This window comes from Oncorhynchus mykiss, chromosome 18, assembly GCF_013265735.2.
Source record: "Oncorhynchus mykiss isolate Arlee chromosome 18, USDA_OmykA_1.1, whole genome shotgun sequence".
Classification (NCBI taxonomy): Eukaryota; Metazoa; Chordata; class Actinopteri; order Salmoniformes; family Salmonidae; genus Oncorhynchus; species Oncorhynchus mykiss.
The window spans coordinates 74,296,824-74,368,912 of NC_048582.1; the positions used below are offsets into that span (position 1 = coordinate 74,296,824).

At 45.7% G+C, this 72,089-nt stretch overlaps 1 protein-coding gene across 1 annotated transcript; it reads right to left on the reverse strand.

Annotated features, from left to right (window-relative positions):
* Positions 1-12,658: 12,658 nt before the first annotated feature.
* On the reverse strand, positions 12,659-34,271 carry LOC110487813 (dendritic cell-specific transmembrane protein). Its single transcript, XM_021559729.2, has 5 exons — positions 33,475-34,271; positions 30,194-30,866; positions 29,648-29,766; positions 28,700-28,913; positions 12,659-13,147 (listed from the first exon to the last, which is right to left on the reverse strand). The coding sequence occupies exons 1-5, from the start codon at positions 33,843-33,845 to the stop codon at positions 13,085-13,087; spliced, it is 1,440 nt and encodes a 479-aa protein (XP_021415404.2). The 5' UTR covers positions 33,846-34,271; the 3' UTR covers positions 12,659-13,084.
* Between the last annotated feature and the right edge of the window lie 37,818 nt (positions 34,272-72,089).

The window sequence follows — 72,089 nt, forward strand, 5'->3', positions numbered from 1 at the left end:
AATCTCACACAAATCATCAAGGAACCCACCAGGTACAACCTTAAATCTGTAAACAAGGGCACCCTCATAGACGTCATCCTGACCAACTGGCCCTCCAAATACACCTCCGCTGTCTTCAACCAGGATCTCAGCGATCACTGCCTCATTGCCTGTATCCGCTACGGAGCCACAGTCAAACGACCACCCCTCATCACTGTCAAACGCTCCCTAAAACACTTCTGTGAGCACGACCTGGCCCGGGTATCCTGGAAGGACATTGACCTCATCCCGTCAGTTGGGGATGCCTGGTCATTCTTTAAAAGTAACTTCCTCACCATTTTAGATAAGCATGCTCCGTTCAAAAAATGCAGAACTAAGAACAGATACAGCCCTTGGTTCACTCCAGACCTGACTGCCCTCGACCAGCACAAAAATATCCTGTGGCGGACTGCAATAGCATCGAATAGTCCCCGCGATATGCAACTGTTCAGGGAAGTCAGGAACCAATACACGGAGTCAGTCAGGAAAGCTAAGGCCAGCTTCTTCAGGCAGAAGTTTGCATCCTGTAGCTCCAACTCCAAAAAGTTCTGGGACACTGTGAAGTCCATGGAGAACAAGACCACCTCCTCCCAGCTGCCCACTGCACTGAGGCTAGGTAACACGGTCACCACCGATAAATCCATGATTATCGAAAACTTCAACAAGCATTTCTCAACAGCTGGCCATGCCTTCTGCCTGGCTACTCCAACCTCAGCCAACAGCTCCGCCCCCCCCTGCAGCTGCTCGCCCAAGCCTCTCCAGGTTCTCCTTTACCCAAATCCAGATAGCAGATGTTCTGAAAGAGCTGCAAAACCTGGACCCGTACAAATCAGCTGGGCTTGACAATCTGAACCCTCTATTTCTGAAACTATCCGCCGCCATTGTCGCAACCTCTATTACCAGCCTGTTCAACCTCTCTTTCATATCGTCTGAGATCCCCAAGGATTGGAAAGCTGCCGCAGTCATCCCCCTCTTCAAAGGGGGAGACACCCTGGACCCAAACTGTTACAGACCTATATCCATCCTGCCCTGCCTATCTAAGGTCTTCGAAAGCCAAGTCAACAAACAGGTCACTGAACATCTCGAATCCCACCGTACCTTCTCCGCTGTGCAATCTGGTTTCCGAGCCGGTCACCGGTGCACCTCAGCCACGCTCAAGGTACTAAACGATATCATAACCGCCATCGATAAAAGACAGTACTGTGCAGCCGTCTTCATCGACCTTGCCAAGGCTTTCGACTCTGTCAATCACCATATTCTTATCGGCAGTAGCCTCGATTTTCGGATGACTGCCTTGCCTGGTTCACCAATTACTTTGCAGACAGAGTTCAGTGTGTCAAATCGGAGGGCATGCTGTCCGGTCCTCTGGCAGTCTCTATGGGGGTGCCACAGGGTTCAATCCTCGGGCCGACTCTTTTCTCTGTATATATCAATGATGTTGCTCTTGCTGCGGGCGATTCCCTGATCCACCTCTACGCAGACGACACCATTCTATATACTTCCGGCCCGTCCTTGGACACTGTGCTATCTAACCTCCAAACGAGCTTCAATGCCATACAACACTCCTTCCGTGGCCTCCAACTGCTCTTAAACGCTAGTAAAACCAAATGCATGCTTTTTAACCGTTCGCTGCCTGCACCCGCACGCCTGACCAGCATCACCACCCTGGATGGTTCCGACCTTGAATATGTGGACATCTATAAGTACCTAGGTGTCTGGCTAGACTGTAAACTCTCCTTCCACTCATATACTCATACTCATATCAAACATCTCTAATCGAAAATCAAATCAAGAATTGGCTTTCTTTTCCGCAACAAAGCCTCCTTCACTCACGCCGCCAAACTTACCCTAGTAAAACTGACTATCCTACCGATCCTCGACTTCGGCGATGTCATCTACAAAATTGCTTCCAACACTCTACTCAGCAAACTGGATGCAGTTTATCACAGTGCCATCCGTTTTGTCACTAAAGCACCTTATACCACCCACCACTGCAACTTGTATGCGCTAGTCGGCTGGCCCTCGCTACATATTCGTCGCCAGACCCACTGGCTCCAGGTCATCTACAAGTCCATGCTAGGTAAAGCTCCGCCTTATCTCAGTTCACTGGTCACGATGGCAACACCCATCCGTAGCACGCGCTCCAGCAGGTGTATCTCACTGATCATCCCTAAAGCCAACACCTCATTCGGCCGCCTTTCGTTCCAGTTCTCTGCTGCCTGTGATTGGAACGAATTGCAAAAATCGCTGAAGTTGGAGACTTTTATCTCCCTCACCAACTTCAAACATCTGCTATCTGAGCAGTTAACCGATCGCTGCAGCTGTACATAGTCTATCGGTAAATAGCCCACCCATTTTTACCTACCTCATCCCCATACTGTTTTTATTTATTTACTTTTTTGCTCTTTTGCTCTTTTGCACACCTGTACATGACCATCTGATCATTTATCACTCCAGTGTTATTAATCTGCAAAATTGTAATTATTCGCCTACCTCCTCATGCCTTTTGCACACAATGAATATAGACTCCCCATTTTTTTCTCTACTGTGTTATTGACTTGTTAATTGTTTACTTCATGTGTAACTCTGTGTTGTCTGTTCACACTGCTATGCTTTATCTTGGCCAGGTCGCAGTTGCAAATGAGAACTTGTTCTCAACTAGCCTACCTGGTTAAATAAAGGTGAAATAAATAAAAATAAAATTACAAAGGCTAAGCTGTGTTTCAATATATTTATGTCCGTTATGCTAATTAGTGTCAGTTGATAATTACGCTCCCGGACCCGGGATGGGTAGTATCACTTAACAGTAAATCAGGGTTTTTAGATCTCACAGATTACAATGACTTCTCTCCCCATAGGAATTCATTGTCTGCTCCTCTAAAGTCAACCTGAAGCCTATGTGGGTTATGAATGCCTTATGAACCTGTCTTCGATGACAGTCCATCAGGCCACTATGAGGTCTACCTGTGTTGATTGTAAGCTACCTGAAGCAACCGGAAGTGGTTAAAATCACCTTAAAAGTGATTTTCCATACCCAACCTGCAGTTTGATAGAAATAGTGCATTCAACCCTGTGTAAATCAGTCAGTTCTTAACACAAAGACTTTAAACTCAGAATTCTGTAAAAGCATACCCCAATGAGGATTTGTATTTACTGTTAGCTTCCTGTTCCAACCGGAAGTGCCATAATTGGTGTCAGAGGGGCTTTTTCGAAGGGTTAAAAAAGTCAGATCTTTCCAAAACTTCATATGTGCGATTAGGCAACCCTCATGAACTGTAAATCAGTCATGTCTCCCATAAAATTTCAAAGAAAACTAAATCACACACACAGCTTGGAAGGAGGGACACATTGGGGTGCGTAGAGAAAGATAGTGCCTGCAAATAGTTACCTTTGTTCGAGCTAAAAATTAATCGTCAGACCTAGAGTTCTGAAACTTTAGAAACCTGTTCTAGACCTCAGGTTGATAGTGCGTGGTGAGTTACATGGCTCTAGAAGGTTCTCGGACCGAGAAACAGCCTCGTACATGTGCAATAACTTCAATTCATTTTTGCATCACGAAAATGCCGACATTTAGAAATGTCCCAGAGTCGCAAGACTAGGTGCATTGCGACCGCCTCGGCCCATATAGACGGACCCCAACGTTTCTGTCCGATAGCTCATTCAAGGACCCCGTAGCAAGGCATGGAAAAAAGTGGATTTTCAGCACCAATTAGGGTCTTACTTGGGCACCAAATGACCTATCGAGCCGAGACTTGGTATTCGGGGTCACCTCACATAGGCCTACACATAATTTCAGAACTGAACCCACAGCTAGAACATAACTATGTGTTTATGTTTTTATTATGGTTTGAACAGAAGGCATTGTGAATTTTGGGCCAGCTCTGAAGTATGTGATAGTTGGCTTCTAAACGAGTTGGAAAAAGTGGGTGTGGTGTCAGTTTGTATCAGTTTGGTGTCAGAATGATATCTAATTGACTGATGGACACTGACTTGCTGGTGACTTTTGTCCATTTGCAATATGTTTAAACAGTGAGGTACCATCACCAAAGTGACCTTCTGAAATCAACCCCAACGAGTGGTGGAGAGGATCCAGAATCACTGCCCAGCTATCCCGAGTTCATCGGGCCAGTCAATTTCGCATTCCTGCAGGATTTTTGAGCATGCCAAATTCGTGATGGTAAATGCCCATTGAATCATATTACAAATGTACGTGCATTTGCAATATGATTCAACAGTGAAAAAACATCACCAAATGGACATGATGAAATCAACACAACGAGCGATGGAGAGGAACCACTATCACTGCCCGGCCATCCTGTGTTCATCAGGCCAGTCAATTTTGTATTTCTGCACGATTTTTGAGCATGACAAATTCGTGATGGTAAATGCCCATTGAAACATATTGCAAATGCACGTGCATTTCAAATTCATGATGATACATGGCAAGTGGACATAACATCCTGATTTGGCATTTTCAAATCTTTCATATTGCATTTGGACATTTATTATTGCATTTGGCCAAAAAACAGTGACTTTTGACTTCCTATGAAATCATATTGCAAATGGACAAAACATATGCTTTATGCACAAGTAAACATTTAAAAAAAAATGATGATAATAAAATTTGACAAAAGTATATTCATACAGTTCTTATACATGATTAATTGACAAAAAATTGAAAGAATTTCGACAAACGGTCCAGAAAGCACTTTTTTAAGGGGGTGATACGTCTTTGAAAAAAAATTCATTTTTTCAAAGTTTTACTTTTGGATGTTGACGTGTGTTACATTTGCAATATGAAAAAGCACGGTGGAGCGCACTCGCCATCTGTTGGATTTTTAAAGTGTAACACCTGGCATTTGCCATATGGCATTTGCAATCAACTTTGAATGAAACGACGCCAAATTGAGTGGTATTGGACACAGTGTATATGGTTTGTCCAGTGCCAATGACTTCCCATTCATTTTTGTACATTTCAGGGGGGTGTTCTCTTACATACCACCACAGACTAACTAAGACCGCATTGAATGAGCTGTATACCGCCATAAGCAAACAAGATAACGCTCACCCAGAGGAGGCGCTCCTAGCAGCCGGGGACTTTAATGCAGGGAAACTGAAATCTGTTTTATACATTTCCATCAGCATGTTAAATGTGCAACCAGAAGGAAAAAGACTCTGGACCACCTTTACTCCACACACAGAGACGCATACAAGGCTCTCCCTCCATTTGGCAAATCTGACCATAGTTCTATCCTTCTGATTCCTGCTTACAATCAAACATTGAAACATGAAGCACCAGTGACTCGATCAATAAAAAAATGGTCAGAGGAAGCAGATGCTAAGCTACAGGACTATTTTGCTAGCACAGATTGGAATATGTTCCGGCATTCCTCCAGTTGCATTGAGGAGCCCACCACATCACATGGGGCGGCAGGTAGCCTAGTGATTAGAGCGTTGGACTGTTGTTCTGCCCCTGAACAAGGCAGTGCACTGTTCGTAGGCCATCACTGTAAATAAGAATTTGTTCTTAACTGACTTGCCTAGTTAAATTAAATAAAAAAAGAATAATGAAAATAAATCTGTCATTGGCTTCATCGATGACTTTGTCCCCACAGTGACCCTACGTACGTACTCCAACCAGAAGCCATAGATTACATGCAACATCTGCACTGAGCTAAAGGCTAGAGCTGCCGCTTTCAAGGAGCGGGACTCTAACGCGGAAGCTTATAAGAAATCCCGCTTTGCCCTCCGACAAACCATCAAACAGGCAAAGCTTCAATACAGGACTATGATCAAATTGAACTACACGGCTCTGACGCTCGTCGGATGTGGCAGGGCTTGCAAACCATGACAGACTACAAAGGGAAGCGCTGCCCAGTGACACGAGCCTACCAGATGAGCTAAACTACTTCTATGCTCGCTTCGATTAAAATAACACTGAAAAAATGCATGAGAGCACCAGCTGTTCCAGAAGACTGGGTGATCACGCTCTCCGCAGACGATGTGAGTAAGACCTTTAAACAGGTCAAAATTCACAAGGCCGCAGGGCCAGACAGGCTACCAGGACGTATACTGCGAGCATGCGCTAACCAACTGGCAAGTGTCTTCACTGACATTTTCAACCTCTCCCTGTCCGAGTATGTAATAGCAACATGTTTTAAGTAGACCACCATAATCCCTGTGCCCAAGAACACTAAGGTAACCTGCCTAAATGACTACCGACCCATAGCACTCACGTCTGTAGCCATGAAGTGCTTTGTGAGGCTGGTCATGGCTCAAATCAACATCATTATCCCAGAAACCCTAGACCCACTCCAATTTGCATACCGCCCCAACAGATCCACAGATAATGCAATCTCTCTTGCACTCCACACTGCCCTTTCCCACCTGGACAAAAGGAACACCTATGTGAGAATGCTATTCATTGATGACAGCTCAGCGTTCAACACCATTGTGCCCTCAAAGCTCATCAATAAGCAAAGGACCCTGGGACTAAACACCTCCCTCTGCAACTGCATCCTGGACTTCCTGCCCCCAGGTGGTAAGGGAAGGTAAAAAATACATCCGCCACAGAATCTCAACACAGGGGCCCATCAGGGGTGCGTGCTCAGCCCCCTTTTGTACTCCTTGATCACTCGTGACTGCATGGCCAGGCAAGACTCAAACACCATCATTACATTTGCCGATGACACAGCAGTGGTAGGCCTGATCAACGACGAGACAGCCTATAGGGAGGAGGTCAGAGACCTGGCCATGTGGTGCCAGGACAACAACCTCTCCCTCAACGTTATCAAGACAAAGGAAATTATTGTGGACAACAGGAAAAAGAGGACCGAGCATGCCCTCATTCTCATCGATTGGGCTGATGTGGAGCAGGTTGAGAACTTCAAGTTCCTTGGTCTCCACATCACCAACAAACTATCATGGTCCAAGCACACCAAGACAGTCGTAAAGAGGGCACGACAAAACCTATTCTCCCTCAGGAGACTGAAAAGATTTGGCATGGGTCCTCAGATCCTTAAAAGGTTCCACAGCTGCACCATCGAGACAGCTGCACCATCCTGACCGGTTGATTTACTGCCTGGTATGGCAACTGCTCAGCCTCCGACCGCAAGGCACTACAGAGGGCAATGCGAATGGCCCAGTACATCACTGAAGCCAAGCTTCCTGCCATCCAGGACCTCTATACCAGGTGGTGTCAGAGGAAGGCCCTAAAAATTGTCAAAGACTCCAGCCACCCTAGTCATAGACTGTTCTCTCTGCTACTGCACGGCAAGCGGTACCGCAGCACCAAGTCTAGTTCCAAGAAGCTTCTAAACAGCTTCTACCCCCAAGCCATAAGACTCCTGAACATCTAATCAAATGGCTGCCCAGACTATTTGCATTGACCACCCCTTTTACACCGCTGCTACTCCCTGTTGTTATCATTTATGCATAGTTACTTTAATAACTCTACCTACATGTACATATTACCTCAACTAACCGGTGTCCCTGCCCATTGACTCTGTACCGGTACACCCCTATATATCAAATCAAATGTTATTTGTCACATACACATGGTTAGCAGATGTTAATGCGAGTAATGTGAAGTGCTTGTGCTTCTAGTTCCGACAGTGCAGTAAAATCTAACAAGTAATCTAACAATTTCCCAACCTCAACCTAATACACACAAGTCTAAAGGGGTGAATGAGAATATGTATGTGTTCATATGGATGAGCGGTGGCCTAGCGACATAGGCAAGGCGCAATAGATGCTATAAATAACAGTATATACATGTGATATGAGTAATGGGAAGATATGTAACCATATTTAAAGAGGCATTATTTAGAGTAGCATTGTATAAAGTGACTAGTGATCGACCGGGTCTCAATGTAGGCAGCAGCCTCTCTGTGATTGCTCTTTGTGATTGCTGTTTAGCAGTCTGATGGCCTTGAGATAGAAGCTGTTTTTCAGTCTCTCGGTCCCAGCTTTGATGCACCTGTACTGACCTCGCCTTCTGGATGGTAGCGAGGTGAAGAGGCAATGGCTTGGGTGGTTGTTGTCCTTCATGATCTTTTTGGCCTTCCTGTGACATTGGGTGCTGTAGGTGTCATGGAGGGCAGGTAGTTTGCCCTCTGTAATGCATTTTGCAGACCGCACAACCCTCTGGAGAGGCTTGCGGTTGAGGGCAATGCAGTTGCCGTACCGGGCTGTGATACAGCCCGACAGGATGCTCTCGATTGTGCATCTGTAAAACTTTGTCAGGGTTTTTGGTGACAAGCCACATTTCTTCAGGCTCCTGAGGTTGAAGAGGCGCTGTTGCGCATTCTTCACCACAGTGTCTGTAGGGTGGACCATTTCAGTTTGTCTGTGATGTGTACTCCTAGGAACTTAAAACTTTCCACCTTCTCCACTGCTGTCCTTTTGATGTGGATAGGGGGGTGCTCCCACTGCTGTTTCCTGAAGTCCACGATCATCTCCTCTGTTTTGTTGACGTTGAGTGAATTTCCTGACACCACACTCCGAGGGCCCTCACCTCCTCCCTGTAGGCCGTCTCGTCGTTGTTTGTAATCAAGCCCGCTACTATTGTGTTGTCTGCAAACTTTATGATTGAGTTGGAGGCGAGCATGGCCACGCAGTCATGGGTCAACAGGGAGCACAGGAGGGGGCAGAGCACGCACCTTTGTGGGGCCTAGTGTTGAGGGTCAGCGAGTGGAGATGTTGTTTCCTTCCTTCACGGGCAGAGAAGGTGTTTAGTTTGTCTGGAAGCGTGACGTTGGTGTCCGTGACGGGGCTGGTTTTCTCTTTGTAGTCCGTGATTTCCTGTAGACCCTGCCACATACAGTGGGGAGAAAAAGTATTTGAAACACTGCCGATTTTGCAGGTTTTCCTACTTACAAAGCATGTGTTAGTGTTCAAATACTGGAGAGTTGAGACCAAATCACGGACGCTGGACAGAGTGGATTTCAGTTGTAACAAAATACAGTTTTAATGAGTCAGAGATATCTTGTCCCGCAGTTTTACGTGCACGGACCTAGTTCACATAACTCGGCAAGGAGCCAGGTGAAAAAGAGGCCTATACAATGGTTACATACATTTTTATACATAGAATAAAGTAGGTGGAGTCTTGTCGTTTCGGTCTTCTTGACTGGTCGGAGGGTTGGAGGCGGGCCTTGCTCTAGCCAGAGCGGGCCCCATTGGTGCACAGCAAAAGTTCTTTGCTCTTGGGACCGGCCAGTTAGAGGGAGATGAGATGTGTGTTTATATAAGGAAGAGGGGGTCAGTCTTATGGCTGGGTGTATGTGTTCTTACGACGGAATGTCTTTGTTTATATGAGCTATGTGTATGAATATTTATATAACACATGTAGAGGTCTGTCATTTTTTTATCATAGGTACACTTCAACTGTGAGAGACAGAATCTAAAACAAAATTTCAGAAAATCACAGTGTTTGATTTTTAAGTAATTGATTTGCATTTTATTGCATGACATAAGTATTTGATGACCTACCAACCAGTAAGAATTCCGGCTCTCACATACAGTGCCTTGCGAAAGTATTCGGCCCCCTTGAACTTTGCGACCTTTTGCCACATTTCAGGCTTCAAACATAGAGATATAAAGTGTATTTTTTTGTGAAGAATCAACAACAAGTGGGACACAATCATGAAGTGGAACAACATTTATTGGATATTTAAAACTTTTTTAACAAATCAAAAACTGAAAAATTGGGCGTGCAAAATTATTCAGCCCCCTTAAGTTAATACTTTGTAGCGCCACCTTTTGCTGCGATTACAGCTGTAAGTCGCTTGGGGTATGTCTCTATCAGTTTTGCACATCGAGAGACTGACATTTTTTCCCATTCCTCCTTGCAAAACAGCTCGAGCTCAGTGAGGTTGGATGGAGAGCATTTGTGAACAGCAGTTTTCAGTTCTTTCCACAGATTCTCGATTGGATTCAGGTCTGGACTTTGACTTGGCCATTCTAACACCTGGATATGTTTATTTTTGAACCATTCCATTGTAGATTTTGCTTTATGTTTTGGATCATTGTCTTGTTGGAAGACAAATCTCCGTCCCAGTCTCAGGTCTTTTGCAGACTCCATCAGGTTTTCTTCCAGAATGTTCCTGTATTTGGCTCCATCCATCTTCCCATCAATTTTAACCATCTTCCCTGTCCCTGCTGAAGAAAAGCAGGCCCAAACCATGATGCTGCCACCACCATGTTTGACAGTGGGGATGGTGTGTTCAGCTGTGTTGCTTTTACGCCAAACATAACGTTTTGCATTGTTGCCAAAAAGTTCAATTTTGGTTTCATCTGACCAGAGCACCTTCTTCAACATGTTTGGTGTGTCTCCCAGGTGGCTTGTGGCAAACTTTAAACAACACTTTTTATGGATATCTTTAAGAAATGTCTTTCTTCTTGCCACTCTTCCATAAAGGCCAGATTTGTGCAATATACGACTGATTGTTGTCTTATGGACAGAGTCTCCCACCTCAGCTGTAGATCTCTGCAGTTCATCCAGAGTGATCATGGGCCTCTTGGCTGCATCTCTGATCAGTCTTCTCCTTGTATGAGCTGAAAGTTTAGAGGGACGGCCAGGTCTTGGTAGATTTGCAGTGGTCTGATACTCCTTCCATTTCAATATCATCGCTTGCACAGTGCTCCTTGGGATGTTTAAAGCTTGGGAAATCTTTTTGTACCCAAATCCGGCTTTAAACTTCTTCACAACAGTATCTCGGACCTGCCTGGTGTGTTCCTTGTTCTTCATGATGCTCTCTGCGCTTATAACGGACCTCTGAGACTATCACAGTGCAGGTGCATTTATACGGAGACTTGATTACACACAGGTGGATTGTATTTATCATCATTAGTCATTTAGGTCAACATTGGATCATTCAGCGATCCTCACTGAACTTCTGGAGAGAGTTTGCTGCACTGAAAGTAAAGGGGCTGAATAATTGCATGCCCAATTTTTCATTTTTTGATTTGTTAAAAAAGTTTGAAATATCCAATAAATGTTGTTCCACTTCATGATTGTGTCCCACTTGTTGTTGATTCTTCACAAAAAAATACAGTTTTATATCTTTATGTTTGAAGCCTGAAATGTGGCAAAAGGTCGCAAAGTTCAAGGGGGCTGAATACTTTCGCAAGGCACTGTATATTTATATAAAATATATGTATAAAGTCAATCAAATCTACATCTGATGATAACAACATAAAATATATTTTTTTTAACACCTATTTATTAATTTCTGATGCAACAAACCTAGATAGTTGTTTTGTGTCTGTTTACTGTAAACAGTTTGATAGGTGAATGTAAATATATTGCTTTTTATTTTAGTAAAATGGCACTTACTTAAAAAATATATATATGTATTTTTCACCTTTATTTAACCAGGTAGGCTACTTAACAAGAGGCACATCTCAACAGGTGGTCCAGGTAAATCATGACATGGCAGTTGGGGCTTTCCTCTTTTGTTATTTATTGTTCCTCAAACAAGATGACGTCACAGATTCCCATCAGACCAACACCTTGAAAGCCTAAAAAGTTGTCTAACAAAACACAAGTAATAGATCAGACATTGCTAGAGGACTTCTTGCAGTTGGAAGACATTGCCGTTGCCATTGTAATGCATATAAAGACAATAAAAAAAGAGAAGATTGCTTTATGTTTGAGGTTTACTTTAATGAAATCAAAGGCATATTTATGAGCGTTAGAGCATAATTTAAATGCATGTACAGTTGAAGTCGGAAGTTTACATACACTTATGTTGGAGTCATTAATTCAACCACTCCACACATTTCTTGTTAACAAACTATAGTTTTGGCAAGTCGTTAGGACATCTACTTTGTGCATGACACAAGTCATTTTTCCAACAATTGTTTACAGACAGATTATTTCACTTTTCACAATTCCAGTGGGTCAGAAGTTAACATACACTAAGTTGACTGTGCCTTTAAACATCTTGGAAATTCCAGATAATTATGTAATGGCTTTCGAAGCTTCTGATAGGCTAATTGACATCATTTGAGTCAATTGGAGGTGTACCTGTGTATGTATTTCTAGCCCTACCTTCAAACTCAGTTCCTCTTTGCTTGACATCATGGGGAAATCAAAAGAAATCACCCAAGACCTCAGAAAAAAATGTGTAGATCTCCACATGTCTGGTTCATCCTTGGGAGCAATTTCCAAACGCCTGGAGGTACCACGTTCATCTGTACAAACAATAGTACGCAAGTATAACCACCATGGACCACACAGCCGTCATACCGCTCAGGAAGGAGACGCATTCTGTCTCCTAGAGATGAATGTACTTTGGTGCGAAAAGTTCAAATCAATCCCAGAACAACAGAAAAGGACCTTGTGAAAATGCTGGAGGAAACAGGTACAAAGTATCTATATCCACAGTAAAACAAGGCCTATATCGACATAACCTGAAAGGCCGCTCAGCAAGGAAGAAGCCACTGCTTCAAAACAGCCATAAAAAGCCAGACTATGGTTTGCAACTGCACATGGGGACAAAGATTGTACTCTTTGGAGAAATGTCCTCTGGTCTGATGAAACAAAAATATAACTATTTGGTCTTAATGACCATCGTGATGAAAGAAATAAAAGCTGAAATAAATAATTCTCTCTACTATTATTCTAACTGACTTAAGACAGGGAATTTTTAATAGGATTAAATGTCAGGAATGGGTAAAAACGGAGTTTAAATGTATTTGGCTAAGGTGTATGTAAACTTGCGACTTCAACTGTATCTTATTCATAAAGACAACATCAAAGCAAATCAGAGAAGATTACTCTGAGATTTACTTCAATTAAGTCAAAGCCATATTTTCGATAGTTTTGGAGCCCAATCCTTTGTACAACAAACTTGTTTACACACTAACTATAGAAATTGGTTTATAATACAAGACATATTTACCGTGATTACAATAAACTGTTGATCTTTGTGCAACATTTACACAACATAGCAATGCAATTCAAATCAAAATTGAATCTAGTCCTGTAATTCTACAGGTGATTGCCTGAATGCATGACAAAGCAAAAAATCAATTTCCCAGATGATCACTGTTTTGGATTTCTTCAGGTGAGACGCATATCATTCTCCTTCGCAGTGTGGAAGAACAGTGGAAACCAGAAGCTTTTCTGCAATAAAATAAAGAATAAGAATAAGACATCACTTCTTCACATTATGTAACCATTTCAATGAATGACTAGAATGCAACTTCAGAGCTAAAGAAAGTTGATTTGATGTTAAGTTATATGAAGTTAATATAAGACATTTCATGAAGCTAATATGATGTTATTTCAAGTTGATATGACATTATATGAAATTGATATGATATGACATTATATGAAGATAATATGGTATGAACTTATATATGAAGGTAGTACGATATGACGTTTTGGAGTTATACGTAGTTAATATGATATGATGTTATATGGAGGTAATGTTATAGGAAGTTTCATGAAGTAGATAGGAAATTAAGTTTTCTGAAGCTAAAATGTTATATGAAGTTGATATGATCTGAAGTCATATGAAGCTATTATGATACATTTATATGAAGTTGATATGATTTGACATTATATGAAGCTAGTGTGATATGATACAGTGCCTTCGGAAAGTATTCAGACCCCTTGACTTTTTCCACATTATGTTACGTTACAGCCTTATTCTAAAATGGATTAAATAAAAAATTTTCCTACGAAATCTACACACAATACCCCATGATGACAAAGCAAAAACTGGTTTACAGAAATGTTGGCACATTTATTGCAAATGAAAAACCGAAATACCTTATTTACATAAGAATTCAGACCCTTTGCTAAGACTCAGAATTGAGCTCAGGTGCATCCTGATTCCATTGATCATCCTTGAGATGTTTCTTCAAATTGATTGGAGTCCACCTGTGGTAAATTCTATTGATTGGACATGGTTTGGAAAGGCACACACTTGTCAATAAAAGGCACATGACAGCCCTCTTGGTGTTTACCAAAAGGCACCTAAAGACTCTCAGACCATGAGAAACAAGATTCTCTGGTCTGATGAAACCAAGTTGGACTCTTTGGCCTGAATGCCAACCATCACATCTTCCATTCCTGTGGCGGTCCTCATGAGAGCCAGTTTCATCATAGCTCTTGATGGTTTTTGCAACTGCACTTGAAGAAACTTTCAAAGTTCTTGAAATGTCCAAATTGACTGACCTTCATGTCTTAAAGTAATGATGGACTGTCGTTTCTCTTTGCTTATTTGAGCTGTTCTTGCCATTAATATGGACTTGGTCTTTCACCAAATAGGGCTATCGTCTAAATACCACCCCTACCTTGTCGCAACACAATTGATAGGCTGAAACGCATTGGGAAGGAAAGAAATTACACAAATTCACTTTTTACGGGCCACACCTGTTAATTGAAATGCATTCCAGGTGACTACCTCATGAAGCTTGGTTGAGAGAATGCCAAGAGTGAGCAAAGCTGTCATAAAAGCAAAGGGTGGCTACTTTGAATAATCTCAAATATATTTTGATTTGTTGGACACTTTTCTTGTTTACTACATGAGTCTTCATTATTATTCTACAATGTAGAAATAAAGAAAAACCCTTGAATGAGTTGGTGTGTCCAAACTTTTGACTGTTACTGTATATGAAGTTAATGTTATATGAAGCTAATATAATACATTATATGAAGTAATTATGCTATGACTTGGGTGACTGGAGTCTTTTACAATTGTTTGGGCCCTCCTTTGACACTGCCTAGTATAGAGGTCCTGGATGGTAGGAAGCTTGGCCCCAGTGATGTACTGGGCTGTACGCACTACCATCTGTAGCGCCTTATTGTCGGATGCCTAACAGTTGCCTTACCAGGCGGCGATGCAACCGGTCAGGATGCTCTCGATTGTCCATCTGTATAACTTTTTGAGGATCTGGGGACCCATGTCAAATCTTTTCACTCTCCTGAGGGGGAATAGGTTTTGTCGTGCCCTCTAAATGACGGTCTTGGTGTTTTTGGACCATGATAGTTCGTTGGTGATGTGGACACCAAGGAACTTGAAACTCTCAACCCGCTCCACTCCTATTCCTGTAGTCCACGATCATCTACTTTGTTGTCCTGGCACCACACTGCCAGGTCTCTGACCTCATCCCTATAGACTGTCTGTAATCAGGCCTACCACTGTTGTTTCATCAGCAAACTTAATGGTGTTGAAGTCATGCCTGGCCATGCAGTCGTGGGTGAACAAGAGAGTACAGGAGGGGACTAAGCACACACCCCTTAGCGGCCCCCGTGTTGAGGATCAGCATGGCAGATGTGTTGTTGCCTACCCTTACCACTTGTGGGTGGCCCATCAGGAAATCCAGGATCCAGTCGCAGAGGAAGGTGTTTAGTCTAGTGATGAGCTATGTGGGCACTATGGTGTTGAATGCTGAGCTGTAGTCAATGAACAGCATTCTCACATAGGTGATCCTTTTGTCCAGGGGGGAAAGGCTGTGTGGAGTGTGATTCAGATTGCTTCATCTGTGGATCTGTTGGGTTGGTATGCGAATTGGAGTGGGTCTAGGGTTTCTGGGATGATGGTATGGATGTGAGCCATGACCAGCCTTTCAAAGCACTTCATGGCTACCGATGTGAGTGCTACTGGGCGGCAATAATTTAGGCAGGTTATTCTAGCATTCTCAGTGATGACACTTGCCAGTTGTTCCGCGCATGCTCTGAGTACACGCTCTGGTAATCTGTCTGGCCCCACGACCTTGTGAATGTTGACCTGTTTAAAGGTCTTGCTCACATCGGCTACGGAGAGCGTGATCACACAGTCATCCAGAATAGCTGGTGCTCTCAAGCATGTTTCAGTGTTGCTTGCCTCGAAGCGGGCATAAAAGGCACTTAGCTCGTCTGGTAGGCTTGCGTCACTGGGCAGCTCACGGCTGGGTTTCCCTTTGTAGTTTCTAATAGTTTGCAAGCCCTGCCACGTCCTACGAGCATCAGAGCCAGTGTAGTAGGATTCAATCTTAGTCCTGTATTAACGCTTTGCCTGTTTAATGTTTTGTCTGTGGAAATAGCAGGGTTTCGTATAAGCGTCCGGATTAATGTCACGCCCATTGAAAGCGGCATCTCTAGCCTTTAGCTCAGTGCGGATGTTGCCTGTAATCCATGGCTTCTGGTTGGGATATGTACGTACGGTCACTGCCGGGATGACGTCTATGCATTTATTGATGAAGCCGGTGACTGAGATGGTATACTCCTCAATGCCATTGGATGAATCACGGAACATATTCCAGTCTGTGCTAGCAAAATAGTCCTGTAGCGTAGCATCCGCATCATCTGACCACTTCTGTATTGAACGAGTTACTGGTACTTTTTGCTTTAGTTTTTGCAGGAATCAGGAGGATATAATTATGGTCAGATCTACCAAATGGAGGGCGAGGGAGAGCTTTGTGTGTGGAGTAAAGGTGGTCTAGAATTTTTTTTTCCTCTGGTTGCACTTGTGACATGCTGGTAGGAATTAGGTCTTCAGGATTTAAGTTTGCCTTCATGAAAGGCCACTAGGGGCGCCGCTTCTGGATAATTATGGATGTCCCCAGGCACCCTCATTTGTTGACTTCTGTGATCGAAAAAGCCTTGGTTTCATGCATGTCAACGTCAGAAGCCTCCTCCCTAAGTTTGTTTTACTCACTGCTTTAGCACACTCTGCCAACCCTGATGTCCTTGCTGTGTCTGAATCCTGGCTTAGGAAGGCCACCAAAAATTCTGAGATTTCCATACCCAACTATAACATTTTCCGTCAAGATGGGAATGCCAAAGGGGGAGGAGTTGCAGTTTACTGCAGAGATAGCCTGCAAAGTTCTGTCATACTTTCCAGGTCCATACCCAAACCGTTCAAACTTCTAATTAAAAAAATGTATCTCTCCAGAAATAAGTCTCTCACTGTTGCCACCTGCTACCGACCCCCCTCAGCTCCCAGCTGTACCATGTACACCATTTGTGAATTGATCGCCCCCCCATCTAGCTTCAGAGTTTGTTCTGCTAAGTTACCTAAACTGGGATATGCTTAACACCCCGGCAGTCCTACAATCTAAGATAGATGCCCTCAATCTCACACAAATCATAAAGGAACCCACCAGGGAACAACCCTAAATCTGTAAACAATGGCACCCTCATAGACGTTATCCTGACCAACTGGCCCTCCAAACACACCTCCACTGTCTTCAATCAGGATCTCAGCGATCACTGCCTCATTGCCTGTATCCGCTACGGGTCTGCAGTCAAACGACCACAACCTAATCACTGTCAAATGCTCCCTAAAACACTTCTGCGAGCAGGCCTTTCTAATCGACCTGGCCCGGGTATCCTGGAGGATATTGACCTCATCCCGTCAGTTGAGGATGCCTGGTCATTCTTTAAAAGTAACTTCCTCACCATCTTAGATAAGCATGCTCCGTTCAAAAAATGCAGAACTAAGAACAGATATAGTCCTTGGTTCACCCCAGACCTGACTGCCCTTGACCAGCACAAAAACATCCTGTGGCGTTCTGCAATAGCATCGAATAGTCCCCGCGATATGCAACTGTTCAGGAAAGTCAGGAACCAATACGCGCAGTCAGTAAAGTCAGCAAAGGCCAGCTTTTTCAAGCAGAAATTTGCATCCTGCAGCTCTAACTCCAAAAAGTTCTGGGACACTGTAAAGTCCATGGAGAACAAGACCACCTCCTCCATGCTACCCACTGCACTGAGGCTAGGTAACACGGTCACCACCGATAAATCCATGATAATCGAAAACTTCAACAAGCATTTCTCAACAGCTGGCCATGCCTTCCTCCTGGCTACTCCAACCTCGGCCAACAGCTCCGCCCCGCCCCGCAGCTACTCGCCCAAGCCTCCCCAGCTTCTCCTTTACCCAAATCCAGATAGCAGATGTTCTGAAAGAGCTGCAAAACCTGGACCCGTACAAATCAGCTGGGCTTGACAATCTGGACCCTCTATTTCTGAAACTATCCGCTGCCATTGTCGCAACCCATATTACCAGCCTGTTCAACCTCTCTTTCATATCGTCTGAGATCCCCAAGGACTGAAAAGCTGCCGCGGTCATTCCCCTCTTCAAAGGGGGAGACACCCTGGACTCAAACTGTTACAGACCTATATCCATCCTGCCCTGCCTATCTAAGGTCTCCGAAAGCCAAGTCAACAAACAGATCACTGACCATCCTGAATCCCACCGTACCTTCTCCGCTGTGCAATATGGTTTCCGAGCCGGTCACGGGTGCACCTCAGCCACGCTCAAGGTACTAAACGATATCATAACCGCCATCGATAAAAGACAGCACTGTGCAGCCGTCTTCATCGACCTGGCCAAGGCTTTCGACTCTGTCAATCACCATATTCTTATCGGCAGACTCAGTAGCCTCGGTTTTTTGGCATGCTTTTCAACCGTTCGCTGCCTATTCCGACCTAGAATATGTGGAGATCGATAAGTACCTAGGTGTCTGGCTAGACTGTAAACTCTCCTTCCAGACTCATATCAAACATCTCCAATCCAAAATCAAATCTAGAATCGGCTTTCTATTTAGCTAAATAGATGGTGACAAATAATATCGATGAGAACTCTCTTGGTAGGTAGTGTGGCCTACAGTTTATCATGAGGTATTCTACCTCAGGCGGGCAATATCTCGAGACTTCTTTAATATTAGACATCACGCAACAGCAGTAATTGACAAATACACACACCCCCACCCCTCGTCTTACCAGACGTAGCTGCTCTGTCCTGCCGATGCACGGAAAACCCAGCCAGCTCTATATTATTTTTGTCGTCGTTCAGCCACGACTCTGTGAAACATAAGATATAACAGTTTTGAATGTCCCATTGGTAGGATAGTCTCGACCGTAGCGCATCCAGTTTGTTTTCCAGTGATTGCACGTTAGCCAATAGAACCGATGGTAATGGTGACTTACTCACTCGCCTCCGAATCCTCACAAGGCACCCCAACCTTCTCCCTCTGTATCTCCGCCTTTTCTTCACGCAAATGACGGGTATTTGGGCCTGGTCTCATTAAGAAAAATCTTTGTCCAGTTCAAGGTGAGTAATTTCTGTTCTGATGTCCAGATGATCTCTTTGGTCATAAGAGACGATAGCAGCATCTTAATGTACAAAATAAGTTACAAACAATGCAAAAAAAAATAAAAAAATTGCACAGTTGGTTAGGAACCCGTAAAACTGCAACCCCTCCGGCGCCATTATACTACATAATGTTGTTATTTAAAGCTAATATTATATGCCGTTATATGAAGTTGACATAATATTAAGTTATTTGAAACTAATATGACATGATGTTACATGACATCGATATGATATGACGATATATGAAGCTAAAATTATGATGTGATGTGGGAAGTTAATAGATATATGAAGGTAATATGATATGATGTTTTATAAGGTTATGACATTATTTTAATATAATAAAATACGTTAAATGAAATAGATATGATATTAAGTTATATGGAGCTAATATGATATGACATTATGAAGCTAATATAATATGTTATATGAAGTAGAGTTTATATTTATGTATATGAAGCTGACATAAGATGTTATGTGAAGTGAATATGACTTGAAGTTATATGAAGCTTATGATATGTGGATATACGATGCTCATATGATGTGACATTATATATAATTAAATGATAAGGAGTTATATAAAGTAAATCTCATGTGAAGGTGATGTTATGTTTTATGAAGTAGATATTAAGTTACAGTATATGAAGCTAATATAATATGTTACTTCAACCTAATATTATATGATGTTTTATGAAGTCATTTAAAGCTAATGAAATGACACTATATAAAGGTAATGTGATATGTTTTATGAAGTTATATGAAGCTAATATAATACGTTATATTTAGTAGATATCATATTAAAGAAGCTAATAACAACTGATAAGTGAAGCTAATATGACATGAAGTTATATAAAGGTAATATGACGTTATTTGAAATGTATATGATATGACGTTTTATGAAATGATTATGATATGACGTTATATGAAGCCAATATGATGTTGTATGAAGCTAATATGATATGATGCTATATGAAGCTAAAATGTTATGATTTTATATGAAGGCAATAATATATTATGAAACTAACATACATCAACATGTATTGATCACATCTTTACTAATGCTGCAGTAATTTGCTTTAAAGCAGTATCCAAATCCATAGGATGTAGTGATCACAATATAATAGCCATATCTAGGAAAACCAAAGTTCCAAAGGCTGGGCCTAATATTGTGTATAAGAGGTCATACAATAAGTTTTGTAGTGATTCATATGTTAAAGATGTAAAGAATATTAGCTGGTCTGTGGTGTGTAGTGAGGAGTCACCAGACACTGCACTTGACACATTTATGAAATTGCTTATTCCAGTTACTAATAAGCATGCACCCATTAAGAAAAGGACTATAACAACTGTTAAATCCCCTTTGATTGACGAGGAATTGAATTTTTTTTATGGTTGTGAGGGATGAGGCAAAAGGTATGGCAAATAAATCTGGCAGCCCAACTGATTGGCAAACGTACTGCAAATTAAGAAATCATGTAAGTTTGTGAGTGCTTTTGGTGACAAGCCGAATTTCTTCAGCCTTCTGAGGTTGAAGAGGCGCTGCTGCGCCTTCTTCACCATGCTGTCTGTGTGGGTGGACCAATTCAGTTTGTCCGTGATGTGTACGCCGAGGAACTTACTACCCTCTCCACTACTGTCCCGTCGATGTGGACAGGGGGGTGCTCCCTCTGCTGTTTCCTGAAGTCCACGATCATCTCCTTTGTTTTGTTGACGTTGTGTGTGAGGTTAATTTCCTGACACCACACTCCGAGGGCCCTCACCTCCTCCCTGTAGGCCGTCTCGTCGTTGTTGGTAATCAAGCCTACCACTGTAGTTTCATCTGCAAACTTTATGATTGAGTTGGAGGCGAGCATGGCCACGCAGTCGTGGGTGAACAGGGAGCACAGGAGAGGGCTCAGAACGCACCCTTGTGGGGCCCCAGTGTTGAGGATCAGCGGGGTGGAGATGTTGTTACCTACCCTCACCACCTGGGGGCGGCCCGTCAAAGTCCAGTACCCAGTTGCACAGGGTGGGGTCGAGACCTAGGGTCTTGATGATGAGTTGATGATTAGTTTGGAGGGTACTATGGTGTTAATTGCTGAGCTGTAGTCGATGAACAGCATTCTCACATAGGTATTCCTCTTGTCCAGATGGGTTAGGGCAGTGTGCAGTGTGGTTGTGATTGCGTCGTCTGTGGACCTATTAGAGTGGGTCTAGGGTGTCAGGTAGGGTGGAGATGATATGGTCCTTGACAAGTCTTTCAAAGCACTTTATGATGACGGAAGTGAGTGCTATGGGGCGGTAGTCGTTTAGCTCAGTTACCTTGGGAACAGCTTTCTTGGGAACAGGAACAATGGTGGCCCTCTTGAAGCATGTGGGAACAGTAGACTGGGATAAGGATTGATTGAATATGTCCGTAAACACACCAGCCAGCTGGTCTGCGCATGCTCTGAGGCGCGGCTGGGGATGCCATCAGGGCCTGCAGCCTTGCGAGGGTTAACACGTTTAAATGTTTTACTCACGTTGGCTGCAGTGAAGGAGAGTCCACAGGTTTTGGTAATGCGCCGTGTCAGTGGCACTGTATTGTCCTCAAAGCGAGCAAAGAAGTTCTTTAGTCTGTCTGGGAGCAAGACATCCTGGTCCGCGACGGGGCTGGTTTTCTTTTTGTAATCCGTGATTGACTGTAGACCCTGCCACATAACTCGTGTCTGAGCCGTTGAATTGCGACTCTACTATGTCTCTATACTGAAGCTTAGCTTGTTTGATTGCCTTGCGGAGGGAATAGCTACACTGTTTGTATTCGGTCATGTTTCCGGTCTCCTTACCCTGATTAAAAGCAGGTGTTCGCACTTTAAGTTTCGCGCGAATGCTGTCATCAATCCACGGTTTCTGGTTTGGGAATGTTTTAATGGTTGCTGTGGGTACGACATCGCTGATGCACTTGCTAATAAACTCGCTCACCGAATCAGCGTATTCGTCAATGTTGTTGTTTGACGCAGTGCGAAACTTATCCCACTCCACGTGATCGAAGCAATCTTGAGAATCAGATTGGTCGGACCAGCGTTCAACAGACCTGAGCGCGGGAGCTTCCGGTTTTAGTCTCTGTCTATAGGGTGGGAGCAACAAAATGGAGTCGTCGTCAGCTTTTCCAAAAGGAGGGCGGGGGAAGGCCTTATATGCGTCGCGGAAGTTAGAATAACAATGATCCAGGGTTTTACCAGCCCTGGTAGCACAATCAATATACTGATAGAATTTAGGGAGTCTTGTTTTCAGATTTGCCTTGTTAAATTCCCCAGCTATGAATGCAGCCTAGGAGATGTGGTTTCCAGTTTAAATAGAGTCAAATATAGTTTGTTCAGGGCCTTGTTGTCAAGAGACTGGACATTAGCGAGTAGTATGATCTGGAGCAGTGCGCAGTGTGCCCGTCTACGGAGCCTGACCAGAAGACCGCTTCATCTGCCCCTTTCACGGCAACGTTGTTTTGGTTCGCCGGCTGGGATCCGATCCATTGTCCTGGGCGGTGGGCAAAACACAGGATCCGCTTCGAGAAAGTCGTATTCCTGGTCGTAATGATGGTGAGTTGACGTTGCTCTTAAATCCAGTAGTTCCTCCCGACTGTATGTAATAAAACCTAAGATTACCTGGGGTACCAATGTAAAAAAAAAAAAATACTGCATAGTTTGCTAGGAACGCGAAGCGAGGCGACCATCTCTGTTGGCGCCGGAAGAAGTTCTCCGGCGCCGACAGGTAGATGCAGGTATTCCCCAGGATAGCTGTTTAGGCCTCTTGTTTTTTTCAATCTTTACAAATGACATGTAAAGCCAGTGTGTTTATGTATGCAGATGACTCAACACTATACACGTCAGCTACTACAACGACTGAAATTACTGCAACACTTAACCTCTCTAGGATAGGGGATGCTAGCGTCTCACTTGGCAAAAAGCCAGGGAAAATGCAGCGCTGCAAATTCAAATAAAATGATATAAAAATCAAACTTTCATTAAATCACACATGTAAAATACTAAATTAAAGCTACACTCGTTGTGAATCCAGCCAACATGTCAGATTTTAAAAAGGCTTTTCGGCAAAAGCATAAGAAGCTATTATCTGATGATAGCACAATAGTAAACAATGAGGGTAGCATATTTCAACCCTGCAGACGCTACACAAAACGCAGAAATAAAATATAAAACATGCATTACCTTTGACGAGCTTCTTTTGTTGGCACTCCAATATGTCCCATAAACATCACAATTGGTCCTTTTGTTCGATTAATTCCATTGATATATATATCCAAAATGTCAATTTATTTGGCGCGTTTGATCCAGAAAAACACTGGTTGAAAAATGGTTTCTCTCTTTGTTTACGGAGGTGCTATCCTCAGATAATAGCATTGTTTGCTTTCGCCTAAAAGCCTTTTTGAAATCTGACATATTGGCTGGATTCACAACAAGTGTAGCTTTATTTTGCTATCTTGCATGTGTGATTTAATGAAAGTTTGATTTTTATAGTAATTTATTTGAATTTGGCATGTCAATTTCTCATGGCTCAAAGTGGAAGAGAGATTGACATTGTAGTATCTTAAGAGGCTTCTTAAGTACAGTTTTAGTATTTAATTGTAACTGAGAATAACATTCCCTAATGCACCTGTCGTAAACTACCTGAGGCTTTCTCAAGCATGGTTATATATGGCAGACATATCAAATGGCTACGGATAGAGGAAAGCAACCCCCATCTTGAGTCAATATTGCCAAGCTGAAGGTACTGAGCTATCTGTTTAAAATACTAGCAAACAGCTCGGACACCCATGCATACCCCACAAGACATGCCACCAGAGGTCTCGTTACAGTCCCAAACAGACTGTGGGGGGTGCACAGTACTACACAGAGCCATGACTACATGGAACTATATTCCACATCTGGTAACTGATGTAGTAGAAGCAGTAGAATCAGATTTAAAAAGCAGGTAGAAATACACCTTATGGAACAGCGGGGACTGTGAAGTAACACAAATATAGGCACAGACATATGCATACACACATGATAACACACGTACTGTACACACACATACACATGGATTTTATGTTGTAGATATGTTGTAGTGGAGTATGGGCCTGAGGGCGCACACTTAGTGTGTTGTGAATTCTGTAATAACTCTTCCTGGACCCCAGGAAGAGTAGCTGCTCCCTTGGGGATCCATAATAAATACAAATATGATTTTACGTTATGATTCTAATATGATGTGACGTTACATGAAGAAGATATATGAATTTGACAAAGTATTTTGATTTCAAGTTAAAGTGTACTGTTAGCTAGCTAGCTAACGTTAGCTGTCTGGCTCGCTAACTAACGTTACGTCATGCGTTGGGTTTCATTGTTTACCTAGCTAGCTATATAGCTACATTTCTTAACAAATGACTCTCGTCTTAGTGTGGCAGAGAGCAGAATAACTGATGCATTTTTTGAATGCTCAACACCCGTTGAATATGTCCAGTGTCAGTAAACGTTGGCAACAAATCAACCCTACTTATTGGCCAGAGTGTCGAGTGTGCGCTCTGAATGCGAAACACTCTGCATTTAGTAACGGACAATCTGACAGCACAGTTGCAGTCACCAATGCTCTGGATAACATAACAGCTTAACCAGCTCTGATAGGGCGAGTAATGTTCAGTGAGATGTTCTCTCTCTCTTAAATGTCTGGAAGTAGCTGGCAAGTTAGTACAGAAAGCACAGATCAACCCTTAAAGAGATGGGTGGGGCTAAGGCTTAAGAGGGTGTGAACAATGCTGAATGGGTGTAAACAAAGAAGGGCTCTCCAATAGTAGTACCAAAACTTTGAAAGACGGTTTTCTCAAAAGTGAGTATACAAGTTCACCAACTTTCAAAGCAGAATTACTTTCCCATTGTTTCCTCAAATGCAATGTTTGATATGCCATTTTGTAGATCTGAGTCTACTTTTATCCATGTAAAAAACAGATGTTAAAATGTTGGGACTGAATCTAGGTGGTGATTCACGTATGATATGAAGTTATATGAAGCTAAAATGATGACGCTATAAAAAGATATATATTTTTTCCCCACCTTTTTTTTAACCAGGTAGGCCAGTTGAACAAGTTCTCATTTAAAACTGCGACCTGGCCAAGATAAAGCAAAGCAGTGCGACACAAACAACACAGTAAGATAAGGTGTTAAGGCAATAAATAGGCCATAGTGGCGAAATAAATGACAATTTTGAATTAACGCTGGAGTGATAATGTGTAGATGATGATGTGCAAGTAGAGATACTGGGGTGCAAAATAAATAACAATACTGGGGATGAGGTAGTTGGGTTAGAGCTATTTACATATGGGCTGTGCACAGGTGCAATGATCGGTAAGCTGCTCTGACAGATGATGCTTAAAACTAGTGAGGGAGATATTAGTCTCCAGCTTCAGTGATTTTTGCAATTCCTTCCAGTCATTGGCAGCAGAGAACTGGAAGGAAAGGCGGCCAAAGGAGGAGTTGGCTTTGGGGATGACCAGTGAGATATACCTGCTGGAGAGCGTGCTATGGGTTGGTGTTGCTATGGTGACCAGTGAGCTGAGATAAGGCGGGGCTTTACCTAGCAAAGACTTATAGATGACCTGGAGCCAGTAGGTTTGGCGACGAATATGAGGCGAGGGCCAGCCAACGAGAGCATACATGTCGCAGTGGTGGTTAGTATATGGGGCTTTGGTGACAAAACGGATGGCACTGTGATAGACTGCATCCAATTTGTTGAGTAGAGTGTTGGAGGCTATTTTGTAAATGACATCGCTGAAGTCGAGGATCGGTACGAGAGTCAGTTTTACGAGGGTATGTTTAGCAGCTTAAGTGAAAGAGGCTTTGTTGCGAAACAGGAAGCCGATTCTAGATTTAATTTTGGATTGGAGATGCTTAATGTGACTCTTGAGGAGAATTTACAGTCTAACCATACACCTAGGTATTTGTAGTTGTCCACATATTCTAAGTCAGAACCGTCCAGAGTAGTGATGCTAGATGGGAGGGCAGGTGTGGGCAGTGATCGGTTGAAGAGCATGCATTTAGTTTTTGTTTTACTAGCATTTAAGAGCATTTGGAGGCCACGGAAGGAGTTGAAGGATTAAAATTATTCTCAAGACCCCCACCATTGATTATGTTGTTATTAATTTGCTTATGTGCCATTGTCCTTATGCTCACTGTATAGCTGAACATTGAGGCCTCTCTGTGTCTAGCTCTCTGCCAAAACCCGCAGCCCCGCATCTGTGAGAAAAGGTGAGAAAAGGGACTGAGGGTGATAGCGAGACACAGAGAGACTATGTCTGTTTTTCTCTGAAATAAGGGCAGATTTGCATACCGCTGAGACAGGTTCTCAGAAACCTTGTGTTAAGAATAACTTGTTCTTTTAGCTACACATGCAGGGTTGACAGAGGAAATCACACCACAAGGTGCAATCTTGGAGATTGCACCTTGTGCGATCAGATCCTGTCTCTCTTTTGTTGGGGGCAGAACACAGGAGAGAGATCAGTTGTATGTCTAATGTTTGATATTTGATTTCTGTCTACAGCTGTATATGGATAAAATTGTTATGATTTATAAGTGCACATTTTGAGTGTTCCTTACTTGTTAAGTAAATAACGGAGCCCATAAAAGTGGAACCAACAGAGTGTTGTATGACATTGAAGCTCATCTGGAGGTTTGTTAACACAGTGTCCAATGAAGGAAAAGAAGTATACAGAATGGTGTTGTCTGCGTAGAGGTGGATCAGAGAATCACCAGCAGTAAGAGCGACATCATTGATATATACAGAGAAAATAGTCGGCCCGAGAATTGAACTCTGTGGCACCCCATAGAGACTGCCAGAGATCCGGACAATTGGCCCTCCGATTTAACACACTGAACTCTATCTGAGAAGTAGTTGGTGGACCAGGCAAGGCAGTCATTTGAAAAACCAGGGCTGTTGAGTCTGCCGATAAGAATGTGGTGATTGACAGAGTCGAAAGACGGCTGCACAGTACTGTGCATGACCAGCTTAGAAACCAAAACACACCAAGACAATCATGAAGAGGGCACGACAAAGCCTATTCCCCCTCAGGAAACTAAAAAGATGTGGCATTGGTCCTGAGATCCTCAAAAGGTTCTACAGCTGTAACATCGAGAGCACTGGTTGCATCACTGCCTGGTACGGCAATTGCTTGGCCTCTGACCTCAAGGCACTACAGAGGGTAGTGTGTACGGCCCAGTACATCACTGGGGCTTAGCTGCCTGTCATCCAGGACCTCTACACAAGGCGGTGTCAGAGGAAGGCCCTAAAAAGCCACCCCACCCCAGCCACCCCAGTCATAGATTGTTCTCTCTACTACCACATGGCAAGCGGTACCGGAGGGCCAAGTCTAGGACCAAAAGGCTTCTCAACAGTTTTTACCCCCCAAGCCATAAGACTCCTGAACAGGAAATCAAATGGCTACCCGGACTATTTGCATTGTGTGCCCCCCAACCAATCTTTTTTACGCTGCTGCTACTCTCTGTTTATCATATATGCATAGTCACTTTAACTATACATTCATGTACATACTACCTCAATCAGCCCGACTAACCGGTGCCCCCACACATTGGCTACCTGGACTGTCTGCGTTGTGTCCCGCCACCAGCCACCCACCCACCAACCCCTCTTTTACGCTACTGCTACTCTCTGTTCATCATATATGCATAGTCACTTTAACCATACCTTCATGTACATACTACCTCAATCAGCCTGACTAACCGGTGCCTGTATATAGCCTTGCTACTGTTATCTCCTCGCTACTGTGTATAGCCTCGCTACTGTATATAGCCTCGCTACTGTATATAGCCTCGCTACTGTTATTTTCCACAGTCTTTTTTACTGTTGTTTTTATGTCTTTACTTATCTATTGTTCACCTAATGCCTTTTTTTAACTTAACAATTGCACTGTTGGTTAGAGCCTGTAAGTAAGCATTTGACTGTAAGGTCTAATTATTTGTAACAGTACCCCCTGTATATAGCCTCACTATTGCCATGTACTGCTGCTCTTTTACTATTTGTTATTCTTATCTCTTACTTTTTTATTTAGTTATTTATTTTCAGTATTTTATTTTTTATTTGTTTTTATTATTGTAATTTTCATGTATTTTTTTGTATTTTTTTCCTTTTTCTTTTTAGGTATTTTCTATAAACTGCATTGTTGGTTTAAAGACTTGTAAGTAAGCATTTCACTGTTGTTCACCTGTTGTATTTAGCGCATGTGACAAATCAAATTTGATTTGATTTGACCATGGACGTCCAGTCATTGTTTTAACGCTAGATAGCAACTTCATTCAAACTGCATGCAGAGACATAAAAATGCTACCCGCGAGTTGAATTGATTTTTGATTTGATTTGGATCTCTTGGACTAATCTTCCAAGAGTCCTTAAACGAGTTCATCTGACTCTGGGCCAAAATCCCAACGTATCCATTTAAGTTATATGAAGCTAATATAAGATGTTACATGAAGCTAATATGATATTAAGTTATACGAAATGGATATGTTGGGATTTTGGTCCAGAGTCAGATGAACTTGTTTAAGGACTATAGGAAGCTAATATGATAGAACCCGTACTTGTTTTAGCAGTCTCAGCAGAGCAGTCCTCTTCGTTGGAGGCCTCGTCTTGGCTCTTTTGTGGCTGATCTTAGCATGAAGTTGCTGCACCCTCTGGTCTGCGTTGTCGTTGTAGAACTGTTCTGAGACCAGTAGTTTGAGCTGACCCATCTTGGCAGACAGCAGGTCTAGGACAAGTAGAACAACCAGGATAACTGACAGTGGGACCAGAGACCTGGAGACGAACAGGGATGGTTGGGGTTAGGGTTATCAGGTCTAGGACCAGTAGATAACAGACAGGGGGACTAGAGACCTGGAGACGAACAGGGAGGGTTGGGGTTAGGGTTTGCAGGTCTAGGACCAGTATATAACAGACAGGTCGACCACAGACCTGGAGACAGGACTCGCAATTACCTTCTTTTGTCACCGTACAGGTATCGTCCTGAAGTGCAATGTCAACTGTCCCAAACTAAACTTGAACAGTCCCAAATTGATGTTTTATATGCCAACATGGGTCTAGGTAATTTGCAGTGCTTTTAAAGTAGTTTGTGTATTTCTGAGACAGATACAGTCTATATTACATAAACTTAATTTGGTAAGAAAAATATGTAGCATCTTAATGAAAGCAAACATCTATTACATTATTAATAATTGTAATTTATTAATTGAACATGTATACAATGTTATTTTTTTTATTTGTTTAACTAGGCAAGTCAGTTAAGAACACATTTTTATTTACAATGAAGGCCTACCTCAGCCAAACCCTAACCTGGACGAAGCTAGGCCAATTGTGTGCCTCCCTATGGGACTCCCAATCACGGCTGGTTGTGATTAAGCCTGGAATTGAACCAGGGACTGTAGTGATGCCTCTTGCACTGAGATGCACTGAGATTCAGTGCCTTAGACCGCTGCACCACTCGGGCGCCATCGGTCTAGGACACGTAGATAACAGGCAGGCCGAACACAGACCTGGAGAGGAGCAGGGAGGGCTGGGGAAGGCAATCCTCCTGAAAGAGGGTGAAGGTGTAGGAGAAATCCTTCATGATGGCTCCCCCTGGGAGAGGGATAAACACGATGCTGTTGTCTTCCTGATGAATGGGAAAGAGAGAAAAAGAGATTGATGCCAGCCTTTGACCTAACCTAGCTAGCATTAGCGTTAGGGTTGGAGCTGGAATTATGTTAGGTTTTCTCTGGAGGAGTATCTCATTAAAGTGTTACCAAGATGTTCTATCATCCTATTTCAAATAAAATGTAATACAATTGTATTTGTCACATGCCCTCAACCAACAATGCAGTTTTAAGAAAATATAGTTAAGAAAATATTTAATTAATAAACTAAAGTAAATAAATATATATATATATATAAAGTAACACAGTGAAATAACAATAATGAGGCTATATACCAGGGGTACTGGTACCGACATGACATTGTATGGTTTTCTGAACCTCCAAGCATGGCGACTAACATTTAGGTTTATCTTTAGGTTAATGCTGAATGGTTCTAGTTCAACTCACGTTTAGGTTCATCTTTAGGTTAATGCTGAATGGTTTCAGTTCCAGAAGGTGTTTGTTGATAATCAGAATAAGCCAGTAGAGCAGTGCGTCCAGGGAGATGAATAAGAGCCAGATTGGGAGGTGGGTGAGCACTGGAACCAGGAACCAGAGCATGGTGTAGCCCTCTCTCCGTGTGAAGCGGGCGGAGGGGATGGAGCGGAATTGATCTGCCTCCTCTGGGCTCAGAGGGAGGAGGTAGGGCTTCCCCTCAGCTCTCTGTTGATCATCGTATCTAATAAACCTGCTGGTGATGAAAGTGTTCTGGTACTTGAGGTTGAAGAAGTATTTTCTGAGGAACAGGGTAGTGGTGATGATGACCAGGGTGACCCCTAGTACCAGGACTCCTCTCTGGAACACAGCCATCACCAGGTCGATGCACACCTCAGCGCTCTTCGTTGTTGTGTTCAGTGTCAGGACAGCATCCTGAAGTTTCACCGTCAGATCGTTGGACTCAACGCTGTGTCCGACGGTGAATGATGACTCGTACTTGACAACTCCAAAGTCTATGAACTTGTTGAGCTTCTCGCCCACCCACCTCAGCAGATTGACATAGTTATTTATTGGACTGACGTCCAACAACACTCTCTTCTTCTCCAGGTTACACACCAGACTGCTGGACACTTCTCTGAGGTTTCTGATGAATGAATAGATGAATAAATTGATTACTAAATGGATTAAAAAAAATTACAGATGGTATTAAAATGTTTCTTATCCTTGCGCTGTTTGTGACCAGATTTCCCTGAATGCAAATTATTTGACAGATATTTTTGAAAATATTTGCAGAGTTGTGATGTTTAACTCGACTCGTCTTAACCACGTAGATCTAAATAAATAACTTTCATAGCTCTACAACAAAGAACGCCACTAAGTTGTTTTTAGTTTAACCTTCCTTTCACTAGGTAATCAGTTAAGAACAAATTCTTATTTACAATTGGTATTTTATTAGGATCTCCATTAGCTGTTGCAAAAGCAGCAGCTACTTTTCCTGGGGTCCACACAAAACATGAAACATAATACAGAATGAAAAAAATACAGAACATCATCAGACGAGAACAGCTCAAGGACAGAACTACATAGATTTTTAAAAAGGCACACATAGCCTACATGTCAATGCATACACAAAAACTATATGGATCAAATAGGGGAGAGTTGTGCTGTTAGGTGTTGCTTTATCTGTTTTTTGAAACCAGGTTTGCTGTTTATTTGAGCAATATGAGATGGAAGGAAGTTCCATGCAATAAGGGCTTTATATAATACTGTATGTTTTCTTGAATTTGTTCTGCATTTGGGGACTATGAAAAGACCACTGGTGGCATATCTGGTGGGATAAGTGTGTGTGTCAGAGCTGTGTGTAAGTTGACTATGCAAACAATTTGGGATTTTATCAAAAGAAGTGATGCAGTAAGTCTCTCCTCAACTCTTGGCCAAGAAAGACTGGCATGCATAGTATTTATATCAGCCCTCTGATTACAATTAAGAGCAAACGCAGCTTAACTAGATCTTTCCTTGCAGCACTGACCCACACGACTGGACAATAATCAAGATTACACAACTAGAGCCTGCAGAATTGGCTTTTTGGAGAGTGGTGTCAAAAAAGCAAAGCATCTCTTTATTACGGCCAGACCTCTCCTCATCTTTGCAACCATTGAATCTATATGTTTGACCATGACAGTTTACAATCTAAGGTAACGCCAAGTAATTTTAATCTCCTCAACTTGTTCAACAGCCACACCATTCATTACCAGATTCAGCTGAGGTCTAGCACTTAAGGAATGATTTGTACCAAATACAATGCTCTTACTTTAGAGATGTTCAGGAGCAGTTTATTACTGGCCACCCATTCCAAAACAGACTGCAACTCATTGTTAAGGGTTTCAGTAACTTCATTAGCTGTGATTGCTGATGTGTATATGGTTGAATCATCAGCATTCATGAACACACAAGCTTTGTTTAATGACAGTGGCAGGTCATTGGTAAAAATAGAAAAGAGTAGAGGGTCTAGAGAGCTGCCCTGCAGCACACCACACTTTACATGCTTGACATTAGAGAAGCTTCCATTAAAGAAAATGCTTTGAGTTCAATAGATAGCTCTAAATCCACGGTATGGCAGAGGTTGAAAAGCCATAGCACTTAAGTTTTTTCAACAACAGGTTCTGGTCAATAATATCAAAGGCTGCACTAAAATCTAACAGTACAGCTCCCACAATCTTCTTATTATCAATTTCTTTCAACAAATCATCAGTCATTTGTGTCAGTGCAGTACATGTTGAGTGCCCTTCTCTATAAGCATGCTGAAAGTCTGTTGTTAATTTGTTTACAGAGAAATAGCATTATATTTGGTCAAACACATTTTTTTCCAACAGTTTGCTAAGAGCTGCAGGCAAGTTTATAGGTCTGCTGTTAGAACCAGTAAAGGTCCCTTTACCACTCTTGGGAAGCGGAATTACTAGGCTCAGATAAAAAAAAATATGACAGATAGGAGTGGCTATGGAGTCAGCTATCATCCTCAGTAGCTTTCCATCAAAGTTGTCAATGCAAGGAGGTTTGTCCTTTTTGATAGTTAACAGTAATTTTTCCACCTCTCCCAAACCAACTTTACAAAATTCAAACTTGCACTGTTTTTCTTTCATTATTAGTTTTTTTTATGCATGAATATAATTTCTCACTGTTTGTCGTGGACATTTCCTGCCTAAGTTTGCCCACTTTGCCAATGAAATAATCATTAAAATAATTGGCTATAATTGGCTCAAATGGTTTTGTGATGAATAAGCTTAGATGTGTTTCTACATCTGCATTGCTTGCTCTTTGGGGTTTTAGGCTGGGTTTCTTTACAAGCACTTTGTGACATCTGCTGATTTTAAAAATGACTTTGACTACATTTTACCTCCACCGACATGTACAAATTACCCCGACTAACCTAACATTGACTATGTACTGGTACCACCTGTATATAGCCTCATTATTGTTATTTTATTGTGTTACTAGAATTTTTCCCTTTAGTTTATTTAGTAAATATTTTTAAAACTCTATTTTCTTTATAACTGCATTTGTTGGTTTAGTGCTTGTAAGTAAGCATTTCATGGTTAGGTCTACACCTGATGTGTTCAGCGCATGTGACATATAAAATGTTATTTTGTTTGAATTTGACCTCTGAATGTACATGACATGTACAGTATTTTGATATTTTCGTACCCAAGGGAACAATTTGTACCCTAACCGTAGCACCCCTTACCCTAACCCACCTTAAGGTGTTCTGGACATTCCAGAGGATCACCAGCCCAGTGCCTGCCGTCAGAAGCAGGTTCCTGCCCTGCTTCATAGTGCAGGAGATAAGAAACAGCAAGGAGAAGCAGCGGACTCTCTTGGAGCAGAACAGGACAGCTGTCAACAGGAGTGAGCAGCAGCCTGAGGTGACTCCACACACCACTAGGCTGTAGTTCAGAGAGAAGTAGAGGCCCAGTAGGAGGGCCCCTCCCAAGGCCAGGCTCAGGGTCAAGCAGCTGAGGAAGTGGAGGAGGATATGTCTCCAGCCCTTCCTGTGGTCCGAGGTGTAGAGCAGGACCATCATGGACCAGACCCGGAACAGAGCCAGCCTCTCAAGTTGGGATGGCATTGTAGTAAGAGGAGCAGGTTGAGGGTTTGGAGAACAGGTCCAAAATGAACAGTAAAATAATATGGAGAAATAAGTGAAATAATATCTAGTGGCACACCCCTCTTCACTCTGACGCTACCTCTCTTTGACTGTCTGACTAACCCTAACCCTAACCCTCTCTATGACTGTCAGACTGCTTCACTGTGTCTCTTGTTTAAAGGAACAGTTTGTGAATCCCCTAACCATAATCGCACTAATCTAATCATAGAAGCAGGTTTTGAAATGTCATGTCCTGTAATGATGTGTGTAATGGTCTGTTGTGTATTGCTGTAATGGTTTGTGGGAGGATGTCTTGGTTTGGTTCCAACTTCAAGACATGCAGAGGAAAGCATGTCTTGACAACTGATAACTAGGGAAATACCACTTCCTTATTTGTATGACAAATCAACTTCTATCATTCCTTCTGTAGTGTCTATTGACAACAACCTGTCATCTAATTATATACAGGCTAGTTCACAAAGAAACACAAAAAGTAGGATATCAATGTAATTTGTCTCAAAACAAGAAACAATTAAAAATATCTATTGTGGCATTTACCTATTTCCATATAGCATATGTGACCCGATTCAGGAAACTAGGCGAATGTCGCAAGTCACGGCTTCACAGGAGAGCTGTTTGAACATACAACATATTTTCATGTGCCTTAATATCAAACTTGTATGCCATTTGTAAATACAAATAAAAGTGTTAAATTACAACCCTAGTTGGTTTAGCCACAGAGAAAGGGAGAAACCTTCCAGCTAGCCATGATTGGCTGAGATAATGAGTGGGCTGGACATGCCGAGAGATGAGTTTGGATTGGTCTGCCATATAGCACGCGTTTGTCTATTGTAGCTGGTCAGTATGTATTGGTAATCGTGTTAAACTCTGCTTTAAAAATGGTTTTATCGTGTAGTAAAACTGCATAAACCTCATGTCAAGTTAAAGTGTACTGTTAGCTAGTTAACGTTAGCTGGCTGGCTCACTAGCTAACGTTATGTGTATGTTCTCCACTTTCTGGAGGACCGAGTTTTGAAATCAGTGGAATTCGAGTATGATAGCTAAGGAGATGGAGAAAACATCAGTCTGGATTATGTGTCAAACTAAGGGCAACCATGCATGGCATCAGACAGGAGATGTGTCCAACCATGATGTATACTGGTAAAATAGTCTAGCTAGCTACATTTTCATTACACGTTTCTAATTTTGACAGAAAGTGGTTTCATTTCAAGTTGACTGTTAGCGAGCTAACGTTAGGTATGATCTTATTTTTCATATCTCAGACACATTTGCTTGACTAGTTAAAGCCATAGAACCTGGTTGGTTAGCTACCTGCAGATTCATGCAGGGTCGTAACGTCATGAGTTGTGATTATGATCCATTGTTTAGCTAGCTATCTACATGTCTTCAAAAAATACTCCACTCTAATTTTGACATAGCATTTTCCTTTCAAGATAGTGTACTGTTAGCTAGTTAGCTAACGTTAGCTGTCTGGCTCGCTAACTAACGTTACGTCATGCGTTGGGATTCATTGTTTACCTAGCCAGCTATCTAGCTACATTTCGTAACACACTTAGTGTGCCAGAGCGCAGAATAACTGTTTAATTTTTGAACGCTCAACACCCGTTGAATATGTCTGGTGTCAGTAAACATTGGCAACAAAGCATAATTCAATAGTTGTCAGCAGCATAATTACAGTCACCAACGCTCTGGATAACATGAAAACTGTCTAACCAGCTCTGCTAGGATCAGTAAAATGGTCAGAGTGGGGTGTTCTCTCATTATGTGTCTGGAAGTAGCTACCCAATGTTATCCAGTTAGCTTGGGTGCTTGACTGTTGTTGTGAGGTCAGAGCTTTCGGAATAACCCTACTTATTGGCCAGAGCGTCCAGTGTGCACTCTGAACGCAAAAACGCTCTGAATTTACAAACAATCTGACAGCAGTCACCAACGTTCTGGATAACCTAACAGCCTAACCAGCTCTACTAGGGCGAATAATGTTCAGTGAACTGTGCTCTCTCTCTCTCTCTCTCTCTCTCTCTCTCTCTCTCGAAGTAGCTGGCAGGTGGTGACTCCCTCCTGGTCTGAATGAAGGTGGTTTATTTCTGTCATTAAACTGAACCGCAGAAAGTTCATTGTAGGGTATTCAACCCTTGACTCTCTCATTCATCTTCAACTCTATCAACCCATGGGATCATTTTTTTTTATTTCTTTTATAATTTCCTTTATAACAATATTATATATTTTTTATTATGTAAATGTTGGTCATTTAACAGACACTCTTATCACACCATAGAACCACCAGACTACCGACACAAATGCAGGAGGAAGGTATAGAACAGTATTGTGTATTTAGACAATATAATTCCAGGTCTGGAAGTATCTTGGTACAAAATACATTGGATTGTAGTTCAGGCCAGTGTTACACAAATGACAAAATACTCAAAAGTTATTCAAAAAGTTACTAAATACAGTATGTATTTCAAATAAATGTAACAGCAATACTGCCCATCTCTGCTTACAACTATACATCTAGTCAACCGTAATTCAAAATAAGTCTTTATTCTTCTCTTTAAAAAAACAAAAAAACATGAATAGCTGGAGGTGGAATGTAATGTTATCTTATGTTAGGTAATGTATGTACCTTCGACCATAGTGAAACCCCCTTCAGTTAAGGTTATGGTTAGCGTTAACCCTTCTCCTTCAGTTCATTATCTGTAGTACTTGAGTAATATTGCAGGTACCTGTTGAACCTGTTGTATCTACAGTTACAGACCTGTTGTACCTACAGTTTGAATGTTCAAGGCATGCAAGGGACCCATCTTTATCTCACAGTTGTCACGCTGCAAACTTGGTGATGCTGCAATGCACCAGAAAGAGGAAGGATGTACAGGATGGGCACACACAGACGGAAACCCAAAATAAACAAACACGTCATAAAATGTTGTCATAATATATGTGTGACATCTTAAACCTGTGTTTCTATTGGTCGGGGGGCAGGGGGGAGGGGGGAGGGGGGTGGGGTGCGTTCCTCCTTGTTCGGGAAAGTGGCACACTGCCACCCCTCCACATAGTAACACAGTACCACCACACCTTCACATAGTAACACAGTACCACCACCCCTCCCCATAGTAACAGAGTACCACCACCCCTCCACTTAGTAACACAGTACCACCGCCCCTCCACATAGTAACATAGTACCACCACCCCTCCACTTAGTAACACAGGACCACTACCCCTCCACTTAGTAACACAGTACCACGACCCCTTCACATAGTAACACAGTACCACCACCCCTCCACTTAGTAACACAGTACCACCACCCCTCCACTTAGTAACACAGGACCACTACCCCTCCACTTAGTAACACAGTACCACCACCCCTCCACTTAGTAACACAGAACCACCACCCCTCCACTTAGTAACACAGTACCACCACCCCTCCACTTAGTAACATAGTACCACCACCCCTCCACAAAGTAACATAGTACAACTACCCCTCCACATAGTAACACAGTACCACCACCCCTCCACATAGTAACATAGTACCACCACCCCTCAACTTAGTAACATAGTACCACCACCCCTTCACTGAGTAACACAGGACCACCACCCCTCCACTTAGTAACACAGTACCACCACCCCTCCACTTAGTAACACAGTACCACCACCCCTCCACATAGTAACTAGGTACCACCACCCCTCCACTTACTAACACAGTACCACCACCCCTCCACTTAGGTACACAGTACCACTACCCCTCCACATAATAAAAAAGTACCACCACCCCTCCACATAGTAACACAGTACCACCACCCCTCCACATAGTAAGACAGTAGCACTACCCCTCGACATAGTAACCAGGTACCACCACCCCTCCACATAGTAACACAGTAGCACCACCCCTCAACTTAGTTACACAGTACAACCACTCCTCCACATAGTAACACAGTACCACCACCCCTCCACGTAGTAACATTGTACCACCACCCCTCCACATAGTAAAACAGTACCACCACCCCTCCACTTAGTAACACAGTACCACCACCCCTCCACATAGTAACTAGGTACCACCACCCCTCCACATAGTAACATAGTACCACCACCCCTCCACTTAGTAACATAGTACCACCACCCCTCCACTTAGTAACATAGTACCACCGCCCCTCCGCTTAGTAACACAGTACCACCTCCCCTCCACTTAGTAACATAGTACCACCACCCCTTCACATGTTAACATAGTACCACCACCCATCCACTTAGTAACACAGTACCACCACCCCTCCACTTAGGTACACAGTACCACCACCCCTCCACATAGTAACCAGGTACCACTACCCCTCCACATAGTAACACAGTACCACCAGCCCTCCACATAGTAACTAGGTACCACCACCCCTCCACATAGTAACATAGTACCACCACCCATCCACTTAGTGACACAGTACCACCACCCCTCCACTTAGGTACACAGTACCACCACCCGTCCACATAGTAAACAGGTACCACTACCACTCCACATAGTAACACAGTACCACCAGCCCTCCAGATACTAACTAGGTACCACTACCCCTCCACATAGTAACACAGTACCATCAGCCCTCCACATAGTAACTAGGTAACACCATCCCTCCACATAGTAACATAGTACCACCACCCCTCCACATAGTAACATAGTACCACCACCCCTCCACTGAGTAACACAGTACCACCACGCCTCCACTTAGTAACACAGTACCACCACCCCTCTACATAGTGACTAGGTACCACCACCCCTCCACTTAGTAACATAGTACCACAACCCCTCCACATAGTAACATAATATCAGCACCCCTCCACTTAGTAACACAGTACCACCACCCCTCCACTTAGTAACACAGTACCACAACCCTTCCACATAGTAAGACAGTACCACTACCCCTCCATATAGTAACCAGGTACCACCACCCCTCCACATAGTAACACAGTACCACCACCCCTCCACTTAGTAACACAGTACCACCACCCTTCCACATAGTAACACAGTACCACCACCCCTCCACATAGTAACATATTACCACCACCCCTCCACTTAGTAACATAGTACCACCGCCCCTCCACTTAGTAACACAGTACCACCTCCCCTCCACTTAGTAACATAGTACCACCACCCTTCCACATGGTAACATAGTACCACCACCCCTCCACAAAGTAACCAGGTACCACTAACTCTCCACATAGTAACACATTACCACCAGCACTCCACATAGTAACTAGGTACCACCACCCCTCCACATAGTAACATAGTACCACCACCCATCCACTTAGTAACACAGTACCACCACCCCTCCACTTAGGTACACAGTACCACCACCCCTCCACATAGTAACATAGTACCACCACCCCTCCACATAGTAACATAGTACCACCACCCCTCCACATAGTAACATAGTACCACTAGCCCTCCACATAGTAACACAGTACCACCACCCCTCCACATAGCAACACAGTACCACCACCCCTCCACTTAGGTACACGGTACCACCACCCCTCCACATAGTAACACAGTACCACCACCCGTCCACATAGTAACACAGTACCACCACCGCTCCACATAGTAAAATAGTACCACCACCCCTCCACATAGTAACTAGGTATCACCACCCCTCCACATAGTAACACAGTAGCACCACCCCTCAACTTAGTAACACAGTACAACCACCCCTCCACTTAGTAAATCAGTACCACCACCCCTCCACTTAGTAACATAGTACCACCACCCCTCCACATAGTAACATAGTACCACTACCCCTCCACATAGTAACATAGTACCACCACCCCTATACATAGTAACCAGGTACCACTACCCCTCCACATTGTAACACAGTACCACCACCCCTCCACATAGTAACATAGTACCACTACCCCTACACTTAGTAACACAGTACCACCACCCCTCCCCATAGTAACAGAGTACCACCACCCCTCCACTTAGTAACACAGTACCACCGCCCCTCCACATAGTAACATAGTACCACCACCCCTCCACTTAGTAACACAGTACCACCACCCCTCCACTTAGTAACACAGTACCACAACCCCTCCACATAGTAACACAGTACCACCACCGCTACACTTAGTAACACAGAGCCACCACCCCTCCACTTAGTAACACAGTACCACCACCCCTCCACTTAGTAACATAGTACCACCACCCCTCCCCATAGTAACAGAGTACCACCACCCCTCCACTTAGTAACACAGTACCACCGCCCCTCCACATAGTAACATAGTACCACCACCCCTCCACTTAGTAACACAGTACCACCACCCCTCCACTTAGTAACACAGTACCACAACCCCTCCACATAGTAACACAGTACCACCACCGCTACACTTAGTAACACAGAGCCACCACCCCTCCACTTAGTAACACAGTACCACCACCCCTCCACTTAGTAACATAGTACCACCACCCCTCCACATAGTAACATAGTACCACTACCCCTCCACATAGTAACACAGTACCACCACCCCTCCACTTAGTAACATAGTACCACCACCCCTCCACTTGGTAACATAGTACCACCACCCCTTCACTGAGTAACACAGTACCACCACCCCTCCACTTAGTAACACAGTACCACCACCCCTCCACTTAGGTACACAGTACCACCACCCCTCCACATAGTAACTAGGTACCACCACCCCTCCACTTAGTAACATAGTACCACCACCTCTCCACATAGTAACATAATACCAGCACCCCTCCACTTAGTAACACAGTACCACTACCCCTCCACATAATAAAAAAGTACCACTACCCCTCCACATAGTAACCAGGTACCACCACCCCTCCACATAGTAACTAGGTACCACCACCCCTCCACTTAGTAACACAGTACCACCACCCCTCCACTTAGGTACACAGTACCACCACCCCTCCACATAGTAACTAGGTACCACCACCCCTCCACTTAGTAACATAGTACCACCACCTCTCCACATAGTAACATAATACCAGCACCCCTCCACTTAGTAACACAGTACCACTACCCCTCCACATAATAAAAAAGTACCACTACCCCTCCACATAGTAACCAGGTACCACCACCCCTCCACATAGTAACACAGCAGCACCACCCCTCAACTTAGTTACACAGTACAACCACCCTTCCACTTAGTAACACAGTACCACCACTCCTCCACTTAGTAACACAGTACCACCACCCCTCCACATAGTAACATAGTACCACCACCCCTCCACATAGTAACACAGTACCACCACCCCTCCACCTAGTAACACAGTACCACCACCCCTCCACATAGTAACACAGTACCACCACCCCTCCACATAGTAACACAGTACCACCACCCCTCCACATAGTAACTAGGTACCACCACCCCTCCACATAGTAACATAGTACCACCACCCCTCCACTTAGTAACATAGTACCACCACCCCTCCACTTAGTAACATAGTACCACCGCCCCTCCACTTAGTAACATAGTACCACCACCCCTTCACATGTTAACATAGTACCACCACCCATCCACTTAGTAACACAGTACCACCACCCCTCTACTTAGGTACACAGTACCACCACCCCTCCACATAGTAACCAGGTACCACTACCCCTCCAAATAGTAACACAGTACCACCAGCCCTCCACATAGTAACTAGGTACCACCACCCCTCCACATAGTAACATAGTACCACCACCCATCCACTTAGTAACACAGTACCACCACCCCTCCACTTAGGTACACAGTACCACCACCCGTCCACATAGTAACCAGGTACCACTACCACTCCACATAGTAACACAGTACCACCAGCCCTCCAGATACTAACTAGGTACCACTACCCCTCCACATAGTAACACAGTACCATCAGCCCTCCACATAGTAACTAGGTACCACCATCCCTCCACATAGTAACATAGTACCACCACCCCTCCACATAGTAACATAGTACCACCACCCCTCCACTGAGTAACACAGTACCACCACGCCTCCACTTAGTAACACAGTACCACCACCCCTCCACATAGTGACTAGGTACCACCACCCCTCCACTTAGTAACATAGTACCACAACCCCTCCACATAGTAACATAATACCAGCACCCCTCCACTTAGTAACACAGTACCACCACCCCTCCACTTAGTAACACAGTACCACAACCCCTCCACATACTAAGACAGTACCACTACCCCTCCACATAGTAACCAGGTACCACCACCCCTCCACATAGTAACACAGTAGCACCACCCCTCAACTTAGTTACACAGTACAACCACCCTTCCACTTAGTAACACAGTACCACCACTCCTCCACTTAGTAACACAGTACCACCACCCCTCCACATAGTAACACAGTACCACCACCCCTCCACATAGTAACACAGTACCACCACCCCTCCACCTAGTAACACAGTACCACCACCCCTCCACATAGTAACACAGTACCACCACCCCTCCACATAGTAACACAGTACCACCACCCCTCCACATAGTAACTAGGTACCACCACCCCTCCACATAGTAACATAGTACCACCACCCCTCCACTTAGTAACATAGTACCACCACCCCTCCACATAGTGACTAGGTACCACCACCCCTCCACTTAGTAAAATAGTACCACAACCCCTCCACATAGTAACATAATACCAGCACCCCTCCACTTAGTAACACAGTACCACCACCCCTCCACTTAGTAACACAGTACCACAACCCCTCCACATACTAAGACAGTACCACTACCCCTCCACATAGTAACCAGGTACCACCACCCCTCCACATAGTAACACAGTAGCACCACCCCTCAACTTAGTTACACAGTACAACCACCCTTCCACTTAGTAACACAGTACCACCACTCCTCCACTTAGTAACACAGTACCACCACCCCTCCACATAGTAACACAGTACCACCACCCCTCCACATAGTAACACAGTACCACCACCCCTCCACCTAGTAACACAGTACCACCACCCCTCCACATAGTAACACAGTACCACCACCCCTCCACATAGTAACACAGTACCACCACCCCTCCACATAGTAACTAGGTACCACCACCCCTCCACATAGTAACATAGTACCACCACCCCTCCACTTAGTAACATAGTACCACCACCCCTCCACTTAGTAACATAGTACCACCGCCCCTCCACTTAGTAACACAGTACCACCTCCCCTCCACTTAGTAACATAGTACCACCACCCCTCCACTTAGTAACATAGTACCACCACCCCTCCACTTAGTAACAGAGTACCACCACCCCTTCACATGTTAACATAGTACCACCACCCATCCACTTAGTAACACAGTACCACCACCCCTCCACATAGTAACCAGGTACCACTACCCCTCCACATAGTAACACAGTACCACCAGCCCTCCACATAGTAACTAGGATTTCACCACCCCTCCACATAGTAACATAGTACCACCACCCATCCACTTAGGTACACAGTACCACCACCCGTCCACATAGTAACCAGGTACCACTACCACTCCACATAGTAACACAGTACCACCAGCCCTCCAGATACTAACTAGGTACCACTACCCCTCCACATAGTAACACAGTACCATCAGCCCTCCACATAGTAACTAGGTACCACCATCCCTCCACATAGTAACATAGTACCACCACCCCTCCACATAGTAACATAGTACCACCACCCCTCCACTGAGTAACACAGTACCACCACGCCTCCACTTAGTAACACAGTACCACCACCCCTCCACATAGTGACTAGGTACCACCACCCCTCCACTTAGTAACATAGTACCACAACCCCTCCACATAGTAACATAATACCAGCACCCCTCCACTTAGTAATACAGTACCACCACCCCTCCACTTAGTAACACAGTACCACAACCCCTTCACATAGTAAGACAGTACCACTACCCCTCCACATAGTAACCAGGTACCACCACCCCTCCACATAGTAAAACAGTAGCACCACCCCTCCACTTAGTAACACAGTACATCCACCCCTCCACTTAGTAACACAGTACCACCACTCCTCCACTTAGTAACACAGTACCACCACCCCTCCACATAGTAACATAGTACCTCCACATAGTAACACAGTACCACCACCCCTCCACTTAGTAACACAGTACCACCACCCCTCCACATAGTAACACAGTACCACCACCCCTCCACATAGTAACATAGTACCACCACCCCTCCACTTAGTAACATAGTACCACCACCCCTCCACTTAGTAACATACTACCACCGCCCCTCCACTTAGTAACACAGTACCACCTCCCCTCCACTTAGTAACCTAGTACCACCACCCCTTCACATGTTAACATAGTACCACCACCCATCCACTTATTAACACAGTACCACCACCCCTCCACTTAGGTACACAGTACCACCACCCCTCCACATAGTAACCAGGTACCACTACCCTCCACATAGTAACACAGTACCACCAGCCCTCCACATAGTAACTAGGTAACACCACCCATCCACTTAGTAACACAGTACCACCACCCCTCCACTTAGGTACACAGTACCACCACCCGTCCACATAGTAACCAGGTACCACTACCACTCCACATAGTAACACAGTACCACCAGCCCTCCAGATACTAACTAGGTACCACTACCCCTCCACATAGTAACACAGTACCATCAGCCCTCCACATAGTAACTAGGTACCACCATCCCTCCACATAGTAACATAGTACCACCACCCATCCACTGAGTAACATAGCACCACCACCCCTCCACTGAGTAACACAGTACCACCACGCCTCCACTTAGTAACACAGTACCACCACCCCTCCACATAGTGACTAGGTACCACCACCCCTCCACTTAGTAACATAGTACCACAACCCCTCCACATAGTAACATAATACCAGCACCCCTCCACTTAGTAACACAGTACCACCACCCCTCCACTTAGTAACACAGTACCACAACCCCTCCACATAGTAAGACAGTACCACTACCCCTCCACATAGTAACCAGGTACCACCACCCCTCCACATAGTAACACAGTAGCACCACCCCTCAACTTAGTTACACAGTACAACCACCCTTCCACTTAGTAACACAGTACCACCACTCCTCCACTTAGTAACACAGTACCACCACCCCTCCACATAGTAACATAGTACCACCACCCCTCCACATAGTAACACAGTACCACCACCCCTCCACTTAGTAACACAGTACCACCACCCCTCCACATAGTAACACAGTACCACCACCCCTCCACATAGTAACTAGGTACCACCACCCCTCCACATAGTAACATAGTACCACCACCCCTCCACTTAGTAACATAGTACCACCACCCCTCCACTTAGTAACATAGTACCACCGCCCCTCCACTTAGTAAGACAGTACCACCTCCCCTCCACTTAGTAACATAGTACCACCACCCCTCCACTTAGTAACATAGTACCACCACCCCTCCACTTAGTAACAGAGTACCACCACCCCTTCACATGTTAACATAGTACCACCACCCATCCACTTAGTAACACAGTACCACCACCCCTCCACTTAGGTACACAGTACCACCACCCCTCCACATAGTAACCAGGTACCACTACCCCTCCACATAGTAACACAGTACCACCAGCCCTCCACATAGTAACTAGGTACCACCACCCCTCCACATAGTAACATAGTACCACCACCCCTCCACTGAGTAACACAGTACCACCACGCCTCCACTTAGTAACACAGTACCACCACTCCTCCACATAGTGACTAGGTACCACCACCCCTCCACTTAGTAACATAGTACCACAACCCCTCCACATAGTAACATAATACCAGCACCCCTCCACTTAGTAACACAGTACCAACCCCCCTCCACTTAGTAACACAGTACCACAACCCCTCCACATAGTAAGACAGTACCACTACCCCTCCACATAGTAACCAGGTACCACCACCCCTCCACATAGTAACACAGTAGCACCACCCCTCAACTTAGTTACACAGTACAACCACCCCTCCACTTAGTAACACAGTACCACCACTCCTCCACTTAGTAACACAGTACCACCACCCCTCCACATAGTAACATAGTACCTCCACATAGTAACACAGTACCACCACCCCTCCACTTAGTAACACAGTACCACCACCCCTCCACATAGTAACACAGTACCACCACCCCTCCACATAGTAACTAGGTACCACCACCCCTCCACATAGTAACACAGTAGCACCACCCCTCAACTTAGTTACACAGTACAACCACCCCTCCACTTAGTAACACAGTACCACCACTCCTCCACTTAGTAACACAGTACCACAACCCCTCCACATAGTAACATAGTACCTCCACATAGTAACACAGTACCACCACCCCTCCACTTAGTAACACAGTACCACCACCCCTCCACATAGTAACACAGTACCACCACCCCTCCACATAGTAACTAGGTACAACCACCCCTCCACATAGTAACATAGTACCACCACCCCTCCACTTGGTAACATAGTACCACCACCCCTCCACTTAGTAACATAGTACCACCGCCCCTCCACTTAGTAACACAGTACCACCTCCCCTCCACTTAGTAACCTAGTACCACCACCCCTTCACATGTTAACATAGTTCCACCACCCATCCACTTATTAACACAGTACCACCACCCCTCCACTTAGGTACACAGTACCACCACCCCTCCACATAGTAACCAGGTACCACTACCCCTCCACATAGTAACACAGTACCACCAGCCCTCCACATAGTAACTAGGTACCACCACCCCTCCACATAGTAACATAGTACCACCACACATCCACTTAGTAACACAGTACCACCACCCCTCCACTTAGGTACACAGTACCACCACCCGTCCACATAGTAACCAGGTACCACTACCACTCCACATAGTAACACAGTACCACCAGCCCTCCAGATACTAACTAGGTACCACTACCCCTCCACATAGTAACACAGTACCATCAGCCCTCCACATAGTAACTAGGTACCACCATCCCGCCACATAGTAACATAGTACCACCACCCCTCCACATAGTAACATAGTACCACCACCCCTCCACTGAGTAACACAGTACCACCACGCCTCCACTTAGTAACACAGTACCACCACCCCTCCACATAGTGACTAGGTACCACCACCCCTCCACTTAGTAACATAGTACCACAACCCCTCCACATAGTAACATAATACCAGCACCCCTCCACTTAGTAACACAGTACCACCACCCCTCCACATAGTAACTAGGTACCACCACCCCTCCACATAGTAACATAGTACCACCACCCCTCCACTTAGTAACATAGTACCACCACCCCTCCACTTAGTAACATAGTACCACCGCCCCTCCACTTAGTAACACAGTACCACCTCCCCTCCACTTAGTAACATAGTACCACCACCCCTCCACTTAGTAACATAGTACCACCACCCATCCACTTAGTAACACAGTACCACCACCCCTCCACTTAGGTACACAGTACCACCACCCCTCCACATAGTAACCAGGTACCACTACCCCTCCACATAGTAACACAGTACCACCAGCCCTCCACATAGTAACTAGGTACCACCACCCCTCCACATAGTAACATAGTACCACCACCCCTCCACTGAGTAACACAGTACCACCACGCCTCCACTTAGTAACACAGTACCACCACCCCTCCACATAGTGACTAGGTACCACCACCCCTCCACTTAGTAACATAGTACCACAACCCCTCCACATAGTAACATAATACCAGCACCCCTCCACTTAGTAACACAGTACCAACCCCCCTCCACTTAGTAACACAGTACCACAACCCCTCCACATAGTAAGACAGTACCACTACCGCTCCACATAGTAACCAGGTACCACCACCCCTCCACATAGTAACACAGTAGCACCACCCCTCAACTTAGTTACACAGTACAACCACCCCTCCACTTAGTAACACAGTAACACCACTCCTCCACTTAGTAACACAGTACCACCACCCCTCCACATAGTAACATAGTACCTCCACATAGTAACACAGTACCACCACCCCTCCACTTAGTAACACAGTACCACCACCCCTCCACATAGTAACACAGTACCACCACCCCTCCACATAGTAACTAGGTACCACCACCCCTCCACATAGTAACATAGTACCACCACCCCTCCACTTAGTAACATAGTACCACCACCCCTCCACTTAGTAACATAGTACCACCGCCCCTCCACTTAGTAACACAGTACCACCTCCCCTCCACTTAGTAACATAGTACCACCACCCCTTCACATGTTAACATAGTACCACCACCCATCCACTTATTAACACAGTACCACCACCCCTCCACTTAGGTACACAGTACCACCACCCCTCCACATAGTAACCAGGTACCACTACCCCTCAACATAGTAACACAGTACCACCAGCCCTCCACATAGTAACTAGGTACCACCACCCCTCCACATAGTAACATAGTACCACCACCCATCCACTTAGTAACACAGTACCACCACCCCTCCACTTAGGTACACAGTACCACCACCCGTCCACATAGTAACCAGGTACCACTACCCCTCCACATAGTAACACAGTACCATCAGCCCTCCATATAGTAACTAGGTACCACCATCCCTCCACATAGTAACATAGTACCACCACCCCTCCACATAGTAACATAGTACCACCACCCCTCCACTGAGTAACACAGTACCACCACGCCTCCACTTAGTAACACAGTACCACCACCCCTCCACATAGTGACTAGGTACCACCACCCCTCCACTTAGTAACATAGTACCACAACCCCTCCACATAGTAAAATAATACCAGCACCCCTCCACTTAGTAACACAGTACCACCACCCCTCCACTTAGTAACACAGTACCACTACCCCTCCACATAGTAAGACAGTACCACTACCCATCCACATAGTAACCAGGTACCACCACCCCTCCACATAGTAACACAGTTGCACCACCCCTCCACATAGTAACATAGTACCACCACTCATCCACTTAGTAACACAGTACCACCACCCCTCCACATAGTAACATAGTACCACCACCCCTCCACATAGTAACATAGTACCACCACCCCTCCACTGAGTAACACAGTACCACCACGCCTCCACTTAGTAACACAGTACCACCACCCCTCCACATAGTGACTAGGTACCACCACCCCTCCACTTAGTAACATAGTACCACAACCCCTCCACATAGTAACATAATACCAGCACCCCTCCACTTAGTAACACAGTACCACCACCCCTCCACTTAGTAACACAGTACCACTACCCATCCACATAGTAACCAGGTACCACCACCCCTCCACATAGTAACACAGTTGCACCACCCCTCAACTTAGTTACACAGTACAACCACCCTTCCACTTAGTAACACAGTACCACCACTCATCCACTTAGTAACACAGTACCACCACCCCTCCACATAGTAACATAGTACCACCACCCCTCCACATAGTAACACAGTACCACCACCCCTCCACTTAGTAACACAGTACCACCGCCCCTCCACTTAGTAACACAGTACCACCTCCCCTCCACTTAGTAACATAGTACCACCACCCCTCCACTTAGTAACATAGTACAACCACCCCTCCACTTAGTAACAGAGTACCACCACCCCTTCACATGTTAACATAGTACCACCACCCATCCACTTAGTAACACAGTACCACCACCCCTCCACTTAGGTACACAGTACCACCACCCGTCCACATAGTAACCAGGTACCACTACCACTCCACATAGTAACACAGTACCACCAGCCCTCCAGATACTAACTAGGTACCACTACCCCTCCACATAGTAACACAGTACCATCAGCCCTCCACATAGTAACTAGGTACCACCATCCCTCCACATAGTAACATAGTACCACCACCCCTCCACTGAGTAACACAGTACCACCACGCCTCCACTTAGTAACACAGTACCACCACCCCTCCACATAGTGACTAGGTACCACCACCCCTCCACTTAGTAACATAGTACCACAACCCCTCCACATAGTAACATAATACCAGCACCCCTCCACTTAGTAACACAGTACCACCACCCCTCCACTTAGTAACACAGTACCACAACCCCTCCACATAGTAAGACAGTACCACTACCCCTCCACATAGTAACCAGGTACCACCACCCCTCCACATAGTAACACAGTAGCACCACCCCTCAACTTAGTTACACAGTACAACCACCCCTCCACTTAGTAACACAGTACCACCACTCCTCCACTTAGTAACACAGTACCACCACCCCTCCACATAGTAACATAATACCTCCACATAGTAACACAGTACCACCACCCCTCCACTTAGTAACACAGTACCACCACCCCTCCACATAGTAACACAGTACCACCACCCCTCCACATAGTAACTAGGTACCACCACCCCTCCACATAGTAACATAGTACCACCACCCCTCCACTTAGTAACATAGTACCACCACCCCTCCACTTAGTAACATAGTACCACCGCCCCTCCACTTAGTAACACAGTACCACCTCCCCTCCACTCAGTAACATAGTACCACCACCCCTTCACATGTTAACATAGTACCACCACCCGTCCACTTAGTAACACAGTACCACCACCCCTCCACTTAGGTACACAGTACCACCACCCCTCCACATAGTAACCAGGTACCACTACCCCTCCACATAGTAACACAGTACCACCAGCCCTCCACATAGTAACTAGGTACCACCACCCCTCCACATAGTAACATAGTACCACCACCCATCCACTTAGTAACACAGTACCACCACCCCTCCACTTAGGTACACAGTACCACCACCCCTCCACATAGTAACACAGTACCACCACCCCTCCACTTAGTAACACAGTACCATCACTCCTCCACATAGTAACACAGTACCACCACCCCTCCACATAGTAACTAGGTACCACCACCCCTCCACATAGTAACATAGTACCACCACCCCTCCACTTAGTAACATAGTACCACCACCCCTCCACTTAGTAACATAGTACCACCACCCCTCCACTTAGTAACACAGTACCACCTCCCCTCCACTTAGTAACATAGTACCACCACCCCTCCACTTAGTAACATAGTACCACCACCCCTCCACTTAGTAACAGAGTACCACCACCCCTTCACATGTTAACATAGTACCACCACCCATCCACTTAGTAACACAGTACCACCACCCCTCCACTTAGGTACACAGTACCACCACCCCTCCACATAGTAACCAGGTACCACTACCCCTCCACATAGTAACACAGTACCACCAGCCCTCCACATAGTAACTAGGTACCACCACCCCTCCACATAGTAACATAGTACCACCACCCCTCCACTGAGTAACACAGTACCACCACGCCTCCACTTAGTAACACAGTACCACCACCCCTCCACATAGTGACTAGGTACCACCACCCCTCCACTTAGTAACATAGTACCACAACCCCTCCACATAGTAACATAATACCAGCACCCCTCCACTTAGTAACACAGTACCAACCCCCCGCCACTTAGTAACACAGTACCACAACCCCTCCACATAGTAAGACAGTACCACTACCCCTCCACATAGTAACCAGGTACCACCACCCCTCCACATAGTAACACAGTAGCACCACCCCTCAACTTAGTTACACAGTACAACCACCCCTCCACTTAGTAACACAGTAACACCACTCCTCCACTTAGTAACACAGTACCACCACCCCTTCACATAGTAACATAGTACCTCCACATAGTAACACAGTACCACCACCCCTCCACTTAGTAACACAGTACCACCACCCCTCCACATAGTAACACAGTACCACCACCCCTCCACATAGTAACTAGGTACCACCACCCCTCCACATAGTAACATAGTACCACCACCCCTCCACTTAGTAACATAGTACCACCACCCCTCCACTTAGTAACATAGTACCACCGCCCCTCCACTTAGTAACACAGTACCACCTCCCCTCCACTTAGTAACATAGTACCACCACCCCTTCACATGTTAACATAGTACCACCACCCATCCACTTATTAACACAGTACCACCACCCCTCCACTTAGGTACACAGTACCACCACCCCTCCACATAGTAACCAGGTACCACTACCCCTCCACATAGTAACACAGTACCACCAGCCCTCCACATAGTAACTAGGTACCACCACCCCTCCACATAGTAACATAGTACCACCACCCATCCACTTAGTAACACAGTACCACCACCCCTCCACTTAGGTACACAGTACCACCACCCGTCCACATAGTAACCAGGTACCACTACCCCTCCACATAGTAACACAGTACCATCAGCCCTCCATATAGTAACTAGGTACCACCATCCCTCCACATAGTAACATAGTACCACCACCCCTCCACATAGTAACATAGTACCACCACCCCTCCACTGAGTAACACAGTACCACCACGCCTCCACTTAGTAACACAGTACCACCACCCCTCCACATAGTGACTATGTACCACCACCCCTCCACTTAGTAACATAGTACCACAACCCCTCCACATAGTAACATAATACCAGCACCCCTCCACTTAGTAACACAGTACCACCACCCCTCCACTTAGTAACACAGTACCACAACCCCTCCACATAGTAAGACAGTACCACTACCCATCCACATAGTAACCAGGTACCACCACCCCTCCACATAGTAACACAGTTGCACCACCCCTCAACTTAGTTACACAGTACAACCACCCTTCCACTTAGTAACACAGTACCACCACTCCTCCACTTAGTAACACAGTACCACCACCCCTCCACATAGTAACATAGTACCACCACCCCTCCACATAGTAACACAGTACCACCACCCCTCCACTTAGTAACACAGTACCACCACCCCTCCACATAGTAACACAGTACCACCACCCCTCCACATAGTAACTAGGTACCACCACCCCTCCACATAGTAACATAGTACCACCACCCCTCCACTTAGTAACATAGTACCACCACCCCTCCACTTAGTAACATAGTACCACCGCCCCTCCACTTAGTAACACAGTACCACCACCCCTCCACTTAGTAACATAGTACCACCACCCCTCCACTTAGTAACAGAGTACCACCACCCCTTCACATGTTAACATAGTACCACCACCCATCCACTTAGTAACACAGTACCACCACCCCTCCACTTAGGTACACAGTACCACCACCCGTCCACATAGTAACCAGGTACCACTACCACTCCACATAGTAACACAGTACCACCAGCCCTCCAGATACTAACTAGGTACCACTACCCCTCCACATAGTAACACAGTACCATCAGCCCTCCACATAGTAACTAGGTACCACCATCCCTCCACATAGTAACATAGTACCACCACCCCTCCACTGAGTAACACAGTACCACCACGCCTCCACTTAGTAACACAGTACCACCACCCCTCCACATAGTGACTAGGTACCACCACCCCTCCACTTAGTAACATAGTACCACAACCCCTCCACATAGTAACATAATACCAGCACCCCTCCACTTAGTAACACAGTACCACCACCCCTCCACTTAGTAACACAGTACCACAACCCCTCCACATAGTAAGACAGTACTACTACCCCTCCACATAGTAACCAGGTACCACCACCCCTCCACATAGTAACACAGTAGCACCACCCCTCAACTTAGTTACACAGTACAACCACCCCTCCACTTAGTAACACAGTACCACCACTCCTCCACTTAGTAACACAGTACCACCACCCCTCCACATAGTAACATAGTACCTCCACATAGTAACACAGTACCACCACCCCTCCACATAGTAACACAGTACCACCACCCCTCCACATAGTAACTAGGTACCACCACCCCTCCACATAGTAACATAGTACCACCACCCCTCCACTTAGTAACATAGTACCACCACCCCTCCACTTAGTAACATAGTACCACCGCCCCTCCACTTAGTAACACAGTACCACCTCCCCTCCACTCAGTAACATAGTACCACCACCCCTTCACATGTTAACATAGTACCACCACCCGTCCACTTAGTAACACAGTACCACCACCCCTCCACTTAGGTACACAGTACCACCACCCCTCCACATAGTAACCAGGTACCACTACCCCTCCACATAGTAACACAGTACCACCAGCCCTCCACATAGTAACTAGGTACCACCACCCCTCCACATAGTAACATAGTACCACCACCCATCCACTTAGTAACACAGTACCACCACCCCTCCACTTAGGTACACAGTACCACCACCCATCCACATAGTAACCAGGTACCACTACCACTCCACATAGTAACACAGTACCACCAGCCCTCCAGATACGAACTAGGTACCACTACCCCTCCACATAGTAACACAGTACCATCAGCCCTCCACATAGTAACTAGGTACCACCATCCCTCCACATAGTAACATAGTACCACCACCCCTCCACATAGTAACATAGTACCACCACCCCTCCACTGAGTAACACAGTACCACCACGCCTCCACTTAGTAACATAGTACCACAACCCCTCCACATAGTAACATAATACCAGCACCCCTCCACTTAGTAACACAGTACCACCACCCCTTCACTTAGTAACACAGCACCACAACCCCTCCACAAAGTAAGACAGTACCACTACCCCTCCACATAGTAACCAGGTACCACCACCCCACCACATAGTAACACAGTATCACCACCCCTCAACTTAGTTACACAGTACAACCACCCTTCCACTTAGTAACACAGTACCACCACTCCTCCACTTAGTAACACAGTACCACCACCCCTCCACATAGAAACATAGTACCACCACCCCTCCACATAGTAACACAGTACCACCACCCCTCCACTTAGTAACACAGTACCACCACCCCTCCACTTAGTAACACAGTAACACCACCCCTCCACACGGTAACTAGGTACCACCACCCCTCCACATAGTAACATAGTACCACCACCCCTCCACTTAGTAACATAGTACCACCACCCCTCCACTTAGTAACATAGTACCACCGCCCCTCCACTTAGTAACACAGTACCACCTCCCCTCCACTTAGTAACATAGTACCACCACCCCTCCACTTAGTAACATAGTACCACCACCCCTCCACTTAGTAACAGAGTACCACCACCCCTTCACATGTTAACATAGTACCACCACCCATCCACTTAGTAACACAGTACCACCACCCCTCCACTTAGGTACACAGTACCACCACCCCTCCACATAGTAACCAGGTACCACTACCCCTCCACATAGTAACACAGTACCACCAGCCCTCCACATAGTAACTAGGTACCACCACCCCTCCACACAGTAACATAGTACCACCACCCTTCCACTTAGTAACACAGTACCACCACCCCTCCACTTAGGTACACAATACCACCACCCGTCCATATAGTAACCAGGTACCACTACCACTCCACATAGTAACACAGTACCATCAGCCCTCCACATAGTAACTAGGTACCACCATCCCTCCACATAGTAACATAGTACCACCACCCCTCCACATAGTAACATAGTACCACCACCCCTCCACTTAGTAACATAGTACCACAACCCCTCCACTTAGTAACATAGTACCACAACCCCTCCACATAGTAACATAATACCAGCACCCCTCCACTTAGTAACACAGTACCACTCCGCCTCCACTTAGTAACACAGTACCACCACCCCTCCACATAGTGACTAGGTACCACCACCCCTCCACTTAGTAACATAGTACCACAACCCCTCCACATAGTAACATAATACCAGCACCCCTCCACTTAGTAACACAGTACCACCACCCCTCCACTTAGTAACACAGTACCACAACCCCTCCACATAGTAAGACAGTACCACTACCCCTCCACATAGTAACCAGGTACCACCACCCCTCCACATATTAACACAGTAGCACCACCCCTCAACTTAGTTACACAGTACAACCACCCCTCCACTTAGTAACACAGTACCACCACTCCTCCACTTAGTAACACAGTACCACCACCCCTCCACATAGTAACATAGTACCTCCACCCCTCCACTTAGTAACACAGTACCACCACCCTCCACATAGTAACACAGTACCACCACCCCTCCACATAGTAACTAGGTACCACCACCCCTCCACAAAGTAACATAGTACCACCACCTCTCCACTTAGTAACATAGTACCAAAACCCCTCCACTGAGTAACACAGTACCACCACCCCTCCATTTAGTAACATAGTACCACCACCCCTCCACATAGTAACTAGTTACCACTACCCCTCCACATAGTAACACAGTACCACCACCCCACCACATAGTAACTAGGTACCACTACCCCTCCACATAGTAACACAGTACCACCACCCTCCACATAGTAACGAGGTACCACCACCAAACCACATAGTAACATAGTACCACACCCACTCCACTTAGTAACATAGAACCACCACCCCTCCACTTAGTAACACAGTACCACCTCCCCTCCACTTAGTAACATAGTACCACCACCCCTCCACATAGTAACTAGTTACCACTACCCCTCCACATAGTAACACAGTACCACCACCCCACCACATAGTAACTAGGTACCACTACCCCTCCACATAGTAACACAGTACCACCACCCTCCACATAGTAACGAGGTACCACCACCAAACCACATAGTAACATAGTACCACACCCACTCCACTTAGTAACATAGTACCACCACCCTTCCACATGGTAACATAGTACCACCACCCCTCCACATAGTAACCAGGTACCACCACCCCTCCACATAGTAACTAGTTACCACTACCCCTCCACATAGTAACACAGTACCACCACCCCACCACATAGTAACTAGGTACCACTACCCCTCCACATAGTAACACAGTACCACCACCCTCCATATAGTAACGAGGTACCACCACCAAACCACATAGTAACATAGTACCACACCCACTCCACTTAGTAACATAGAACCACCACCCCTCCACTTAGTAACACAGTACCACCTCCCCTCCACTTAGTAACATAGTACCACCACCCCTCCACATAGTAACTAGTTACCACTACCCCTCCACATAGTAACACAGTACCACCACCCCACCACATAGTAACTAGGTACCACTACCCCTCCACATAGTAACACAGTACCACCACCCTCCACATAGTAACGAGGTACCACCACCAAACCACATAGTAACATAGTACCACACCCACTCCACTTAGTAACATAGTACCACCACCCTTCCACATGGTAACATAGTACCACCACCCCTCCACATAGTAACCAGGTACCACCACCCCTCCACATAGTAACATATTACCACCACCCCTCCACTTAGTAACATAGTACCACCGCCCCTCCACTTAGTAACACAGTACCACCTCCCCTCCACTTAGTAACATAGTACCACCACCCTTCCACATGGTAACATAGTACCACCACCCCTCCACATAGTAACCAGGTACCACTACCTCTCCACATAGTAACACAGTACCACCAGCACTCCACATAGTAACTAGGTACCACCACCCCTCCACATAGTAACATAGTACCACCACCCATCCACTTAGTAACACAGTACCACCACCACTCCACTTAGGTACACAGTACCACCACCCCTCCACATAGTAACATAGTACCACCACCCCTCCACATAGTAACATAGTGCCACCACCCCTCCACATAGTAACATAGTACCACTAGCCCTCCACATAGTAACACAGTACCACCACCCCTCCACATAGTAACACAGTACCACCACCCGTCCACATAGTAACACAGTACCACCACCCCTCCACATAGTAAAATAGTACCACTACCCCTCCACATAGTAACTAGGTATAACCCACCCCTCCATATAGTAACACAGTAGCACCACCTCTCAACTTAGTAACACAGTACAACCACCCATCCACTTAGTAAATCAGTTCCACCACCCCTCCACTTAGTAACATAGTACCACCACCCCTCCACATAGTAACATAGTACCACTACCCCTCCACATAGTAACATAGTACCACCACCCCTATACATAGTAACCAGGTACCACTACCCCTCCACATTGTAACACAGTACCACCACCCCTCCACATAGTAACACAGTACCACCACCCCTCCCCATAGTAACAGAGTACCACCACCCCTCCACTTAGTAACACAGTACCACCGCCACTCCACTTAGTAACACAGTACCCCAACCCCTCCACATAGTAACATAGTACCACCACCCCTCCACTTGGTAACATAGTGCCACCTCCCCTTCAATGAGTAACACAGTACCACCACCCCTCACTTAGTAACACAGTACCACCACCCCTCCACTTAGTAACACAGTACCACCACCCCTCCACATAGTAACTAGGTACCACCACCCCTCCACTTAGTAACACAGTACCACCACCCCTCCACTTAGGTACACAGTACCACCACCCCTCCACATAGTAACTAGGTACCACCACCCCTCCAATTAGTAACATAGTACCACCACCTCTCCACATAGTAACATAATACCAGCACCCCTCCACTTAGTAACACAGTACCACCACCCCTTCACATAGTAACATAGTACCACTACCCCTCCACATAATAAAAAAGTACCACCACCCCTCCACATAGTAACACAGTACCACCACCCCTCCACTTAGTAACACAGTACCACAACCCCTCCACATAGTAAGACAGTACCACTACCCCTCGACATAGTAACCAGGTACCACCACCCCTCCACATAGTAACACAGTAGCACCACCCCTCAACTTAGTTACACAGTACAACCACCCCTCCACTTAGTAACACAGTACCACCACCCCTCCACATAGTAACATAGTACCACCACCCCTCCACATAGTAACATAGTACCACCACCCCTCCACTTAGTAACACAGTACCACCACCCCTCCACATAGTAACACAGTACCACCACCCCTCCACATAGTAACTAGGTACCACCACCCCTCCACATAGTAACATAGTACCACCACCCATCCACTTAGTAACACAGTACCACCACCCCTCCACTTAGGTACACAGTACCACCACCCGTCCACATAGTAACCAGGTACCACTACCACTCCACATAGTAACACAGTACCACCAGCCCTCCAGATACTAACTAGGTACCACTACCCCTCCACATAGTAACACAGTACCATCAGCCCTCTACATAGTAACTAGGTACCACCATCCCTCCACATAGTAACATAGTACCACCACCCCTCCACATAGTAACATAGTACCACCACCCCTCCACTGAGTAACACAGTACCACCACGCCTCCACTTAGTAACACAGTACCACCACCCCTCCACATAGTGACTAGGTACCACCACCCCTCCACTTAGTAACATAGTACCACAACCCCTCCACATAGTAACATAATACCAGCACCCCTCCACTTAGTAAGACATTACCACCACCCCTCCACTTAGTAACACAGTACCACAACCCCTCCACATAGTAAGACAGTACCACTACCCCTCCACATAGTAACCAGGTACCACCACCCCTCCACATAGTAACACAGTAGCACCACCCCTCAACTTAGTTACACATTACAACCACCCTTCCACTTAGTAACACAGTACCACCACTCCTCCACTTAGTAACACAGTACCACCACCCCTCCACATAGTAACTAGGTACCACCACCCCTCCACATAGTAACATAGTACCACCACCCCTCCACTTAGTAACATAGTACCACCACCCCTCCACATAGTAACATAGTACCAACACCCCTCCACTTAGTAACACAGTACCACCACCCCTCCACATAGTAACATAGTACCACACCCCCTCCACTTAGTAACATAGAACCACCACACCTCCACTGAGTAACACAGTACCACCACCCCTCCACATAGTAACACAGTACCACCACCCCTCAACTTAGTAACACAGTACCACCACCCCTCCACTTAGTAACATAGTACCACCACCCCGCCACTTAGTAACATAGTAACACCACCCCTCCACTTAGTAACATAGTACCACCACCCCTCCACATAGTAACTAGGTACCACTACCCCTCCACATAGTAACACAGTACCACCACCCCTCCAGATAGTAACACAGTACCACCACCCCTCCACATAGTAACATAGTACCACCACCCCTCCACTTAGTAACATAGTACCACCACCCCTCCACATAGTAACTAGGTACCACTACCCCTCCACATAGTAACACAGTACCACCACCCCTCCAGATAGTAACTAGGTACCACCACCCCTCCACATAGTAACATAGTACCACCACCCCTCCACTTAGTAACATAGTACCACCACCCCTCCACATAGTAACTAGGTACCACTAACCCTCCACATAGTAACACAGTACCACCACCCCTCCAGATAGTAACTAGGTACCACCACCCCTCCACATAGTAACATTGTACCACCACCCCTCCACTTAGTAACATAGTACCACCACCCCTCCACTGAGTAACATAGTACCACCACCCCTCCACTTAGTAACTAGGTACCACCACCCCTCCACATAGTAGCATAGTACCACCACCCCTCCACTTAGTAACACAGTACCACCACCCCTCAACTTAGTAACATAGTACCACCACCCCTCCACTTAGTAACACAGAACCACCACACCTTCAATTAGTAACACAGTACCACCACCCCTCCACTTAGTAACATAGTACCACCACCCCTCCACATAGTAACATAGTACCACTACCCCTCCACATAGTAACACAGTACCACCTCCCCTCCACATAGTAACATAGTACCACCACCCCTCCACTTAGTAACATAGTACCACCATCCCTTCACTGAGTAACACAGTACCACTGAGTAACACTACTCGCCCAAGCCTCTCCAGGTTCTCCTTTACCCAAATCCAGATAGCAGATGTTCTGAAAGAGCTGCAAAACCTGGACCCGTACAAATCAGCTGGGCTTGACAATCTGGACCCTCTATTCCTGAAACTATCCGCCGCCATTGTCGCAACCCCTATTACCAGCCTGTTCAACCTCTCTTTCATATCGTCTGAGATCCCCAAGGATTGGAAAGCTGCCGCAGTCATCCCCCTCTTCAAAGGGGGCGACACCCTGGACCCAAACTGTTACAGACCAATATCCATCCTGCCCTGCCTATCTAAGGTCTTCGAAAGCCAAGTCAACAAACAGATCACTGACCATCTCGAATCCCACCGTACCTTCTCCGCTGTGCAATCTGGTTTCCGAGCCGGTCACGGGTGTACCTCAGCCACGCTCAAGGTACTAAACGATATCATAACCGCCATCGATAAAAGACAGTACTGTGCAGCCGTCTTCATCGACCTTGCCAAGGCTTTCGACTCTGTCAATCACCGTATTCTTATCGGCAGACTCAGTAGCCTCGGTTTTTCGGATGACTGCCTTGCCTGGTTCACCAATTACTTTGCAGACAGAGTTCAGTGTGTCAAATCGGAGGGCATGCTGTCCGGTCCTCTGGCAGTCTCTATGGGGGTGCCACAGGGTTCAATTCTCGGGCCGACTCTTTTCTCTGTATATATCAATGATGTTTCTCATGCTGCGGGCGATTCCCTGATCCACCTCTACGCAGACGACACCATTCTATATACTTCCGGCCCGTCCTTGGACACTGTGCTATCTAACCTCCAAACGAGCTTCAATGCCATACAGCACTCCTTCCGTGGCCTCCAACTGCTCTTAAACGCTAGTAAAACCAAATGCATGCTTTTCAACCGTTCGCTGCCTGCACCCGCACGCCTGACCAGCATCACCACCCTGGATGGTTCCGACCTTGAATATGTGGACATCTATAAGTACCTAGGTGTCTGGCTAGACTCTAAACTCTCCTTCCAGACCCATATCAAACATCTCCAATCGAAAATCAAATCAAGAGTCGGCTTTCTATTCCGCAACAAAGCCTCCTTCACTCACGCCGCCAAACTTACCCTAGTAAAACTGACTATCCTACCGATCCTCGACTTCGGCGATGTCATCTACAAAATTGCTTCCAACACTCTACTCAGCAAACTGGATGCAGTTTATCACAGTGCCATCCGTTTTGTCACTAAAGCACCTTATACCACCCACCACTGCGACTTGTATGCTCTAGTCGGCTGGCCCTCGCTACATATTCGTCGCCAGACCCACTGGCTCCAGGTCATCTACAAGTCCATGCTAGGTAAAGCTCCGCCTTATCTCAGTTCACTGGTTACGATGGCAACACCCATCCGTAGCACGCGCTCCAGCAGGTGTATCTCACTGATCATCCCTAAAGCCAACACCTCATTTGGCCGCCTTTCGTTCCAGTTCTCTGCTGCCTGTGATTGGAACGAATTGCAAAAATCGCTGAAGTTGGAGACTTTTATCTCCCTCACCAACTTCAAACATCTGCTATCTGAGCAGCTAACCGATCGCTGCAGCTGTACATAGTCTATTGGTAAATAGCCCACCCATTTTCACCTACCTCATCCCCATACTGTTTTTATTTATTTATTTTTCTGCTTTTTTGCACACCAATATCTCTACCTGTACATAACCTTCTGATCATTTATCACTCCAGTGTTAATCTGCATAATTGTAATTATTTGCCTACCTTCTCATGCCTTTTGCACACAATGTATATATAGACTTTCCTTTTTTCTACTGTGTTATTGACTTGTTAATTGTTTACTCCATGTGTAACTCTGTGTTGTCTGTTCACACTGCTATGCCTTATCTTGGCCAGGTCGCAGTTGCAAATGAGAACTTGTTCTCAACTAGCCTACCTGGTTAAATAAAGGTGAAATAAAAATAAAAAAAATAAAAAAAAACCACCACCCCTCCACTTAGTAACACAGTACCACCACCCCTCCACTTAGTAACATAGTACCACCACCGCTCCACATAGTAACATAGTACCACTACCCCTCCACATAGTAACACAGTACCACTACCCCTCCACTTAGTAACATAGTACCACCACCCCTCCACATAGTAACACAATACCACTACCCCTCCACATAGTAACACAGTACCACCACCCCTCCACTTAGTAACACAGTACCACCACCCCACCACATACTAACTAGGTACCACTACCCCTCCACATAGTAACACAGTACCACCACCCCTCCACATAGTAACGAGGTACCACCACCCCTCAACTTAGTAACATCGTACCACCACCCCTCCACTTAGTAACACAGAACCACCACCCCTTCAATTAGTAACACAGTACCACCACCCCTCCACTTAGTAACATAGTACCACCACCCCTCCACATAGTAACATAGTACCACTACCCCTCCACATAGTAACACAGTACCACCACCCCTCCACATAGTAACATAGTACCACCACCCCTCCACTTAGTAACATAGTACCACCATCCCTTCACTGAGTAACACAGTACCACCACCCCTCCACTTAGTAACACAGTACCACCACCCCTCCACTTAGTAACATAGTACCACCACCGCTCCACATAGTAACATAGTACCACTACCCCTCCACATAGTAACACAGTACCACTACCCCTCCACTTAGTAACATAGTACCACCACCCCTCCACATAGTAACACAATACCACTACCCCTCCACTTAGTAACATAGTACAAAAAAACCCTCCACTGAGTAACTAGGTACCACCACCCCTCCACATAGTAGCATAGTACCACCACCCCTCCACTTAGTAACACAGTACCACCACCCCTCAACTTAGTAACATAGTACACCACCCCTCCACTGAGTAACATAGTACCAACACCCCTCCACTTAGTAACATAGCACCACCACCCCTCCACTTAGTAACACAGTACCACCACCCCTCCACTGAGTAACTAGGTACCACCACCCCTCCACATAGTAGCATAGTACCACCACCCCTCCACTTAGTAACACAGTACCACCACCCCTCAACTTAGTAACATAGTACCACCACCCCTCCACATAGTAACACAGTACCACCACCCCTCCACATAGTAACAGAGTACCACCACCCCTCCACTTAGTAACACAGTACCACCACCCCTCCACATAGTAACACAGTACCACTACCCCTCCACATAGTAACACAGTACCACCACCCCTCCACATAGTAACATAGTACCACCACCTCTCCACTTAGTAACATAGTACCAAAACCCCTCCACTGAGTAACACAGTACCACCACCCCTCCACATAGTAACTAGTTACCACTACCCCTCCACATAGTAACACAGTACCACCACCCCACCACATACTAACTAGGTACCACTACCCCTCCACATAGTAACACAGTACCACCACCCCTCCACATAGTAACGAGGTACCACCACCCCTCCACATAGTAACATAGTACCACACCCCCTCCACTTAGTAACATAGAACCACCACCCCAACACTTAGTAACACAGTATCACCACCCCTCCACTACGTAACACAGTACCAACACCCCTCCACATTGTAACACAGTACCACTACCCCTCCACTTAGTAACATAGTACCACTACCCCTCCACATAGTAACACAGTACCACTACCCCTCCACATAGTAACACAGTACCACCACCCCTCCACATAGTTACTAGGTACCACTACCCCTCCACATAGTAACATGGTACCACCACCTCTCCACTTAGTAACATAGTACCAAAACCCCTCCACTGAGTAACACAGTACCACCACCCCTCCACTTAGTAACAAAGTACCACCACCCCTCCACTTAGTAACACAGTACCACCACCCCTCCACATAGTAACATAGTACAAAAAAAACCCTCCACTGAGTAACACAGTACAACCACCCCTCCACATAGTAACACAGTACCACCACCCCTCCACTTAGTAACATAGTACCACCACCCCTCCACATAGTAACTAGGTACCACTACCCCTCCACATAGTAACACAGTACCACCACCCCTCCAGATAGTAACTAGGTACCACCACCCCTCCACATAGTAACTTAGTACCACCACCCCTCCACTTAGTAACATAGTACCACCACCCCTCCACATAGTAACTAGGTACCACTACCCCTCCACATAGTAACACAGTACCACCACCCCTCCAGATAGTAACTAGGTACCACCACCCCTCCACATAGTAACATTGTACCACCACCCCTCCACTTAGTAACATAGTACCACCACCCCTCCACTGAGTAACATAGTACCACCACCCCTCCACTTAGTAACTAGGTACCACCACCCCTCCACATAGTAGCATAGTACCACCACCCCTCCACTTAGTAACACAGTACCACCACCCCTCAACTTAGTAACATAGTACCACCACCCCTCCACTTAGTAACACAGAACCACCACCCCTTCAATTAGTAACACAGTACCACCACCCCTCCACATAGTAACATAGTACCACCACCCCTCCACATAGTAACATAGTACCACTACCCCTCCACATAGTAACACAGTACCACCACCCCTCCACATAGTAACATAGTACCACTACCCCTCCACATAGTAACACAGTACCACTACCCCTCCACTTAGTAACATAGTACCACCACCCCTCCACATAGTAACACAGAACCACCACCCCTTCAATTAGTAACACAGTACCACCATCCCTTCACTGAGTAACACAGTACCACCACCCCTCCACTTAGTAACACAGTACCACCACCCCTCCACTTAGTAACATAGTACCACCACCGCTCCACATAGTAACATAGTACCACTACCCCTCCACATAGTAACACAGTACCACTACCCCTCCACTTAGTAACATAGTACCACCACCCCTCCACATAGTAACACAATACCACTACCCCTCCACTTAGTAACATAGTACAAAAAAACCCTCCACTGAGTAACTAGGTACCACCACCCCTCCACATAGTAGCATAGTACCACCACCCCTCCACTTAGTAACACAGTACCACCACCCCTCAACTTAGTAACATAGTACACCACCCCTCCACTGAGTAACATAGTACCAACACCCCTCCACTTAGTAACATAGCACCACCACCCCTCCACTTAGTAACACAGTACCACCACCCCTCCACTTAGTAACTAGGTACCACCACCCGTCCACATAGTAGCATAGTACCACCACCCCTCCACTTAGTAACACAGTACCACCACCCCTCAACTTAGTAACATAGTACCACCACCCCTCCACTTAGTAACACAGAACCACCACCCCTCCACTGAGTAACTAGGTACCACCACCCCTCCACATAGTAGCATAGTACCACCACCCCTCCACTTAGTAACACAGTACCACCACCCCTCAACTTAGTAACATAGTACCACCACCCCTCCACATAGTAACACAGTACCACCACCCCTCCACATAGTAACAGAGTACCACCACCCCTCCACTTAGTAACACAGTACCACCACCCCTCCACATAGTAACACAGTACCACTACCCCTCCACATAGTAACACAGTACCACCACCCCTCCACATAGTAACATAGTACCACCACCTCTCCACTTAGTAACATAGTACCAAAACCCCTCCACTGAGTAACACAGTACCACCACCCCTCCACATAGTAACTAGTTACCACTACCCCTCCACATAGTAACACAGTACCACCACCCCACCACATACTAACTAGGTACCACTACCCCTCCACATAGTAACACAGTACCACCACCCCTCCACATAGTAACGAGGTACCACCACCCCTCCACATAGTAACATAGTACCACACCCCCTCCACTTAGTAACATAGAACCACCACCCCAACACTTAGTAACACAGTATCACCACCCCTCCACTACGTAACACAGTACCAACACCCCTCCACATTGTAACACAGTACCACTACCCCTCCACTTAGTAACATAGTACCACTACCCCTCCACATAGTAACACAGTACCACTACCCCTCCACATAGTAACACAGTACCACCACCCCTCCACATAGTTACTAGGTACCACTACCCCTCCACATAGTAACATGGTACCACCACCTCTCCACTTAGTAACATAGTACCAAAACCCCTCCACTGAGTAACACAGTACCACCACCCCTCCACTTAGTAACAAAGTACCACCACCCCTCCACTTAGTAACACAGTACCACCACCCCTCCACATAGTAACATAGTACAAAAAAAACCCTCCACTGAGTAACACAGTACAACCACCCCTCCACATAGTAACACAGTACCACCACCCCTCCACTTAGTAACATAGTACCACCACCCCTCCACATAGTAACTAGGTACCACTACCCCTCCACATAGTAACACAGTACCACCACCCCTCCAGATAGTAACTAGGTACCACCACCCCTCCACATAGTAACTTAGTACCACCACCCCTCCACTTAGTAACATAGTACCACCACCCCTCCACATAGTAACTAGGTACCACTACCCCTCCACATAGTAACACAGTACCACCACCCCTCCAGATAGTAACTAGGTACCACCACCCCTCCACATAGTAACATTGTACCACCACCCCTCCACTTAGTAACATAGTACCACCACCCTCCACTGAGTAACATAGTACCACCACCCCTCCACTTAGTAACTAGGTACCACCACCCCTCCACATAGTAGCATAGTACCACCACCCCTCCACTTAGTAACACAGTACCACCACCCCTCAACTTAGTAACATAGTACCACCACCCCTCCACTTAGTAACACAGAACCACCACCCCTTCAATTAGTAACACAGTACCACCACCCCTCCACATAGTAACATAGTACCACCACCCCTCCACATAGTAACATAGTACCACTACCCCTCCACATAGTAACACAGTACCACCACCCCTCCACATAGTAACATAGTACCACTACCCCTCCACATAGTAACACAGTACCACTACCCCTCCACTTAGTAACATAGTACCACCACCCCTCCACATAGTAACACAGAACCACCACCCCTTCAATTAGTAACACAGTACCACCATCCCTTCACTGAGTAACACAGTACCACCACCCCTCCACTTAGTAACACAGTACCACCACCCCTCCACTTAGTAACATAGTACCACCACCGCTCCACATAGTAACATAGTACCACTACCCCTCCACATAGTAACACAGTACCACTACCCCTCCACTTAGTAACATAGTACCACCACCCCTCCACATAGTAACACAATACCACTACCCCTCCACTTAGTAACATAGTACAAAAAAACCCTCCACTGAGTAACTAGGTACCACCACCCCTCCACATAGTAGCATAGTACCACCACCCCTCCACTTAGTAACACAGTACCACCACCCCTCAACTTAGTAACATAGTACACCACCCCTCCACTGAGTAACATAGTACCAACACCCCTCCACTTAGTAACATAGCACCACCACCCCTCCACTTAGTAACACAGTACCACCACCCCTCCACTTAGTAACTAGGTACCACCACCCGTCCACATAGTAGCATAGTACCACCACCCCTCCACTTAGTAACACAGTACCACCACCCCTCAACTTAGTAACATAGTACCACCACCCCTCCACTTAGTAACACAGAACCACCACCCCTTCAGTTAGTAACACAGTACCACCACCCCTCCACTTAGTAACATAGTACCACCACCCCTCCACATAGTAACATAGTACCACTACCCCTCCACATAGTAACACAGTACCACCACCCCTCCACATAGTAACATAGTACCACCACCCCTCCACATAGTAACATAGTACCACCATCCCTTCACTGAGTAACAAAGTACCACCACCCCTCCACTTAGTAACACAGTACCACCACCCCTCCACTTAGTAACATAGTACCACCATCCCTTCACTGAGTAACACAGTACCACCACCCCTCCACTTAGTAACACAGTACCACCACCCCTCCACTTAGTAACATAGTACCACCACCGCTCCACATAGTAACATAGTACCACTACCCCTCCACATAGTAACACAGTACCACTACCCCTCCACTTAGTAACATAGTACCACCACCCCTCCACATAGTAACACAATACCACTACCCCTCCACTTAGTAACATAGTACAAAAAAACCCTCCACTGAGTAACAAGGTACCACCACCCCTCCACATAGTAGCATAGTACCACCACCCCTCCACTTAGTAACACAGTACCACCACCCCTCAACTTAGTAACATAGTACACCACCCCTCCACTGAGTAACATAGTACCAACACCCCTCCACTTAGTAACATAGCACCACCACCCCTCCACTTAGTAACACAGTACCACCACCCCTCCACTTAGTAACTAGGTACCACCACCCCTCCACATAGTAGCATAGTACCACCACCCCTCCTCTTAGTAACACAGTACCACCACCCCTCAACTTAGTAACATAGTACCACCACCCCTCCACATAGTAACACAGTACCACCACCCCTCCACATAGTAACACAGTACCACCACCCCTCCACTTAGTAACACAGTACCACCACCCCTCCACATAGTAACACAGTACCACTACCCCTCCACATAGTAACACAGTACCACCACCCCTCCACATAGTTACTAGGTACCACCACCCCTCCACATAGTAACATAGTACCACCACCTCTCCACTTAGTAACATAGTACCAAAACCCCTCCACTGAGTAACACAGTACCACCACCCCTCCACATAGTAACTAGTTACCACTACCCCTCCACATAGTAACACAGTACCACCACCCCACCACATACTAACTAGGTACCACTACCCCTCCACATAGTAACACAGTACCACCACCCCTCCACATAGTAACGAGGTACCACCACCCCTCCACATAGTAACATAGTACCACACCCCCTCCACATAGTTACTAGGTACCACTACCCCTCCACATAGTAACATAGTACCACCACCTCTCCACTTAGTAACATAGTACCAAAACCCCTCCACTGAGTAACACAGTACCACCACCCCTCCACTTAGTAACAAAGTACCACCACCCCTCCACTTAGTAACACAGTACCACCACCCCTCCATATAGTAACACAGTACCACCACCCCTCCACATAGTAACATAGTACAAAAAAAACCTCCACTGAGTAACACAGTACAACCACCCCTCCACATAGTAACACAGTACCACCACCCCTCCACTTAGTAACATAGTACCACCACCCCTCCACATAGTAACTAGGTACCACTACCCCTCCACATAGTAACACAGTACCACCACCCCTCCAGATAGTAACTAGGTACCACCACCCCTCCACATAGTAACATAGTACCACCACCCCTCCACTTAGTAACATAGAACCACCACCCCAACACTTAGTAACACAGTATCACCACCCCTCCACTACGTAACACAGTACCAACACCCCTCCACATTGTAACACAGTACCACTACCCCTCCACTTAGTAACATAGTACCACTACCCCTCCACATAGTAACACAGTCCCACTACCCCTCCACATAGTAACACAGTACCACCACCCCTCCACATAGTTACTAGGTACCACTACCCCTCCACATAGTAACATAGTACCACCACCTCTCCACTTAGTAACATAGTACCAAAACCCCTCCACTGAGTAACACAGTACCACCACCCCTCCACTTAGTAACAAAGTACCACCACCCCTCCACTTAGTAACACAGTACCACCACCCCTCCATATAGTAACACAGTACCACCACCCCTCCACATAGTAACATAGTACAAAAAAACCCTCCACTGAGTAACACAGTACAACCACCCCTCCACATAGTAACACAGTACCACCACCCCTCCACTTAGTAACATAGTACCACCACCCCTCCACATAGTAACTAGGTACCACTACCCCTCCACATAGTAACACAGTACCACCACCCCTCCAGATAGTAACTAGGTACCACCACCCCTCCACATAGTAACTTAGTACCACCACCCCTCCACTTAGTAACATAGTACCACCACCCCTCCACATAGTAACTAGGTACCACTACCCCTCCACATAGTAACACAGTACCACCACCCCTCCAGATAGTAACCAGGTACCACCACCCCTCCACATAGTAACATTGTACCACCACCCCTCCACTTAGTAACATAGTACCACCACCCCTCCACTGAGTAACATAGTACCACCACCCCTCCACTTAGTAACTAGGTACCACCACCCCTCCACATAGTAGCATAGTACCACCACCCCTCCACTTAGTAACACAGTACCACCACCCCTCAACTTAGTAACATAGTACCACCACCCCTCCACTTAGTAACACAGAACCACAGACCCTTCAATTAGTAACACAGTACCACCACCCCTCCACTTAGTAACATAGTACCACCACCCCTCCACATAGTAACATAGTACCACTACCCCTCCACATAGTAACACAGTACCACCACCCCTCCACATAGTAACATAGTACCACCACCCCTCCACATAGTAACATAGTACCACCATCCCTTCACTGAGTAACACAGTACCACCACCCCTCCACTTAGTAACACAGTACCACCACCCCTCCACTTAGTAACATAGTACCACCATCCCTTCACTGAGTAACACAGTACCACCACCCCTCCACTTAGTAACACAGTACCACCACCCCTCCACTTAGTAACATAGTATCACCACCGCTCCACATAGTAACATAGTACCACTACCCCTCCACATAGTAACACAGTACCACTACCCCTCCACTTAGTAACATAGTACCACCACCCCTCCACATAGTAACACAATACCACTACCCCTCCACTTAGTAACATAGTACAAAAAAAACCTCCACTGAGTAACTAGGTACCACCACCCCTCCACATAGTAGCATAGTACCACCACCCCTCCACTGAGTAACATAGTACCAACACCCCTCCACTTAGTAACATAGCACCACCACCCCTCCACTTAGTAACACAGTACCACCACCCCTCCACTTAGTAACTAGGTACCACCACCCCTCCACATAGTAGCATAGTACCACCACCCCTCCACTTAGTAACACAGTACCACCACCCCTCAACTTAGTAACATAGTACCACCACCCCTCCACATAGTAACACAGTACCACCACCCCTCCACATAGTAACACAGTACCACCACCCCTCCACTTAGTAACACAGTACCACCATCCCTCCACATAGTAACACAGTACCACTACCCCTCCACATAGTAACACAGTACCACCACCCCTCCACATAGTTACTAGGTACCACCACCCCTCCACATAGTAACATAGTACCACCACCTCTCCACTTAGTAACATAGTACCACCACCCCTCCACTGAGTAACATAGTACCACCACCCCTCCACTTAGTAACTAGGTACCACCACCCCTCCACATAGTAGCATAGTACCACCACCCCTCCACTTAGTAACACAGTACCACCACCCCTCAACTTAGTAACATAGTACCACCACCCCTCCACTTAGTAACACAGAACCACCACCCCTTCAATTAGTAACACAGTACCACCACCCCTCC

Bases quoted from the DNA above. Each gene is read 5' to 3' on its own strand.
- LOC110487813 (XM_021559729.2), bottom strand. From the start codon at position 33,845: ATGCCATCCCAACTTGAGAGGCTGGCTCTGTTCCGGGTCTGGTCCATG. The intron at 28,914-29,647 runs GTCTGTGTTCGG...GTTCGTCTCCAG, and splicing joins CCCTCCCTGCTCCTCTCCAG to GTCTCTGGTCCCACTGTCAG. The intron at 13,148-28,699 runs GTACGGGTTCTA...ATTTTATTGCAG, and splicing joins TGCTGAGACTGCTAAAACAA to AAAAGCTTCTGGTTTCCACT.